This window comes from Akebia trifoliata, chromosome 9 (assembly GCF_017979445.1).
Source record: "Akebia trifoliata isolate Shusen 1 chromosome 9, ASM1797944v1, whole genome shotgun sequence".
Taxonomy (NCBI): Eukaryota; Viridiplantae; Streptophyta; class Magnoliopsida; order Ranunculales; family Lardizabalaceae; genus Akebia; species Akebia trifoliata.
In genome coordinates this window covers 4764158-4825105 of record NC_141383.1, presented here as the reverse complement: position 1 = coordinate 4825105, position 60948 = coordinate 4764158, and the positions used below count along the sequence as shown (strand labels likewise).

At 33.4% G+C, this 60948-nt stretch overlaps 2 protein-coding genes across 4 annotated transcripts; one reads left to right on the top strand and one right to left on the bottom strand.

Annotated features, from left to right (window-relative positions):
• The first annotated feature begins 4914 nt into the window (after window positions 1-4914).
• On the top strand, window positions 4915-12691 carry LOC147394169 (uncharacterized). The gene is made up of 8 exons (XM_086453134.1): window positions 4915-5584; window positions 8314-8400; window positions 8971-9015; window positions 9103-9198; window positions 9343-9444; window positions 11979-12065; window positions 12179-12246; window positions 12338-12691. The coding sequence occupies exons 1-8, from the start codon at window positions 5003-5005 to the stop codon at window positions 12417-12419; spliced, it is 1149 nt and encodes a 382-aa protein (XP_086309260.1). The 5' UTR covers window positions 4915-5002; the 3' UTR covers window positions 12420-12691.
• Window positions 12692-13477: 786 nt separating this feature from the next.
• On the bottom strand, window positions 13478-34086 carry RAD4 (DNA repair protein Rad4 family). 3 transcript variants are annotated; one of them, XM_086453132.1, is made up of 14 exons: window positions 33993-34084; window positions 31360-31431; window positions 31186-31280; window positions 30770-31072; window positions 30458-30550; window positions 27419-27511; window positions 27224-27325; window positions 24152-24201; window positions 21962-22657; window positions 17720-18128; window positions 17068-17262; window positions 16806-16958; window positions 15427-15636; window positions 13478-14079 (listed from the first exon to the last, which is right to left on the bottom strand). In XM_086453132.1, the coding sequence occupies exons 1-14, from the start codon at window positions 34039-34041 to the stop codon at window positions 13690-13692; spliced, it is 2910 nt and encodes a 969-aa protein (XP_086309258.1). In that variant the 5' UTR covers window positions 34042-34084; the 3' UTR covers window positions 13478-13689. The 3 variants fall into 3 exon arrangements, with proteins under 3 accessions (XP_086309258.1, XP_086309257.1, XP_086309259.1); XM_086453131.1 differs by having other exon boundaries at window positions 13479-14079; window positions 31159-31280; XM_086453133.1 differs by having other exon boundaries at window positions 13841-14069; window positions 31159-31280; window positions 33993-34086.
• Window positions 34087-60948: the final 26862 nt, after the last annotated feature.

Below are 60948 nucleotides of genomic sequence, written 5' to 3'. Positions count from 1 at the left end.
TAAAGAAAAATCTTAAGCCCTGTTCGTTTGGGCTTTGGAGCTGGGCTTTTTTAGCTTTTACTGCTTTTAAGTTAAAAAAAAGCCTGTTGGATTCCGCTCGTTTGGGCTTATGGAGCTGACGGGGCTTCAAATTAAAGTCCTAAATTGAAGCCGCCTTAGAGGTACTTCGCATTTGTGCTTTTGCGCGGAGCAAAGATCGAAAACGGCTCTACTTAAAATGACCTAACTACCCTTCTTCTTTAAATAATATTCCACCAAATGCCCTTCTTCTTTAAGAATAAAAAAATAAAAAATTGTGCTAATGGGTCCGTCACATATAATGGAAAGAAAGAGAGAGTGATGAAGATCTAAGGAAAAAAAATTGTGGCAGATGGGCCCGCCACATGTAATGGAAAGAGAGAGAGAGAGAGAGAGAGAGTGATAAAGATGTGAAAATAAATAAAAGATGTGTTATTAACACACCATTAATTATAACTTCACCCCAAGCAATTTGATTTTCTTTGTTAAAATTATGGAGAAATTCTATTGGCATCTCAACTTTTACTTATTACAATCCAATTACTTTAAATTATTTATCACCACTTTCCAACAAAAAAATTAATCCAAGGCATTTAAAATAGGAATTAATATTTTCACATTGCCACCATCGACTATAAAATTTAGATGGGGTGTTGTAAATAAATGTTGGGGTGCCAATAAAAGTTCTCATTATAATAATCCTCTGTGTTTTGAAATTCAAAGTTCAAACTAGTGACACAATCTTTCTTTGGTCTTCCATGAAATATTAACATAAAATGATGGAAATACCCTTGTCTTTAATCTTAGCTAAAAAAGTCTTGATTTTTTCTTAAAAACATATCATGTCAAATTCTAAGATAAAATTAAATAAAATTAGATTTATTGTTTTTAGCCTAAGGATGCAAAGACAAGCATAAAAGGTTTACTGTTCATCAAATGATGGTTGATATAAAAGGAAAATAACTAAAATTTACCATAGATGACTATATATTATCTATTTAGGGACTAGTATAATTTGTTTTCAGTTATTAATGAAAAATCACCAAATAAAATCCTATATTTTTTTTTATAAAAAATTTGAATTTTCTTTCAAAAATTAGTAATCTTCAACCTTTTATATAAAATAATACAGATAATGATAATGAGATAATAATAACGATGACAATGATAATGATGGCAATGCATTAATGTCATTTTTCATATGTCCATTTTTAAGAAGAGATGTTGTCGAAATTTCAATAAAATTATAAAATTTATATATTTATTTAAATTAAAAATAATTATTTTATATATATTATATATATATATATATATATTCTAGTTATTTTTTGTGCATTCTAAGTGCATTATCAACATTAAGGGTATTTCGGTCATTTTATCAGAATCCAGCTATAAAAAGCTGTCAAACGAACATCAATTTCTATCTTAAATGCTTCTGTAATGAACAAGCTTCTGCTAAATGTAGTTTTTCAGGCTCTAGGCTTCTACTTCTTCAAGAAGCTGGCTTCTGGAGCTGGAGCTGGCTTCTGTAAAGAACAGACCTCTCCTTCAATCTTCTGGCCCACTTGTCATCTACCTAGAGGATTCGTTAGATTTTGATATAAGAAAGAAAATCAATCAATTCATTGCAAGATTCAAGGGGATTTGAAGAAACAAAACTTTTGATCACCTCTGAAAGGAAAATTTGACCTAACTCATCTTTCGCATTCTTCAAAGATTTCTTGGGGGGAACTTCTAAATCTTCTTAATAGTCATAGTTTTCAATACATACAGTTTTCGATTTAAAATCTTATATATTTTATTATAAATTAGGAAAAATTATTCTTTTTACAAATTCATCTTTAGCAATGTTTGTTTGGTGTGCTTTCTTGTTGGATCATGATTTGAAATTGATTTTTGAAAAGTTGGACAAATTGGAGGCAAAATCACCGAAGGAGATAACAAAAGTCCTTCTGCTTGGTTGACACAAGAAAGCTCGGTCGACCCACCTCGTTCGATCGACCAATTACTCTATAAGTAAGACAAAGTGTACAATTCTCGAGTTTGGTCGACCTATTTCCACCTCAATCAACTAACCATTCTCCCCACGAAGAACTGGAAAATGAGCAACTCTTGGGTTTGGTTGGCCTAACTTTGAACTCGATTGACCCACCTAGAACCCCATGTACAAAAATCCAACATTTTGCATTTTTCAGATTCAGTCACTCGAACTTGCATCGTTCACCTGTACCTATACGAATTGCCTTAGAAACCCATTTTAAATCATTTTGAACCATTTTTCTCACATATTTTAAGAAAAATAATTTTTAATATTTATAATTAATTGTAAGTTTTATTATTAGAATGTTTGATGATTAGAGACTCAATGCATTAAAATAAGATGGGTACAACTCAATTTTTTATTTAAATTTTGAAAGTTACTATTGCCACGCCAACTTTTACTAATGCTACACTGACTGTGTGTAATTCTTTGATGAATTACATATGAATTGGTCTAACATTAGTAAAAGTTTGTGTGACAATAACAGTTCTCTTGATTTTTTTTTTTAATTAAAAAAATAAATGCAAACACCACAAATGGATGCAATCTAATGTTACATATTTGTTTTATTTTTAATCTCTGTCATATGTGCAATCTTAGCATGAGTTTTACAATGTTGGATGTGAGTCCTTGACGTGAATTTAAGTAGGGGTGGCAATGGATCGAGTTAGGTCGTGTTGAGGTAAGGGTATTATGAAAATTTATCAAACCCAAACCTAACCCATTTAATAATCGTGTCAAATACTTAAACCTAAATCCAACCTATTTATAAATAAGTATACTTGACTCAACCCATATATAACCTATCTAATAAAATTCTAATCTTTATTAAAAAAAAAAAAAATCATTTCCACCATTAAAAATAAAATATCATTACTAAAAGTAAGGCCACACAACCATAAACTAAGTTGAATGATGAAAAATAACTTTTTTAAATTTATTTTGTCTAAATTCATAGAATTTTGTCCTTTACAACCATATGGCTTCAGATCATGTTTTTGGATGTCATAAGGTGATGTGGTCAGAAAACTTTTCTTACTAACTCAGCAAGGAAAATAGTTTTCATTATTATTATTATTATTGGCTAAACAAAGTGTATTTCATTATCACATGAGACATAATAGTCTTACTTGGTAAGATCTATGATCTTATTCACGGTCATTTTGTCAATATTAAGAATCACACTTCATACCTCTAAGTTTTAATGAAAAAAATGGAGTAAACAAATATAAATATAAATAAATAACTTATTAAGAAAAGTGTTTGTTTTTTCCCAAACAAAAACTTAACTATTTATTAATTTAAAATTTTCTTAAAACACATTTTATATTTTATAGAATTTGATAATAAAAAATTGAATCATGAAAAAGTTCTAAGAAATTCTAGAAAAAAAATGAGTAATTTAAAATTTTCTTAAATAATTGTTGATATATTTTAAAATTACACGTTAATGATAGAATAACTAAACGTGTCTAGATAGGTTTGTCAGATTGATGCCTAAGACCTAAATCCAACCAATTTAATAATTGTGTTAGACAGATTAACACTATTATGACCCAAACCGAATTAAGCTTGACTCAAACACATTAACTTCGTGTCGTTTTTGAGTTGTGAATGAAATTTTGTAATCTTTGTATCCAAACGAAAAATTTATGAGCAGAAACTCCAAGATTCTTACAAATTTTTAAAATCTATTCAACCAATGTTGTGGAAAAACAATGAAGGCTTGATTCTAAATCGTGACGAGAATTTCAAAAATCGCTAAGAATATAACATATTTGATTGTAGTAAAGATCGTCCAATCCAATAGAATCAGAGTCGTGGGAATCATCGAAATAATTTCAAATAAGAAGATCACGACAATTCAAGGTTATAATTTTAAAAATAAAGAGAGGTGCCCATAGAAATGAAGTTTCCTAAAATTCTTTCTAATTTTTAAAGATGCCCAAAAAATTAGAGCTCCCTTAGAGTATTTTGGCATGTCAATAAAATTTTCTTTTTATTTATTTTTAATTTAGATTTGATAAGTAAAAATTGTGGTGCCAATAACAGGACTCTCAAATATTAAATACTATCTTTAAATATATTTTTTTGACTCATAAGCTTGTGGCATCCGAGTCGAGTCGCATTTTCGACTATGGCTTTTACCAAACACAAAGAAAATGGAAAGTCATGGCGGCTGAAATGTTTTTTTAACTTTTTCAAAAAGCCAAAAAAAAACCAACTCCATATATTCTCTTCTCAGTCAGATGAGACCATATCATTGGTTGACGGACATAAAAGTGTCCAACAACATTTAACGCTAGAAAATCCCTAATTATGAGAAACTTCTCACAAAGGACCTGTTTGGACAATTAATATAGTAAAATGTGTGTTTAATATTAATAATACCTCCTACTTAGGGGTTTCAATGGATACATATTTAATCGGAACTTATAGAAAGCTTTTGGATTCTTTGTTATTAGAATCGATTAGAGTTGGATTCTTTGGAACCGAATCGAAATTGATAAGAGTCGATAGAAATTAAGAACCAAAGTTATTTAAAGCAAATTTTTTTGATAGTTTCAATTCTTATTCCATTGATTTGAGAATTGGAATCGGAAATGAATGAAATTTGGAACGAATAAGTAAACATCTTCTAATCTACTTTACTTTATTGAAAAGCTCATAATTATTTCTATTTAAATATATGTGAATAAATCATTTTTAATTGAGTTAAATGATTTATCTCATGCGAGACGAGTTGACTCGTCTATGAACGAGACGAGACGTCAAACTGAATTTTGAAACGATGCTCCAAACACGCCCTAACTAAACCCACAGAATCAAAACCCTACCGTTTTCTCTTGTTTAATCTCATTGCCCGCCATTCGCCAGTCGCCACCTCTCTCTCTCTCTCTCTCTCTCTCTCTTCTGCAACAACTTCATAGCTTGAGAGAGAAAATGAGGGCTTCAACTATGTTCCGCCATTATCACTCTCTCACTGGTTCGACCTCCATTACTCCCAATCACGCAACCATCAGAGGAAGAACAACAACAAATGTATCCATTCGAATGGGTCTCAAAGAAGACGCACCATCTCTAGCTGTTGTAGGTGTAACAGGTGCAGTTGGACAAGAATTCCTCCGCGTCCTTACTGATCGAAACTTCCCTTACCGAAGCATCAAAATGTTAGCTAGCAAAAGATCTGCAGGAAAGAAACTTAGATTCGAAGAAAAAGATTATGTGATCGAAGAATTGAGTCGAGATAGCTTTGATGATGTTGATATTGCTTTGTTTAGTGCTGGCGGATCGATAAGTAAGGAATTTGGACCGATTGCAGTTGATAGTGGTTCGATTGTTATCGATAATAGTTCTGCATTTCGAATGGATGAAATGGTTCCTCTTGTTATTCCTGAAGTTAATCCGGATGCAATGTCGCATATTAAGATTGGGTCTGGGAAGGGGGGAGGTCTCATTGCGAATCCAAATTGTTCAACAATTATTTGTTTGATGGCCGCCACACCTCTTCATCGACATGCCAAGGTAATGGATATTGATTCACTTCTTTTTAAATTTTTAATTTTTAATTTTTGTTTGTAACTTTAAGGGTTTGTTTGATTTCTGGGAAAAACCATGAGAAGTCTTTAAGGAATCCAAGGTGCGCTTTTTTCGAAAATATATTAGGTAGATGGGAGTGGGTTTTTAGAATTCAACATTAGAGAGTGGGTTTTGGGACTAGGTTTTTTTATAAAAAAAATAATAATAATAAATTGGAGTCTTTGTTGGGAAAATCCATGAGGAGCCTTTAAAGAATCCAAGGGTGTGATTTTTTCCAAGATAAATTAGGTTGATGGGACTGGTTTGTAAAATTCAACATTAGAGTGGGTTTTGGGATTAGTTTTTTTTTTTTTACCCAAAAAAAAAAAGGAAAAATCCATGATAAAATTGTTTGATGGCGCTTGGTTGTGCATGGAAAATCGGATTCCGGTACTTCTAATGTGAAAGGTTTGGTTCATTTCCTGCTTGGGTTTCATGTTTATTGATGATTTCTATATTCATTTATGTTATTATTTCAATGTTGGAAAATCGAGGATTTTTGTCAAAAAAGAAAGGATTTTGTGGTCCATTACCCTCTTTGTTGTTTTGTTTGGGATCTAGAAAGAAAGTAACAGTAGAACATTCAAATAGAATGAAAACTCGATGCAAGAAGTGCTTATTTCTATTAGGGTTTTATGTTTTTCTGGTGTAGGGATTTCCCAAAATTTAGGGTGATGAAGTTTTTCTCTTTAGATGGGAGCCTGTTTGTAAACCATAGGAGGGGTGTCCTCCATTTTGTTTCTTTAGGTTTTTATTCTTCTTCTTCTTCTTTTTCAAATAAATTTCCTTTATCTATTAAAAATAAAAATGAAATTTTCAGCCAAATATTTTTCCGTCCGGTGGGAAAATCATCTTCCCCGGGGTGGGGAGAAAATGACTTATTCCACAATCATGAGCAAATCACATTTTTGTGGCAAATAAGACAAGGAAAACCCAAGGACTACTTTCAGAAATTTAAGGCTTTCTTTTGAGGAATTATTGTAATAAATAAATAAAAACCTATGTTGGTTAAGTTAAGTAATTCCCTTTGTCAGAAAACTGCCTGTTTGATAAAATGACAATTGGAATACTTGAAAATTGCATTTTTTTTTTTGGTCCAGGAAATTGATTTCCCAGCCATCAAACACACCCTTAATTCAATTTTTTTGCTGTTTATGTTGCTGTGATAGCTTTATTAAATTTTGTTTGTCTTAACTTTGATCACATGATATGGTTTATGGAGTGAAATTAGCTTGGATGTGAAGACCATGTTCTCTCCCTCCCTCCTGATATTTTGTGGACATTTAGTAAAAGTATAGTTCTGTCTACTTGAATGATTGTGTTACTTTAGTTTATGACATTTGATGGATGGTTATTTATCGAGAATGATCCAAGTGCAATTGTATTGGTAATATCTTTTTAATGTGCAGAACGTGAAGTTCTTTCAAACATGCATGTGGTCCATATTGAATACCCTTGGTGTTAGACCCATAGCTCCATTGGTGTGACCGTTGCGAAACAACTTTGAGGTCGTGGGTTCAAGTCCAACTTACAAAAAAAGGAAATGAATACTCTTATAGAGCTTATAGAGGGCGCAGGCTAGAGAATAAAGTTTGGATTCATTGTTATGGAAAAATCTCAGGCATTAGAGCTTGTTAAGACAGATGAGAGGATTTTTTTCCCTCAGAGGTTATGATTTGTGTGAGGGAAGGATAGATGATGAAGAGTAGATGAACCCGACATAGGTATTTTTATCTAGGGCATTCACCACGTTTTGGTTAAAGGTGATGGGAATAGGAGAGGAATATTGAAGACTCAAGGTCTCAATCCCCAGAGTTGCAGTCCTATGGAGATTGTACTGTTATACCCAACTTCATTAAAAGCTTTGATCTCATCTTGGGGAAATCCTATGACGCTAAGTGACTCATGTTCACGTGGTATTTAAACTTTCAGTTTGTATTTTCTTAACTTTGTTTTGCCTTCCCCCTTTAATAGTCTTTCCTGTGGATCATCCTTTTGTGTTGGTCGTATGATCATTATGTTGTAGGTAAAACAAATCTTCTTGTGTTTGTCCGTGAGTGGTATCTCGACTTCCACATCATTTTCTTCTTGTTCCAAAAGGATTGAGTGGGTAAATTTGAAGGAAGTTAAGCAAATTAGCAACGATGATTAGTTTTCTTAGTCTTTCCTTTAAGCCTTAATTCGCAAAGAGCTTCTTAAAGATCAAGCTTTAAACAGTAAAGTCATAAGGTCTTTGGGGACATTTGATGTGGTTTCTGCCCATGAATTAGAAAGCGGAGAAAGGCAGGATTCACTTAGGAGTTAGGAGTTAGCTACTGTTCTAGAGCTTTATGGAACCGGTCCTTGAGAATTTTGGGAACAACCACAAACTTATAACTGTGTAATGGCATGAGTCTTTCAGCTTCCTTCCGGGTTTGTTTTAATTATTAGCTAAATTTACAAGTTGGCATCTTGGGACAGTGCCCTCTGAACACTAGTGTACATGTACATATGTAAGTACCATCGTATCGTTTATTAACTTCTAATTTTCACACTTCATGACCCTTGAAGGTTTGTCAATTATCTTTGTGGATGACATACTCAATATTTTTATTGGGGATTGCTAGCTTCGCATATTTCAAGTATTTAGAGAGGGTTTGTACTTAGGCTTTTTGCCTGATTTTCACATGTGCCAGGTGACACGAATGGTTGTTAGCACGTATCAGGCTGCTAGTGGTGCTGGTGCTGCCGCAATGGAAGAGCTTGAACTGCAAACCCGTGAGGTTTCTTCTATTTAACTATAATCTTACCTTTATTTGGTTGTGCATGTTATGCCCATTTGACGGTATACATAATCATGGTTTTAAATCTCGTCCATGACCAAGATGACTTGCCCGAGTCATCTCAATATCGTCCATGAACGAGACAGATAAACAAAGCATCTCTCATGTGCAAAACCTCGCAAGACAAACAAGATGACTCCGACAATATTTTGAAAATCTCGGACGAGTCAGTAAAACTCATCGTAGTCAATTGGGATTTTCTACATTTTAATTAAAATATTTATTTTAAAAAAAAATTGAATATTTATTATCTAAATAAAATATGACTCAATGATTAAACATCTTATAGTTACCTTATTTTATAAAAAATATATAATTATTTTAATATAAATATATATGAAGAAATAATTGTTAAACGAGTTAAATGGTTTATCTTGTCCGATGCGAGTTGACTCGTCTGAGACAACGCAGTCTCTTCCATGAACGAGATGAGAGGTCAAAACGAGTTTTGAAACCTTGTCCGTAATTGAATACTAATGAATCAATATTTCTCTGATTGTGCAATATAAGGTCCTGGAGGGAAAGCAACCGACTTGTAAAATTTTTAATCAACAGGTTCGTTTGTTTGTTACATGTGTTGACTAGATGTTAGAGATATTGTATATCACCTACTTACCAAGATTCTCTTCATAATGCCTACAGTATGCTTTTAATTTGTTCTCTCACAATGCATCTGTTCTCTCAAACGGGTATAATGAAGAGGAAATGAAGTTAGTGAAGGAAACAAGAAAAATCTGGGTAAGTATTGGGGTTGAACCCTATAATCCTAATTCTAACTTTCATCAAATAAGTGTAATGAAGTAGATAATTCTTGCTTGGAGCTTCCTTGGTTTGTAGACCCCATAAATCTATCTAATATTTTACCCTAACCTTGATTTGCAGAATGACAGCAGTGTCAAGGTGACTGCCACTTGTATAAGAGTTCCTGTGATGCGCGCACATGCTGAGAGTGTGAATCTCCAATTTGAGAAGCCACTCGATGAGGTAATGTTGGAGAAATATGGATTATGGTGTAGCTCCTAGAAGTCGATTTCTGGTAGTTGATTTATATATTTTTTTCCCTACATTTTTATTATTTATCAAAAGTTCTAAATTGATAATTTGTCCCCACTGGAAGAAAGGTCAAGTGGTTACTTATAAAGAAAGGATGAGTGTTAAGGTACGGGTGGTCAATGATCTCAAGAACATTGATTTTTTTAGTTTCAACATGTGTTGCATGGATACAAGTAATGATGTTAAGAGCCCAACACGGGTATGGAGTCTTTGATCTGGCAAACCCCAAATATTGGATTTTTAGTCTCAACGTTACGGTTTTAAAATATATAGCAATGCAATTATGTTTAATGATAGTAAAGATAATAGTAGTTTATATGATGGGATATCTTTAGATGTGTATCAATAGAAAATAGAATGCACCAAGAAAATTTTATAAGATATGAAATGCTAATAATATCTTGCAATAAGAGGAAAAAATCTTAACTGTCACACTAAAGCCCGAGTGTCAAAACTGTATTTCCACCAAGTATTTCACCCTTTCAAGGAGTCCATGCAACAGTTTCAATATACTTGAGTCTTTTTATGTAGCATATCTGTGTGCTTCGCATTATATGTTGGTTGACTTTCGCTTTCCTTTCTGTTGGTTTTCCTATATGCTCTCTGTATAAATTGGGTAATAGGTAGTATGTAGACTCATTAAGAATTCATCCTAACTTACCCAAAAACGAAGAGTTGATCACACTAATTTCTCTCAGTGCTTTTAAGTGTATATATGTGAAACAACAACTTAAACATCAAAATTTCAGTTTTGACAATTACATATGCTTTTTATTGTTCCCTGGAGGAATATCCCAGAGGTGTCATATTTGTTAAAGAACACATACTTGAGTGCTACCACAAATCACTCGAGGCAATTTTAAGTATCGATTTGTGTATATTGATTTGTAAATTAGTAACTCCTTGATTGATTTTTTTTAGGGGTAAATTTTGCAGGTGATCACCCTATGATCAGCTATGATATCATGTTTAATTAATGTTAGATACTCTAATTTCCTATCCATCAATATGGAAATCCTGGTTCAAGTCCTTCACTGTTGTGAACTAGCCACCCCTTTGCATTCATTACGATTCTTTCTCTATGAGTGGTTCAGCACATTTTTTTATAAGTTTATTACCCTAAGAGAAATCCATTTCCATTTTTTCAGAAGAGAGAGACACTGATCACTCTGTGTATAGGATTGCGAATCCATATTCTATTTTACCTGTAAACAAACTTTTTTACAATTTTATTGCTAAAAAAATCATTTTCATTTTTTTTTGGAATATAGATACATAGATCACTCCTGTTTTTATATAATTCTTGTGTATAGCAATGCGAATACATATATTTTTTACCCATAAAAACAATCTTCCCATTTACGATCTATATCTTCAATGGGAAACTCTTCATGATGACTGTGCTTTGGTTATGGCCTCAAAAGTTATCTTGTTAATCTAGATATGTCGACTTACAAAGAAAGTTCTACATTTTTTTTTTTGAGTCCCATATATACTTACTCCCTACTCTTAGCTTTTCACTTTTTGCTTATTGGGTGGGTGAGAATTTGCATTCTCCCCCCCACCCCAAATCATGCTCACCCCTTCAGTGGAATCCTTATGTTCCTGGTGCTCAAAACATGTTTTCTGCCCACGGTGTGTGTGTGTGCTCTTTTGCGTGCATTCATGACGCTTAGCTTAGCTCTTCGAATGACACCTTTGCTATCTATCACAACCTATGGACCTACTCATATCACCTTTCATCCAATGGGGATGGTATGCCCGCCTCATGATCGTCCTATCCAGTCGTTCATCACTAGAGAGATTAATATGCGAGATGGAATGCGTGCCAATGTCAAGCATCGGGCTTACAAGTTTGTTGTGGCAATGCACAGCACCCGAGCATTGTGGTGCTTGAACACCGAATCCAGAAGTATTCCAAGTTGCATTTTCCATTTATATTGATTCTTGTTAGAGTGACTTACCTACCTACATTTGGATAGGAAAGATGTTTACGGCTTTATTACCTGAAAAACCCTTAAAAGGAAGGACCGAAAGGAAAGAAGTGAAACCGTCCAACTTGCTCAACCGAAGACTAACTACAATACACCTGATGGTAATACACTCAAGAGTGGACCCTAACACCTTTTGCGGTTTATTGGGGTTCTAGAAGGAAAGGAATAGAAGAACATTTGAAGGGAATGAACAATCACTCCAAGATACAATCATTAGCACGAGGACAGTTGTTTTTTGGGCGCAAGTCATTTGATAACTTCAAATGTGTAATTTTTGAGGATTTTGTTTTTAAATGGGATCTTATTTGTTGGGTTTCAGCCTAGTTTAAGTCTCTTTTATAAGTAGGTTATACTTATACGTAGGCAGGTCTGCTCGACTAACTTTCTCTTCAATAAAAATATACTTATTTGAAAAAGAGAAAAAAAAAAAAAAGTGGCGGGCTTCTGAACTGAATTGTGTTTATTTTCCAGGACACCGCAAGAGACATTCTCAAGAAAGCTGCTGGTGTAATTGTTATTGATGAGCGGGCATCCAATCATTTCCCTACACCATTGGAGGTCTCTCTCTCTCTCTCTCTCTCTCTCTCTCTCTCTCACACACACACACACACACAGTCTTATGCTGATGTTTATGAACTAAAAAGTAGTTTTGATATTACGATTGGATGCAGGTATCAAACAAAGATGATGTTGCAGTTGGTAGGATACGCCAAGATCTCTCTCAAGATGGAAACTATGGGTAAGATGAAACAAAAGGTTTATTTATGTATATATATATTGTTTTCCAATTCCATGCGTCCCTTTGTGCTAAAAAGGAAAAAATTTCACAGGTTGGACATATTTGTCTGCGGTGATCAAATACGCAAGGGAGCTGCCCTTAATGCAATACAAATTGCAGAGCTATTGCTTTAATTTTAGATTGATTCTGGTAATGAGTTCCCTTTAGAAAGTATGTTTCTCCGATGTGAGGGGTCATTCATTTTGTAGGATGAGGCAACTTTTTGCAATCATAATGTCTTCCTCAGGTATTTAGTGTTCTTAGTTCATTTTGCGAGTTGACGCCATTTCGAGGGATCCATGTTGCAACTGAAGACATGATCTGTTGTATTAGAATGTTTAATTTATGTACTAATTATTATTTTTTTCCAACAAAAAAAAATGGATAATCCATGAGGTCTTTACTATGTTACTTTATAGTTATCATTATGAAAATTTGTTGTAGAGAAGTATATGGTTGTATTGGGATAATGTACATATACCCTTTACCTCAATCTAATCAGAAAGGCTAACATGTAAATGACGTAAATGCCCTCATCTTCACCTCTAACCAGTAAACCTTCATTTTTCTTCCCAAAATATATCTTTACCTAGGTAAATTATTTTAAACCTATACAACTTCTTGAAGAAAACTCTTGTTCATTTTTTATCTAAAATTCATTACTTTCTACTTCCCCAAAATTTCTATCTTGCTCGTAAAGTTTGAAGGTTGAAGGAGGAGAGAGAACTTAAGGTTGAAGTGATATAGGGTGGTAAGTGATTAGAGCTTGTCTCCAAAATATTCAATTTGGGGTAAGAAAACGATTTTTTCTGATTTCAAGTAAATCAGTTTCATTCATGAACTAAAACAATTGCAAGCAGATACGAGTTTTCCCCAGAAATTTATTTTCCCACATTAAAGATTTTACAAATGGGAAAAGTTGGCAAAACGTCATCAAGAACCCAAAAAAGTGTATTTCAAAATAAAAATGGATTTACAGATCTATAATCCATATCCCACTCAAACAGAGGCCAATCCATCCAATAAGATGTGAAGTACGCAACTATATCATATATTTGTTTGTATATCAAATTGGATTTGGTCTCATCCAGAACCAATCTGATTGTTATTGAATCCTCAAATTAAGATCCAATAAAAGCCTAATCCGAAAAATGATCTGATCCAATCAGGACCCAATCCATTGACATCCTAAATATCAAGTAGTGTTTTTTTGGATAAGCAAAAATTGAAATGTCAAACTATATTTTTTTTTTATATTTAAAATGTGTCCACCTGATCGATCGAAGCTATGTACATCGGACCAACTCTACTAATTAGATTCAAACTGATAACATATAAGACAACAAAAAGGCAATCCAGAAAATATACAACACAGTTGCTATTAGGGCAATTCCAATAGAAGAGCTAGAACTCCTCTACTTGGATGGAGAATCCGCAGGGGCATCGCTTCGTTCTCACTGAATTTGTTTCATTAAAACTCTGATCCTCTATTGGAAATATATGCTCATGGTCCTCGGTTAGTGCTATTGCCGAAAGATCAGACTTGGATACATACTCTTGACGGCATTCATGGGATTGCATGACGTTTTGACGATTAGTAACCTCAGACCCACATATGTTGTCCTTTCTCTTAAATTGGTCGGGGGTCTGCGAAGATGAACTATCTCCATAAGTGTCATTCAATCTTTGCCTGGTTATTATGGACGAAAGAAGCTGAAACCACCTAGAAATAGCTTGGGCTTCAATCTTTTTCTTCTCTTCGGCTTCTCTCCTCTCTTCTTCTTCTGCATATGCCTGGCTAATAAATAATTAATTGTTCATCTAAATAGAATATAACAGAGAATTTTAGGGGGTGTTCGGCTGAGAGTAGCTCTGTTTTGAACTTATCAAATCCAGAATGTGAGCCTTATGCGGTGGTTTGCTTTAAGTAAACATGGGGATGAATGTGACTACAAGACAACACAAGTCATTTCTCTTTTATTGGAATGTTTATTTTTGGATAGGATCCAAGTTTTCGACTCATGTATATATATATATATATATATATGGGGTGGAGATCCGAAGTCGTGGAGAATGAACTCATATGTTCACTCACAATCTTAACCATGTAAACAAGGAATATATATATATATATATATATATATATATATATATATATGGGGTGGAGATCCGTAGTCGTGGAGAATGAACTCATACGTTCACTCACAATCTTAACCATGTAAACAAGGAATCCGAGGGTCAAGATAAATCTTAGGGATATGTGATGGATTCTCAAGATACATATCTTGTCACAACCAGGGGCGGAGCTAGTAAGGAGCTGGTGGGGGCAATTGCCCCCACAGAACTTTGAGACACCCCTATTTTTTCAACTAATTACATACCCCATTTGTCCCCCACTCCCTCATCTCCCTCCAATTTTTGCCCCCACACCTTCATCTCCCACCAGTCAAGTTCTTCAACTATACAACTAATCATAGTTTGCCCCCACTACAAGAAAATCCTAGCTCCGCCCCTGGTCACAACCATTGGATTTTATGTTTACACGGTTGGATTGTGAGTGAACATATGAGTTTCCCTTCGATGAGTCTACCAATCCCAACTCATATATACATATATATACTCTTGAGTGCCATCAGGTGCTTTCACTCAACAACCTCCAAAGGACCACAAAAGTGGTTCCTAATAGTGGCAAGCAGGCTTTCTACACAAAGACTAGTGTGTTTCCAAAGTGAGTGTGATCTGTAAGGTTCTGTAAGCTCTTAATGTGCAAAGGAGAGATTAGTAGTAAGCCACCTCCAGCTTCTCCAACTCAAGATCTCCGGGTATGTCATGTTGAAGGTGTGCTTCATAGCTCAACAACTAGTAAGAGCGAAATCCAATGGTCAAGTCGTATCCCTGAGACAAGTATCAATGGGATATGTTATTGGGATACATATAAAATCCCGACCATTGGATTTCACTTGCACAGTCAAGATTGCGTTTCTCTTGAGTCAACAGAACCCAACAAGAGAGAGATTTGTGGCCATCAAATAAATAAAATTGGATTTTGGGTACTTTCCCATTTCTTGGGTGTGCCATCCCTGCAGCCAAAGACACCCTTAAAGAGGTTTCATGCACTCAAAAAAGTAAACCAAAGTTTACCTCCATAATAGCATCTTTGAACTCAGTACACACGACGATTCCTTCAAAGACGGGAACAGAACGGCCATTCCGGAACTCAAACCCAACCATAGCAGGAGCAAAATTAATTTGCAACCTCTTCGCGACGGGAACCAACCTGGGTAACCTCAAGTGCACTGTTCCAGGAGGGAGGCACTTCTCGGACCACACATCCACTTGACCACGCTCGTTCTAGAAGAAATGCCAAATAGAGAATAAAACTTTCAACACAAAATCAGACACAATTTGACAACTAACAATGAATAATTAATATTGTGCACTCTCAAAGGCTTCTCAAATGTGCTAGACCTTAAATGTATCAGAAGATGAAAGGCAGGCAAAAGGAAATACAATTTTTCCAATAAAGTATTGAAGATTGGGCACCAAGCAATTGATAATCTTGAAGAGACTGGGGTGTAGCCCAGGGTTACCCAATTTGTCGTTGAGGTACTGAACTGTGAACCGGTTCAAACCGAACCAGTTCGTGCTACAATTCGCTGTAGGCTTGTGAAATGCAGAGAACCAAATGAATTTCCTTATTTTGCCTTTTTTTTACACCCTCTCCACATATTGATAATATTTAGATATCCCCCTAAATTTTCAAATTGAAAGCGTGCCACTTTGACCTTGGTCTTTATTAATAAATTGATGAAAATTGACTAATTACCCTCGTCTTCAACCTGTAAATAAAGAAAACTTGATTTTTTCTTCCAAAAAATCTGCCGTCTTAAATCTCTTTTTCAAACACCCATTCTTTGAATCATGGTTTCTATGATGAGAAATGTTAAACGCTCACATGCAGAACCATACTAGAGGCATACAATGCATGGTTTGTTAGCAGCTACAAGATGAATGCATGGATAGTTGATCTTTTGTGTGCTCATATACAAATTTTGGTGTATGAACTCTGCTAAGACACCCATCGTCAAACGACCACTCCTTGTGCTTTAGACTAGGGTACGTAGAGGCAGCTTTTGTGTTTCACTATCACCTGAAGGGGTATTTAGGACCAAAAACTAACTAGGATTGAAGCAATAGATGTTTCTACTTGGACAAAGTGAAACAAAAATTATAGTTTTCATTATTAGCTAGATAATAGCCACCTTTCCTCCAAAAAGGTAAAAATTAATCAGTATAGCAAGATGGATTTAGACTGTCAAAGTTCAAAATAATATTTACTACACAATTAAACAAAAATAATAACTTTAAATTTACAATTTAGCTCGAACACGTAAGGAGATTTAATTCCATGCGGAGACCAGAAAAGACATTATAGTTCAAATGCTAAATAATGGAAGCATTACCAAATGGTTGAAACAACAATTTGCCAACCAAAACTACGAAATATAGCAATATCTCACCTTTGGTACGATACCATTTACAGCACGAGGAAGATTCAATGGTTCCATTTGCCATTTCCCATAAAGTGCAATAGTTCCTTTGTCATCATCTTCGTCAGAAACACCGGGTTCAGAAGCTTGTAGCTTGCCTAACTTTACAACACGTTTCACCACCTGAGCAAAGAACCAAAAACATTACACAAAACATAAATTGTCTCACTCAAATAGCTGATGTTATTGAAGTATCAAATTACCAAAAAAAGTGTAATTCCATGGACCAAACCTTTGCCGGGCATTCGTTCGCTTTAACTTGCAAGCCCTCTCGTAGCCATCTTTCTTTTGTTTGTAGAGTTTGGACACAAGTCCGAGGGTAGACAGGATGACCCGAACAATAACCAAGAATAGGACCGTTTGGATGAAGTATTTGATATTTGGTAAGCCATCTTTCAATAGCATATAGATGATGGTTTTTGTATGCCTGGATTTTAAAAAACAAGTAATGCTATCAATAAAACAGCAAGTAATGTTAACCAACCAACTACTCCAAATGACCAATCTGTTAGACAGGGAGAAAACTATGAATATAAGAGGGTCACAGGGCTTAACTGGGGTATGACACACCCAAGAGTGGAGGAAAATATATACTCAACACTCCCCCTCACCCATAAGGGTGGAAAGAATAAAACCTAAGATCTATATGGACCTAGCCTTCTGATACCATGTTAACCAACCAACTACTCCAAAAGACCAATCTGTTAGAAAGGGAGAGAACTATGAATACAAGAGGGTCACGGGGCTTAACTGGGGTATGACACACCCAAACGTGGAGGAAAATATACACTCTACAAGTAATGTGGTAAGAAAATTTGATACAAAACTCACAAAATAACTAGTTCTATTGGCACACATAAAAATTGCAATATATTAATTTATACCTGTTGATTAGTGGGGAGTGGCTCAGTTAATGCCCTAGTACGCAGCTCCATATCCTCGAGAGAATTCCGGGTAGCAACCCTAGAATTCAACGTTGAAGATTGTGAATTGATGTTCATATGCGATTTAGACACCTCTAAGCAAAGCTTCCCAGTGAAGCTAGCATTGTCTGGAAGAGATTCTTGAGTTGAACGACTTATGAAGGCTCCGTTCGCAAAAGGCTCAGTAGAATCACTAGTTTTAAATGCTTTTAACTTTTCCAGATCATTTGAATCCTTCTCCGGATCGACATCCAAGTGAACCATTCCTTCAGTAGCATTTGACTCCAATTTTTTCAGTGGTGCTAATACCGCATCCCACCAACGTGAATCTATTCGTTTTGACGCTATCGTGTACCACTTCATACAATACCTGATAATTAGGAAGTAATGTTTTGTTGATACCTTTGGATTATGAGAAGCACACAAAATGAAAGATGCGTAAAATGAACTATTTGTTATTTACTTGCAATCTTTTGCAATAATTGCTGTATGGAAAATGAGAATTAGAGACATTCACAATCCTCTCAAAGAATCACAATGGGGGACATAGCATAAAGTGAAAGACTCCCCACAAAGGGAGAGGCACCCACTTTGTACATTCAACCAAAATATTGGACTTATTCCAGACTCAGTATAGCTCTGTAACAAGTTTGTTCCTGATTTGGAAACTCAACCACCTCATGCAAATGCGGAAATGTAATGAAAGTACATACTACAAAAACATTTAAAGTAAAGGAGAAAATGATATTATATCCAATAAAAATGGAAAGAACTATAGAAGAAAATGTAACAGACCATTCTTAAAGCTTTTTCTTTCTCACAGATTAAACTTCTCTTATGGTAATTTGTAACATCTGTTTGAAAATACATGTTAAAAATTATAGAGGATGAAGCAAAATTTGTAACTTCCTCTCGCAAATGAGCTTATCAATTACATGATGCTTATCTTAAACTTTACATATGTGATGAACTTGTTTTATGTTAAAAATGAAAACAACGAAATCAAAGAACCAATTTGGCTTATGATATGGAGATCAACTATCAAGAATCTGTGCTTGAACTGGCTCTAATTTAGAGGAAAGACCAAACAAAAACTTGGCTACCTTCTAATATGCCCGTTGTTGGCACTCCTTCTCCATGTCAAAGGTAAACTAAACATTCAGCTTCTCCTACATCCCAACACACTAGGAGTAGTACTCACCTAGAGACTTCTCTCCTTTTGTAAAAAAGAAAGAAATAAAGTCTCTTCAAACAACTGATGGACATAGAGATATTCCTTTAAGAAGAATGCATATCACGGAAAATCTCACATATGACCTTAGTAATCTAGAAATATCACATATGAGGTAACAAAGGGATCGATATTGTTCCATAGCCATGACATAATAAAGTGTTATCTCTAACCCAACCATGATAATTAGGCACATCGCTAGGTGGCTTTTCAGAGATAAGAAAGTGGTCCTTTTCTTTGACCATAAGGAAAAAATGAGAGATGAAGAAGCAACATTACAAGTGGATGACAATGTACTACAATAGAACATTTACTTCATCTTTTTTGCATGAACACTTCTTTAGGCACTAACACTCAACACAATGAACTTTAAGGAAGCCATACAAGCTTCACATCAGACATTTACACACCCTTTGTCCAATTACGTGAAAGAATGGAAATAAGTACAAAAACGGGCACTGGGTATGCAACAACCATGAGGTTGTTGCACAAACAAGAAGAAAACTAGATCTCCAAAAATATGAAAAAACCATATTTTGAAGAACGAGAACAGAGGTGAACCATTGTGGAGTGTTTGTGCCGAAGTTATGTTGCATGTGCAGATGCAATGAGGAATCAGTTCATCATCCTTCCAAACATTGCAAGGATGCTTCTAAGATTTGGTATCACTTCCTTTCCCTCAATGAGGATTGTCTTCCTAAGACAATTGCTTCTCTGTTGGAGAGTTGGTCATTTCTTGGGTATTCTGCTTCCAAAAGAATTTTGTGGAGTTCAATGCCTTCTTCCATCTGTTGGGGAGTTTGGAAGGAAAGAAACTCCAGAGTGTTTGAAAACAGAGAGGATCCATTCCAAAACATTATTATCTCAATTATGGGTTTTCTCTTCTTTCGGTGCAAGATATTCAAAGAGTTTAAGGGTGTTTTTTTTTCTTATTTATTTATTTATTTATTTTTAGGATCCATTCCAAAACATTATTATCTCAATTATAACTTTTCTCTTCTTTTAGAGCAAGATATTCAATGTGATTAATGTTCTGGTTGTTGTATCCTTGGGTTAGTCATCTGTACCTCCTTTTTAATGAATTTTATTGATATTTACCCATCCAATATATATAGGGTCAGGTTAGTTTGACAAATCCTAGACAACATTCTAGACGAAGCTTTGTCTTATATGGCTAAAAAGTTTTGGAATGGGCTGATTTTTTGTGAGGATGATCTCTGTAGTGAGTAGATCATCCTCACAAAAAATCAGCCAATTCTGAAACTACTAACCCCATATGAAAAGTGGTTACAAACTAACGGTAAAAAATTGACGGCTCATGATTCAACTTAGAAACTAGGGTTAGAAATTTCAGAATTGGCTGATTTTCTCACCATAGAGATTATCCTCTCAAAAAATCAGCCCATTCTGAAACTTTTAGCCCATATAAGACAAAATGCTTTGTCTAGAATGTTGTCTAGGATTTTGTCAAAAGAACGCTACCCATACATATATATATATATATATATATTAAACCAAACATAAAAAATCAGTCAGGTGGAGAAGGTGGGGGAGGGGAAGAAGAATTTATTCACTCTTCTATCTCAATATCTAGTAGAATGTAGTCCATCAAGATTGCATCTAACGCCCTGCTCGGTATGGTACAACTCATTTGCAAATGCAAATAATTTTCTAAAATCAATTTTATTGGTGCTTGGTTACACAATGCAAGATTTGCATTGTGAAAATTTTGCATGCATCACCTAAATTCTTAAGAAATTTCAGCAAATGATTTGCGGCAGAAAAAGTACCACAAATCATTTGCAAAATTATTTGAGTCCAACCTATGCATATGAAAATTACTAAAATACCCCTTGTCAAGGAAATTAATCTAACTATAAAAGAATAATGCTGAAGTGACCTCAAGATTGTACCTCATATCTCACTTTCCATAGATGCTTTTTCACTCGTATCTCGATGAAAAGCATCTATGGTTACTACACACTTCCAAGTCAGGAAAGCAAGATATGAGGTACAATCTTGAGGTCACTCCAGTACAACTCATCATAAAAAATCCCTGGTACAACAATATGCACATAAATTTATGAAAAATACCCCCCCCTCCAAGATACACTTAATTGCATATTGAAATTACAAAAATACTCCTCATCAAAAAACTTTTAAATTATAAAAATACCCCTCAATACTTAGTACAATAACATGCACATGAAATTAACAAAAATACAGTCATAACATTTACTTGCATATGAAAATTATATAAATACCCATTTTTGTAAATTCATATGCATGTTATTGTAAAAAGTACTAAAGTTATTTTTATAATTTAAATTGTTTCTTTGATAATGAGTATTTTGTAATTCCAATATGTAGGTTACTATACATTTTGATAGGGATATTTTGTAAATCATTTGCACTATTTGCATTGCAAAACATTTGCAATGCCAATCAGGGGCAGAGCTAGTAAGGAGCTGGTGGGGGCGATTACCCCCAAAGAACTTTGAGACACCCCTATATTTTCAACTAATTACATGCCCCATTTGTCCCACTCTCTCACCTCTCTCCCCATTTGCCCCCACACCCTCATCTCCCTCCAATTTTTGCTCCCACACTCTCACCTCTCTCCCCATTTGCCCCCACACCCTCATCTCCCTCCAATTTTTGCTCCCACACTCTCACCTCCCTCCAATCGTACTTTCCAGCACAAATAATTTCCCCTCCATTCAAGTTCTTCAACTATACAACTAACCATAGTTTGCCCCCACTACAAGAAAATCCTGGCTCCGCCCCTGGTGCCAATGATCTGCAGATGCAAATGATTTGTAAAGTACCAAGCAGGGCCTAAGTTACAACGAAAATTAACAGGCATTTCAGTTTTAGAAGCAGTTTCAAATGACAAACATCAAGTAGCGATATACAAATAATTCAAAGACAAATCTGACTTATCATAAAGAACAAGGGAAAAAAAGGTAAACCTTCGAGTCACATCTTTAGCACCATGACCAGCAAAAGCAACTACGTATCTCAGAGACCTTCTGCAAGCTGTAGCAGAAGCTTCTACTCTCTCCTCACCATCAACGATAGCATTGACAGCATCAACATGAACCCATTTTCCAGTCAGGTTTTCTCCGCTACAAAAAACTTCTGCCCAACACAAAGGAGGTCCGACTTTTCTTGCTCCAATTGCAGTTGATATTCCTTGTGAGGAAACCGGAGAATTTTCGGTTTTAATTCTTTTCATTCTTTTCAATGGAGAAGCAAAATTTGATGAACTACTAGGCAAATCCTTCAACTCTGAACTTAAATTGTTGTCACGAACCTCAGCTGCGGTGGCAGAAAGAGCCATGTCCAACTGTAGTTCAAATTCTAAATCCCCTTTTCTTTTTGATCCTTCATCTTTCTTGATGGGAACTACTTCGGACTTACCGTTTTTTTCCTTACAAACTAACGAATCTAACAATGTAGAGGAACTTCTATGTTCAATGTTTTTGTTGGAGCCTATTTTATGTGAGGAAGACTGAACAGAAGATACAGAAGCCTGACTTGGCCTGGTCACCATCAATGTAGAAGAATCGAATATATTGGTCTCCACCCTACTGGTACCTTGGATTGAACATCCAGACACGTCGGCATCTGGTTTGAGCGAGGCCACATCCAGAATGGACACAAACCTGAGAATAGATTTATAAGTATGATCGATGATGTAAATATAATGTCCTCCATCCCATATTCATTAGTAAACAAGATGACCACAATCCAGATTGCAAAGGGATGACCTGCAGAAACTATGACATAGAAATACTTTCTAACAACAAAGTTCATCATGGGGAAGTAGCTAGAAAAATAAATAAATATCTATGTAATAAAACACAATGGTGGGACCCACTCCAGCTACAGTTTTAAGGGGTATAAACATTCCATTCCAATGTGGAGTGGGGTCCATACTACCCCACCCCACTTTATTGTCTCTCCTCATCCCCACCCCTTTCCCTCCAATTTCACTATCTTTCCTCTTTTACCCCCTTTCTCAATAATACCACTTTAACTTTACTATCTTTCCTCTTTTACCCCCCAAAGAGGATGCCCATGTTGTAGTCTAAGTAATAACAAGAACAAGGTAGCAACTAGCGATGCCGAGAACACCATCTGCCGTGGGTTCTATTTGTATTTTATGACTACTTTAACAAATTCTCTATACTTACAGAAAATAGAAATATAAGAAGTATTTTTATTGATATGGTGTAAGCTACTACTCCATTTATAGTTCAAATTCCCAAAATAAAAACCTGACTTCAATCAAAATTTCTTAAAATTCAACTAAACCAAGAAGAAATCCAGAAAATAGAAACGAAACAAAAATCTCACCAAAATGGTTAAGCCGGCATGGACCCATGTCCTGTGTGTATTTTAGCCATATCTCACTCTGTTCATGTCCAAATTAAGTAATCTTGGTTTTTGGTCTCGTCCAAAGGCTAATTGAACAAGCTTTCAGTGGTTACCAAAATTAAGCAATTTACACAGAGTCTTGCTGGAGTGACATTAAAATTCACATCATTTCACACATAGCTGATGTGGAGGTACGCACATAACCAAAGATGCTTTTCACTCGTATCTCGATGAAAAGCATTTATGGTTCCGTACACATCCACATCAGCAATGTGTGAACGATGTGAATTTTAACGTCACTGCAACATTTTCCATTTTAACCTTCTGACGCCAAACACTGGCTGCAGGTAACGTGACGAAATTAGGCTGCATAATCATCATCTTACTCTTTCTGAAATCTTTTTTTTTTTTTTGATAGACGGGTGACACTACTTTTTCGTGGTGTATTGCGATTCCCTACTCATCAGATATTGCATAAACCTTTCTATTATGAAGCATGCATCAGATTCTCCTTGGGGCACTATAATTCGGTGCTTCATCAAATTGGCTGCATCAGAAAGTCTCAAGGCCTAAGAGAAATAATAACAAACTCTATCTTGCTCTGTCAAGTCTCAAGAATATCACCTTCACTAGTTAAGTCAATAGAGCATTGCCTATGTTTGTTAACAACAAGAAAACTCTAAAACCTTTAAAACGCAAAGTAATTTTCAAATGAAAAAAAAAAAGATAATGGTTAATTATTAGCCAGATTTCAGAAAATAATCTTTGCTATAACATACCGAGTTGTCATATTGAGAGCTCTGAATAGTGCCACAGACAATGCAACAACCTGCCAAAAATCAAAAACAAAAGTATGATGTCACTTACCCCAAAAGTGGGTAATTTTGAATCTGTTCTTCCAACAATATACAAACTCAAAATCATTCAAACTGTTACTTGTACCGAACAAAGTCTAAGGAGGATCATATATGGAATAAAGGAAAATCTGTTTCGGAGACAAAGGGGTGTGAACATAAATAATTACCATCAAAGAAATGCCTTCACAGTGGGAAGAGGGAACATGATCCACTTTTGGGATGATGTCTGGAGTAAGGAGTCTTCTTTGAAATCTCAATTCCCATCTCTGTACAGGATTATTTTAAAGAAAAAATTCTTTTTTGAAAGTTTCAGGGGACAGCAAGGAAGAGACTCATGTTCATGTTGGGACCTCGGTTTCAGGAGGAACCTGAACAACTGGAATCGGATTCCACAATTAGTCTAATAAGCTGCTTATCATCTCATGTCGCTTCATCAATGTCGGGAGAACGATGGATTTATTTGCAAAATAAGGATGATATATTCCCAGTGAGGTATTTTTACAGTCTTTCTCAGAAAATATTGATAAGAATGAATTTCCAGCTTCTTTTTTTGATAGGTAAAGAGATTTATTGATTTAAATTAGGAAAAAAAGATAAATGAAGAGGATGAGAGGACTGCCTTTGTACAAAGAATGAGTTTCCGGCTTTCTCCATTAGGGGTCACCATGTTCCGTCTTGTCTCATTTTTTATATGGTCCGCTGCCTTAGATAGGATTCTCACAGCGGATCATCTTATTTGCAAGGGAACTGTTTTGGTTGACAACTGTTACCAGGGGAGGATTTATAGTGGGGGTGATGGGAGCACTTGACCACCTAAAGACATTTGAAAAATTATAAGGATTTATATGCTACTGTGATTGATAACAGCGGCAGAAAAAGAAATCCTCCGCTATTGCCCCCACAAGAATTTTTAAAATTTGTAAGGGTCTTAGTTGCCCCCACGTAGACAAAATCCTGGCTCAACCTCTGACTGTTACATGTGCAAAATTGGAAGCAAATCACCTAACCATCTCTCAATCCATTGACTTTGCACATGCTACTTGGATTTGTTTTTTGCCTCTTCAAAATGAGCTGAGTCCATCCAAATTCGGTGTGCTCCTTATTTCAATGTTGGTAGCAATTTAATATTCTTGGTAGAAAAAATGATTTTATTTTTACTCGATTTGCCATGTGTTGGTGTTTATGGAAGGAGAACAATAGCCCGGCCTTTGCTGATATAGAGTATCAGAAAAGAGTTGGATGATTGTTTATTTCTTTTGATTAAAATGTAAAAATATCTGATTCAAACTAAAGGATGGTCAATGTCAAAGATTGATGTCAGAATAAATTTCCTGCACCATAAATTCAAGAATAGAAGTTTGAGGGCTATGGAGGCCAACTACATCAAAGTTTTATATTTTGATTTTGGTTTATAATTCGGTCTGCTTGGAAATGTAAATATTTCAATCATTGTGGAAATACTGTAGAAAATATTGAAATATTACGGTATTCATATAAAACAAAGGGAATGTGCTTTAAGAGTTTACAGCATGATAACATAAGCACAAAAGCACACTCATGACCCATAATACTCGTAAAAGTGCAAACACACCCACCCCCACACCTGCCTGCACGCATGCAGACACCAATCAACAACCATTTGATTAAGAAAAACCAACATCAGCATCTGGTACATAGTAAGACAATTACTTATAGTCGAACTTACATATTTGAATATTCATAACCATGTCATTTAAGTAGAAAAATGATAAAATAAAACCAGTTGCTTTATGACCTAAGAAGGTCATAACCACATGCCTACCAATTACGACTACAATTATTTAAAAATTAAACTTAAAAGTACGCGTAATTTGTTCGGAACCACATGACCTACTTACTACTAATTTATTTTGTCCACAAATTATACGTAATATTAAAAAAATTAAAATAATCTTTCATAGAAATAAATAGATTCCATTAAACGTGTGAAATGAAAATGGAAATATTTTGGATGAAAATTAAACACATTTCTGGGAGTACCATGGTTGTACATCTTTTGCAAGTACAATAGATTATAACAGAAAAATCAAAGTTCCAGATACGACGTGGAATGATTTTGTATTTCTTCTTTCACTCCCATCCAATCAAAAAAGACTTTAGTTTTGACCGAATGATTTGATTTGTTTATGAATCGCGAGATAAACAAGATCTTTCTTATCAATTACTTGATAATAATTACTCCTAGTATTAGTGCTTTTATTAATGTTGTCTTCAGTATCCAATGTTGGCCCAGTCCTCAATCAAAATATTTTCTGTCCAGATTTCTATTTGTATCCATAATAGAATCTTCTCTTAGATAATCACTAATAGCTACATTGCCAAACATATAAAATAGTTCAAGGTTATATGTTTGTAATTATAGGAAATGTCTAGGACCTCATTGACTTATATTGGTGATCCAAAAATATGAGTCCTTCTTATCTTCATAATTAATATACTTATGTGATAAAACATTACATATGTTCTTTTCTTTTTTTTTTTTTACTTTTTGACTTGGTAATGAATCTACTGCATAATTATTCTTTTCCTCATAATGAATTAATTGGTCTTTTTCATATGAATCCAAATTTTTTAGTATTTATTTCGAACCATATAATTTTGATTGACTATATTACGCCATTTTTGTAGTCCTAATCTAGACCATGTAATATGAGGTAAATCGTATTGAGAATGACCCCTTAACCAGTTTTTCCATTCATTCATTCCAAAATTGCGAAGTTTCTTATGCCTTGATTCGGAATGAAATATTTCTTGTGTTCCAACATAATCCTTTATTTTATCCTTAAGAAAAAGAGATGTTCCGTTATATTGAAGTACAGGCCTCAAGTGATACTTGTACTTGGTTTTTGCGATAATTTATAAAATGTGCACACCTGTGACAATGAGCATAGGGCATAAAAAAATTGCATGATGGTTTTCATTAGCAACATGAATATAAGAGCTAAGGTAAAATACCTCTTCTGCAGTCCCCTCACGATTTTCAAGAGCAAAGTCTAGACTCGACTTAAATGATCTCTCTTCAAAGCTTGGGCCTCTAACACAAAAGTTATCATGAAACTGCAGCCACAATAAATTGTTATATAGGAGCATCCAATAAGACCCAACAAAGCTCATTTTGATGTTAGATGTGTGAAGAAAAATATCGCATACCCAATTGACAAGAGGGGTCAAAGCATTTGCTGTCAGTTTCGAAACTTCTGATACCTTCACTAAGTGTGTTGGTAGAAGTGAAAGTAAGGAAGCCTGCCAAAACAAATAAATCTCCTCAAAAGTAAAAAAAGAAAGGAAATAAAATAGGTGGATACAATTTAAGAAAATTAACCAAGAAGATTTACCAGCCAGTTAGTAAAGTAAATTTACAAGATTCTCCACATAATGAAGATGATACAAGGAATAATGAATTGTCACTATTGAGAAGCAAAGTTCTTAAAAGAGCTTCCATGAAAAAGTTAAGGATTAAGTACTTATGGTCAAGGGCTTTTAATCCTATCCGTGAGAGTCCTATAAACCTTGCTCAAACAAGGTTGATATCATCATTGGAATCAATAGATTTTAGGTTTTGGTTTTCTGGAGAAGAGAGGAAAGAAAAAGACTGAGAAAGTGTATTTGAGTTATTTGACTCATCCACACAAATATATATATACTAAAACAGGGGTCACATGACTGCTTATTAAGAAAAATAAAGAATACAAGAAAATTAAATCTAAATATAAGACCAAGGCTAACAGAATCAATTACAGTGCCTTATCCGAATTATTTGGGGTCAGTAGCACAGGCCCTGCTCAACCATTCAACTCTGTCTAGAGCAGGGCTTTTCCATCCATTTTACTTGTATTGAGATATCAAATTACATTAATTTTTTGAAAGATGCCATCGAGTTACATTAATGAGACCACTGCAAGCAAAAGAATATAGGAACTAGAGGTTTCCAACTATCATTAGAGAACATTTACATGAACCAAACATGGAGATCGTCATGTTTGGCAAGTATTCTTTCGAGGTAATCATCCTTGACTGTATACAATATATAAGTCAATGATTCCCAAATTACAAGCAGTTGTTTAGAAAAACATGGTTACTTGTATAAAGCAAACCCCTACGTAAATGTTATAGCTCATGTTGTCTAGTCTATTTACCTCTTCATATACTTTCTTATGAAAATGAGGAAGTCATGAATGTTGCAACAAAGCAAACAAAAAAGGCTTTTTTTAAATAAATAAAGCTTCTGAGGAGAGAACTATGGGTAATCTGACCATCTAATGGCCTTCATTCCACTAAAGGATATTATAGCCCGAACAAGAAATATACTAAAACCCATGTTTTAAATAGCACCAAACAAAGAAAAATGACTAACCAAAATGCTTTATCAAAATGTCTCTTCAAGTAGAGTGCTAGGACAAGATATAACCTGGACAAGCTATACAGTATTTCAAGACTCACCCTCAACCTAGTGCATGTACAGTGATCAAACCTAGCATGGCGAGTATATCATGATGTCAAATCTTTCAATTAGTACCAAAGCTTTTGTAAAAAATAATCACCAACTAATCTAATATAATATCATAATTATATATAACATAGAAAAACTTCTTCACTCTATTTTTCTCCCCCAATAAAGTGAGAGTTCGCCTTGAATTTTGTCCAACCATGATACTAAATTATAAGGTATGTATAGCTGTTGCCACTCCAAAGCTCAATGGGAGTTACTTTAAATCACATTGCAGTCAATATAGTCCTAGCTGGGCTTAGACCCATAGCTCAGTTGGTTTGACGCATTGCAAAGCAACTTTGAGGTCGTGGGTTCAAATCCAGCTTACCCATCAATATATATGGCATGCATTGCAATTGCTGATACTAGGATTCTGCAATTGACACTAGTTCTTGTTTCATATTTTTCCAAATAGTCAAGTGCATCCAACACAAGTACTATTATTAAATGCGGAACTCCCAAGAGTAAAGGATCTTGTTCAATATACTGCTAAATAGAGTTTTTTATTCTTTCTATATAATATCACTCTCCAAGGAGAGAACCGAATAGATATTAATATGTTCAGGGATAATCATCACCATAAGTATCTCAAGTAGGATGCCGGCACTGATAACTACATTGGCAGCATAAGAAAAATCTGGACTTATTAAACCTTAGGCCCTTTTAAGTGTTCCCTTTCATCTTGCAATAAAGCTCTTAAGGGAATCCATCCAATGCCTCCTAAATCAACAAGTGGATCTATAATGAGTACGGTATCTCAAGCCTTTTCGAAGAACATGTATTTATACCTCATAATCCAGAAAAGTACACTTGGATATCTCGACTTATATAGGTGTTTTTTAGACCAAATCTTCAACGTGGCTTTCCACTTAATTTATTTACTCCTTAGTAAATAAAGATTCATCTGAATAGGGATGTCAGTAAGGGTCGAATGCAATTATAAGACACAATCAAACTTCCAAAAAATAAGTTGTCCTCGTTACATAGATTCTAAGTAAAGCTTCACTGCGAAAACAAAGCGACAATTCCATCACTCTCACAATCTGGTCTTCCATGTTGGGGTATATTTTTACCTCATTGGCAAAAAGGTCAGTTCCCAAAAGCAGGTATGAATTGCAGATGATATGCTTGTAGTACAGAAGGAAGATAGCAAACTCACATATACTTCATGTTAACCAACCAACTACTCCAAAAGACCAATCTGTTAGAGAGGGGGAGAACTATTCTAAACTTGGAAGGGACAAAAATATGGAATAAACTTTTCTGTATTGGCACTCTTCTCTCAAGTTTACACTGGTTCTCCTTATAGGAGAGAATACAAGCACAAAATTAGGAAACTGATTACAATAGCTAGCTGGCCTAACTAATTTCCTAATTTACAGCATTGACTAATATTCAATTTACAGCAAATATTCACAGCTAACAAAACTCCTAATATTCGGTAATATTACTACCGAATCTTTCCTTTTCAACAACTATGAATATAAGAGGGTCACGGGGCTTAACAGGGGTATGACATATACCCGAGAGTGGAAGAAAATATACACTCAAAAACTTCACAAACAATAAAAGTTAAATTTATGAACATACATAGTAGCCACATGTACGTAATGAAAGATTAAATATGAGTACATGAAATGGCAATGTCAAAAACTGAAACATGCACCCCATGGTTTAAATAATCTGATGCAAGGACGCACCTGAATAAGAGGATCACCGCAAGCACTATCAACTAACCTTCCTCTTGCCAGTAAACACAGTAAGTGAGTCTTATGCACAAGCTCAGCCAATTCCTATAGGAAAACATAATTTTTTGAGCTTGCTCAAATAAGCAACAAGGTCTATTTTATTTTTTATTTTTTAATTTTTGGGTAAGTTCGACTTGAACCCACGACCTCTCAGTTGTGTGTCAAACTGAGCTACAGGTCTAAGCCCAATTAGCAACAAGTTATTATCAAAAGAATATTATATCAAACAACATGACAACATATCTATAGAATTTTATGGCATACCCTGTCTTCAGCAGAAGCTCTTCGAATAGGTTTTCGTTTAGATGAAGACGGTAAATCATTAAATTCAACAACCACCTCCCTAGCCAGATTGTCTGGAAGATGATCTCTAGAATCAGATATGGGCACATATCCATCTTCCCAATCTGATTCATCTGTATCTTCTTTCTTGTCATCTAAAGAAAAATGAGAACTCTCTTCTTCAACTTGACCTTCTGTCAGAGTACTTCCGTGTATCAGAGTATTACATGGAACACTTGTGTTTATATTTTGTTGTCTCTCAATTACTTTTGACTCGATTTCTTGCTGAACAAAAGAAATGAAAACCAAAGTCTTTAGTAGAGGTCGCATTTTCAGTAGTGAAAGAATGAAATGAAATCTTTTGGACAAACCACGCCTTCAGGTTCAAAACAACGAACTTGACTAGCTTGTTTCTTCCTCCCTGACAATCTGCGAGAATTAGCACATTTTGGAAGTTTCCCCACAGGTGCCTTTGATATATCACTAACAGTGCCTGACAACAAGTATACATTTAACTCAAAGTGAAATAAGAGTAACAGATGCACCAGAAACTTGGAAGAAACAACACGAACCACAATCATGATGTGGAGGAGTACAACTTCTTCTATCTGAATCATGCGCACCTTTTATCACGTTCTCATTCCCTGACAAATATACACAAGTTCCAAGTGATTAGGTTGATTTTAAGGTGACAATGAGTAGATAAATGATTCATGGTTGAAAGTTTTGTGTCATCTTAGACTGTACCGGCCAAGAATGAAACGAAAAATTGAATGTTTTGGGATTGTCTGGTTAAGGAAGACTATCCAGTTTTCTTCTAACTGAGATAATTGAGATGATATTTTAAACCTCAAAATGAATAATATGTTTGTTGAAGGATCAATAATTTTTTGCAAGGGAGTAAATCTCAGTTTCAGTGCAAGAAGCAGTGAACTCGGAAACCCACATATTACTCATTATTGACACAACCAAGATGCTCCATCATCTATATGAAGTTTGCCAGGACCCAATCTTGAATCTCAAACATAAGAAAACTCATAGCAACTATTGCCACCACCTTGAAACCACAACTTGGTAAAATTTTGTGATATGATTCAATATCTAGTTTCCTCTTATTTTTTTAGTTTTGGGAAATGGTTTGAGACTCGGAGCTAGAAGTGTATGTTGTTAGTACCAACCATGACATCCAAGATCAAAGTTACCCATGTGTTGACAGTTGCGAGCTATGCGCAATCAGGGCACCAATCACGAAGAAGATAAGGGAAATGTTACCAGGAAGCGAATGTAATGAAAGAGGAGGAAAAGTTGTGAAAATAATGTGATTTTCAACTCTTAAGAATTATATAAGAATTTGAGATTAGCTTGAAATCGGAGAATCCTTCGAAAATACATCCCCAACCGCATGTTGCACTTGGATCGCAATAGCAATCAAGGACTTCACAAATCTCTGAGAGAATTGCAGATTTTATGCATGCATAGTTTTCTTTAGGAATTGGGTTGAATTAGAAGAGTGTCATAATTCTTAGTTATATTTCTTACAAATAGTAGGATTGTAACCAAAGATTGGCAGATTCGTAATTGAAATTAGCTTAGTAAGCATGGAGACCCGACCATCTTGAATCAGTCATTTTGTTCCTTTCATCCCTTTTTTCATTTTATTTTTATTAATATGATTCATTGGGATCATATAACTTGGCATCAGAACAAGATCATAGTCATGCATCACATTCCAACACAATACATCATGATGATTTGAAGGATAGTCATTGAGTTATTAAAGAAATGCTCAAATCTTGTGACCGTTTTTTAGAAATATTACCATGTGCTTCTAAAGATAGTCTTACCTGAAGGTGAGATCAATATCGTAAATTTTTGTCTCAGAAAAAAAATCTCACATTGCTATAATCACGAAAGTTAAAAATACCCAAGTCAAGATTCTTGATGTAATTAGTACTCTTAAGGGAATTCCAACAATTGACTATGTGTTTCCTCTCTATATCAATGAGTACTTTCAAGTCAGACATTTTTTTGAAAGCACTAAAACAAAGGGATCCAAGAACATGGAATTGCTAACAATATTGTCTGCGATAACATCATCGTCAATCACAGCAACAAAAAAAAAAACTAACCCATACAGCATGTGCTAAAATGCAGTCTATGGCATTTGTGTATTTCGACCCTCGTGGACAAGGGTGTTTTTGGGGGTGTGAGAACATAGTCACCAAAGTCACCGACTTTTTCAAAAAATTGTGTTTAAATCAAGATTTTAAAGATTGGCGATTAAATAACGACTTTATCCCAACTTTTTGAAGAAGTAGCCATTTAAACCCAAAAAAAAATTGTGATTTTTTTTTTTTTTGTTGAAAAAACTATTTTAAAATGGTAATTTCAAAGACCATTTATTCTTAAGTTTAAAATAGGATTTAATGATAACATCACGTAGTACAAAATACATATTGTCTTAACACTGTTTCGATTTTTTTCCTGATTTTTTCATTTTTTTCGACTTTTTCCCTTGGTGACTAATTCCCGGTCCTGACTTGGTGACTATGGGTGAGAATAATATAGTCTCGTTACTTTCCTCCTATTTTTTAGTCTTTCTAGTTATTAACTTCTTTCCTTTTATTTATTTTTGTAACTTCTACATTAGTAATAGGAATTGACATAGTTATTTGACCTTGTTGGGCAAATGGCTTTGGCATTTTGGGCTCAAGGCAGATAATTTGTGGAGGAGAGTTATAGTAGAAAAGTTTGGGTCTGTATATTTTGTGATCATCATCCCCTCATAGAGGAGTTCCCGGATTTGAACTCTAGCCAACGCATTCATCATTAGTCATTATTATCAGAGTCAACTTCACACCATGCAATTGAATTGTTCAATAAAGGGATCATTGTAAAACCTAATCAGAATTTCTGAAAGTTGAAACTATGTATTTGTTTATTCTACACTAATCTACTTATTCGGTTTCAATTTGTCTATTAAAACATTTTAATAATAATTAGTGTTAATATGACATCAAATTAACTGAAATTTGTCATCTGTGATTAACATGTGCTTAGAGGCTAGGGTTTAGGGATTAATGAAGAAGAAATCGTAGTTTTGAATCAGATATATTTCCCGGGAAAGAACGATAATTTATGAAAATAAAACTCCTGAAAACCAAACGAGAGAGATATGAAATCTAAAAAATGGAGAAGTACGTACGGCCACGAGGAGGGTCGTCCTGTCGCTTTGACTTGCTTCTGGTTCGCATTTTGATGGTTTAACAACTCTGGAGCGCAGTAGCAGACCGAGAGAGAAATTGCCAAATTTGGTTTTTTTTTTTTTTTTTTTTTTGGGGGGGGGGGGGGGGGTTGGTTTGGTAATTCTCAATAAACAATTTCAGTTTTTTTAAATATTAATATTATTAATATTAATATTAAATATTAAAATAATATTAATTTCAGTTTTTATTATTATTTTTAAATATTAATATTAAATTCAATAAAAATAATTCCATAATTTTTTTCTTCATTAAAATACAAAAACTTGTTTTGAAGGGTAACGTATAAAAACTTGGTAATCAAGTAGCTTACAACTTGGTAATCAAGTAGAATCGATGTGAAAAAAAAAAAAAAAATTCTTGATAGACATTGAAACTTTGGACAAAGGAAGAAGGGAATTTGAGTTTGGAAGAAAGAAGCGAAAGAATGGACTTGAAATTGGAATTTCAACGAACGGCGCTTATGGAAGAGATAAGTTGGAAACAAAAATCGAGGGTCAAATGGTTGAAAGAAGGGGATAACAATACAAAATTTTTCCACAAAGTGACCAATTCGAATAGAAGAAGTAATCATCTCGATAAATTGCACATTGAGCAGGTTTTGGTGGTAGGAGAAGAGGAGATACGGGAAGGTGTGGTAGGATTTTACAAAGATCTGTACAAAGAAAAAGAACCCTCAAGACCACGGCCAGATATTCTAGAGTTTAAAGTGTTAAATCAGGAAGATAGGTTGTGGTTGGAGAGGCAAATCGAGGAGGAGGAAGTCAAAGCTGTTCTTGCTTTGATGAGTGGGGATAAGGCGTCGGGACCGGATGGTTTTTCAATGGAATTCTTCAAACATTGTTGGGAGGTTGTCTCGAAGGATTTCATGGAAGTCATCAAGGAGTTGCAAGATAAGAAGTGTTTGGATTATAGTTTTAATAGTACTTTTGTGGCCCTAATCCCAAAGAGAGTAGGGACAAATAAGCTAGGAGATTTCAAACCCATTAGTTTAGTGAGTTCGGTGTATAAGATAATATCTAAAGTGCTTGCTTCACGGTTGAAAGTAGTTCTCCCGAACCTTATCGATAATGAGCAAGGGGCCTTCATTAAGGGGGGACAAATTCTGGATGGAGTATTGATGGCCAATGAATGCCTTGACTCGAGGATTAAGGACAAAAAAATGGGATAATTGGGAAAATTGACTTGCAGAAGGCTTATGATCACGTGAGTTGGAATTTCTTAGAATACATGATGGGCAGGATGGGTTTTGGAGTGAAGTGGATCAGTTGGATTATGAAATGTGTTACAACAGTGTCTTATTCGATCCTAGTCAACGGGAGTCCAGCTGATTTTTTAGGGGTTCGAGAGGGTTGAGGCAGGGGGATCCGTTATCCCCATTTCTGTTCCTTATTGTTGTAGAAGCCCTGAGTAGACTGTTTAGAAGAGCGGTTGAGTTAGGTAAGCTTTCGGGGTTTAGGGTGAATGATGGTCCTTTAATTTCTCACTTACAATTTGCGGACGATACTCTGATTTTCTTAGAACACTCGAGGGATCAAGTGAGAGTTTTGCAGGTTTTACTTTGCTGCTTTGAGGCTATTTCAGGTTTACATATCAATCTGCAGAAAAGTAAGCTATTTGGAGTAGATGAAATGAATGACATGCATTTGATGGCCGCAACTTTGGGATGTGGGTATGACACCTTACCCACGACCTACTTGGGATTACCATTAGGAGCACCCTACAATAGTGTCAAAATTTGGGAAGGGGTGATTGAGAGACTGGAGAAGAGATTGAGCACGTGGAAAGCCAAATACCTTTCTAAAAGAGGGAAAGTTACCTTGATTAAAAGCACTTTGACGAGTATCCCAGTGTACTTTCTTTCCCTTTTTACGTTTCCTAGGTCCGTTGAAAATGAGTTGGAAAAGCTCATGAGAAATTTTCTGTGGAATGATAAGAATGGTAAGAAGAAATATCATTTGGTTAGATGAAAGGTTATTTGCATGCCCAAAAAGAATGGAGGTCTAGGGATTAGGGGTCTTAGACTAGCCAATAGAGCGCTTTTAGGAAAATGGCTTTGGAGGTTCGGTGAAGAAAGGGATAGTTTGTGGAGGAGGGTCATAATGGCTAAGTACGGGGAGAAGAGGCTAGGTTGGTATAGTGGTGAGGCGAAAGGTTCATACGGGTGTAGCATTTGGAAGGGGATTCTTAAAGTGAGTGAGGATTTCGAGAGAGGGATTAGATTCAAAGTGGGCATGGGAGACAAAATCAAATTCTGGGAGGATAGGTGGTGCGGCACATCACCTCTGGCAGCTCAATTTCCATCCTTGTACGCCTGTTCTTTGAAAAAGAACTGCTCAATCCAGCAGTGTGTGATTCGCAACGATTCTAGCTCTTCCTGGGACCTGGGTTTTAGGAGGAACTTCAATGATTGGGAGCTAACTGAGGTAACATCTTTCCTTGATCTCTTGCATTCGTTTCAACTCAACGAGAGCGAACAGGACAGGTGGGAATGGACAAGGGCTAAGGATTTGAGATTCTCTGTCAGATCATTTCATAGGTCACTCATCCCTTTAGATGAGCGAACATCCTCGAGGTCCCTCATTTGGTCCAAATCAATTCCTTCTAAAATCTGTTTTTTTTTTGTTTGGTTAGTATCCCTCGGGAGGATTCTTACTTTGGATAACTTGATTGCTCGGGGTTGGATCACTCCAAACTGTTGTCCACTTTATCTAGGGGATGGGGAATATGTTGATCATATATTAATTCATTGCTCTTATTCTTATAATATTTGGTCTTTTTTCCTTGATCTTTTTCGAATCAATTGGGTCTTTCCTCGTAAGTTCTCCTCGCTGTTAGAAGAGTGGGATAGTAATGTCTTTTCATCCAAAAAAAGATTCCTTTGGGTGATGCTTCCATCGGCTATTGCTTGGGGGGTTTGGACCGAAAGAAATAACAGGGTGTTCAATAGTAAGAGAAGAAGCTCTCACGGTGGTTTATTGGAGATCTTTGACCTATTGTAACATTGGTCAAAACAAAACATTGACTTTGCGGGGATTACTTTTGAAGACTTCATTTTTAGATGGAACACTTTTTTGTGATTTTTTATTTTTTTCCTTGTATGGTTTCTTTTAGAGGCCATCTCGGCCTCCTTGATTGTTGTTTCTCTCCTTTTTATTAATATATTACAATTATCAAAAAAAAAAAAAAGTAGTTTACAACTTGCGTGGTGAGATTTCATAAGAGACCGAAACGACTCAGCGAGTCATCTTGATCGAGATTTTGAAAATTCATGTGGGATTTCAGAAAAAATTGAAACGACTCAATAAGTCATCTTGAATTCTTGATCTCGAAGGTGTCCACCCAAAAATTCTAATGTGACCCGTGTCTTACTTGAGATCTGAGTCATCTTTATCTCATCTTAAACTTGGAACAATCATTTAATTTTTTAATCAAATTAGTTATCTTCAATATCAATATTCCAATTGAAATGGTAGAGAAAACAGAAGAAAAAAAGAGTCTAAGTCGTGTGCATCTTAGGTGGAGGATTGAAACTAGGGCTTAAAATGGGTCTACTTAGGGTTAGATATGAGTATATCCATAAAATCTAGATTTTTTATTTGAATCCGAATATGAATCTAACTCAAATCCTATTTGCTAAAACCATATTCAATTTTCTTTCACTAAACCCATATCCAGATCCACCCTACCGAATTACTTGATTCAAGTCGGTCGAGTAAGATAATTTTAGACCATTCAAATTTTTTCTTCTAATTATTGTACTAGTTTACTTTACCATTATAATTCTTTTATGTATACCTTGGTAAGAAAAAGGAAACACATAAGACAAAAAAAAAAAAATTGTCCTAAAATTATTTATTTATTTATTTATTTTTTAGCAGATTATAAAAAGAAAGTGAAATCCTTTGCTTACTAACATAATAAGATTTCGAGCCTTCCTAAGGGTCATTTTGCTCAAATTGATTACCACATCAAAAATCCAACACCTCAACACACTTTAAGTTTCATAAAAAAAAGTCAGATAAAAAAATGAAAAACAATTTCTTTTGATCTAGATCCAAGGTTTTCAAAATGGATGGCTACTGAACTTCCACACAACTCCAAAAATAGAAAATGAAATTCAATGGCGAAAAATAAGAAGATATTTTTAAAAAAAATTCAAAATTCAAAGAAATTTCGTCCTTTACAACCACGCAGCATCGGATCATGTTTTTGGATGCCAATAGGTAAGGTTAGGGGGCTCAAAAGGAAACACATGCGACAAAATCCTTTCGAGTTAGACCATTCCAAGACTTCTAATCCCATCAAAACAAGTTGAAGAATCGTAAATTGTTCATTTTTTATTGTATAGGCACACCAATTTGAACAGACTCCACTCGAAAATGACTAAAAAATATGTATTTTTATCAAAATGAGCCCAAACCCTCAAAATAATGATTTTATTTCAAATAAAAGTCTAAGGTCTCTTGTTTGGTCCATGAGCTAATAAAAATGATGGGCCACCCCAACTTATCAACCCAACCCAATCATATCCTAATCAAATTCAATCCAACTCCTAAGCCTAAGCCCTTACTCAAACCCATACTCATGTCCATGATTATAACCAATCAAGATTCATACAATCAATGATCATCAATAAGGGACACTTGTCACCACCACAATCCAACTCCCAAATTATTCTACCCAACCTCATTATCACATCTAAAACCTACACAATCCCACCCCATGTCATAACTTACCCCCATTACTTTCTATAAACCCTCATCACAAGCCATCCCCATACACCATCTCTTTAATCAACTCACATAACACACACTCACATACTTTTTTGACACATGTCTCAATTTCTTCCACCCTCACAAAATATTAACAACCACTCCTTACACTACAATTCTTCTAACCAAAGTTCATTTCCTTAACCCCACCTAACACTCAACCCATATGGGTTGAAAAAGCCAACCCATTTAGATCTAACACAACTCACTTACACCACCTTCCACATATTCCGTCTTCCTAATTTTAAAATTCATACACCTCACCCATAAACTTCATGTCATTTTTCACCTTTTTATATTTTCACCCCATCTTACCCCTAAAAGTAACTTTCACAACCTATAAAAACTTTCATCTCCCACTACAAAAGAAACGATCTTCATTGGCATTTGCCAACCGCTGCCATATGTGAAAGAAGTGTCGGCATTACATATCAACAATGGTTTAGGTTTGGCTGGCAATTATGGTGTCGAGAAAAATTATAATGGCGGTTGCAACGACGATTATGGAACAACTAACAATAATAAACTTTTCAAGGTAGTTGGAAGATCAATTATCGACGGTTATGAAATACCGATAAAACTCTTTGTCCACGTGTATTTGTCTATTACTGGTGGTTATAAACCGTCGGCAATGTCTAATATAAACAGCGTTTATTGTAAACCGCTACTAAAAATGTATTAAAGGCACTTATTTAAACTACCAATAATTGATCATATTAACGACATTTATTATAAATCGCCGTTAAATAATGTATTAGAGGCACTTATTTTAATTGTTGGTAATGTATCATATTAACGACATTTTTTGTACACCATCATTAAATAATGTATTAGAAGCGCTTATGGTAACCATCGATAATAGTATTAATAATATATTTAAATATAACAATATATTTGAGGTGCTTATTTTAATCGTCGTTAATAATATATACATTTTTTAAATAATTTTATTAAAAAATAATTTACAACAATTTAGGCCTATTAATTTTTCAGTAAAAAAAATGTTGGTATATACAACTAAACAAAAATTAAAACTCACAATTATATTGTACGTGTAATGTTTCATAAAAATGTACCTATTTACATCAATACTTACACATAAAATTTGGTTATACATATGTATGCTTTAACAAAGTCAATCAAACTCCGGAGGCAAGGCATCACAACCGCTTAATCGTTGCATGTCCATTCTTCCCATGTTTTCATTTGGAGTAAGCTTAGTTCCTCCAACCCCGTAAAGTCAATGTTCCGACCATCAACTATGCTGTGAAAATCATTACTTCAGCCATTGTTAGTACTCTTCCTGGGAAAAAATCAGAACAGAAATATAAACTAAACTGCAACAATGAAATTACATACACTATATGCCTGCCCCACCCACACACAAAAAAGATTAGAATAAACATAGAGGTAATAGATTTACAACATATTGTGGAAATCCATTTTCAAGACTGGAATAAAACAAAATAGTATTAAAAAAATTGGGTTAGTAACTTGTTAATATTCTTATATTGTCATCCCCAAAGTGAGATTTATTTATTGTCTTAAACGGATTCTCCACCGTAGTTGCCATCATGAGTGTTACCATTTTCTTTGGCTAGTCTAGATTTCATGTAAGATAAGGATGACTGTCTAGGAGATCTCTTGTTTTGTCGGTGTTGTGCATTATGCAAGTTAAGGTATGTGTACATAGACATACCTGCAAGGGCAGTGATGGCTCCATAGATACTCGTTGTACCAGGATTATAATCAAATAGAAGGATGCCTCCGAGAAGTAAGACACATGTTTTAAACTATCAAAAAATAATATGGGTGGTAGCAAAGGTTTTCCTGTGGAACATTTGCAAGAGACACTACATTTCAAAATGGACATAAAGAAACCTAATGTTGGGAAATCAACTCAATTATTAATTTTCAAAGATATGGCTATAAACAAATATAGTTCATTTGCACCCCCATGTTTGAAACATGGAAACTTGATATGTATTTATGCCTCAAGGCACACCACAAAGTGAGGCGCATGAAAAGAAACCAAAATAGCCGAGATCTATTTCAAAGTTGACTTCCCAGTTTTTCAACCTTGAAATAGAGAAGACTTTAGACTCTATAGCAGTATAAACCTGATGTAACTTACCCAAGTGCTAAAACACCTAACCACTAAAGCAAAAAAGCCAAGAGCCCCCGACATGACAATCGCCAATGTGTTAGTGAAGTTCCAATTAAAGGATAGGAAGTTGGTGGATCAAGCCAAGGCATCAAAGTCACCAAAAAGAACAACATGATCGATGTGGTTTTCCACATTAACCTGCCCAGCAATTACATGTTAAGAAATGTGAACAAGTTATCGTACGAAAACTAACATTGAGGAAAAGTAAATAAAAATATACATGAAGAAATTTGGCAAAAAGTGAGCATACGCCAAGGCAGTCTAATTCTCCTACTGTCGTAGGTTGGAGAAAAACACCTGAAAGAGTATAAAATCAGTCGATACTAGAAATGGAAGGAGAACTAAGCAAGTTGCAAGGACAAATGTTATACCAGCTATAGTACTTTCAACGATTTTCTCTAGTAAATGTAACAAAGTGGGTAAAAAATATGAGGTCGAAAGGCAACAATGGTTGTCAATTACAGTAAATAAACTAACACGACAAAAAATTATTTACTGTCAATTTTGCTCCACCTAAGGACACCATACTTGTGGCCAACCATTGATGCCTAATCACAAAACAAATCCATCAGCCATTTTTTTATAGTTTCAAAACCATCAACATTGCAGGTTAATCAGATGATGTTGATCAAAGAGGGAGAAGGAAAAGTAACTCCTCAGCCCTAATTCAAATCAATGATGGTAGTGAAACTGCATATTGGGCTTCATGTTCATTCTAACGTTTACATTTATTTTGTGGTGTTAGCTCTATATGAAGATCAAAAGTTCATGTTTCTCTTTTTTCGTTTAATGGAAAGAAAGATCAATTAGTGATAGTGAGAAGCCACATTTATAGGACCAGTAAGCATAAATAACTTCAAGTAAATGCAAACCAATATTCTCAAGTATTGATGTAAGAAGAAGAAGACAATCAATTCTGAAAAGGCAAATTGAGTTAAGATAGAAACAAAAAACATATTGACATGAGATTTGTATAGTTAGCAACTAAAGTGGAATTAAGTTTGTGGATTTATGACTAGAAACATAGATATATGCTATATATTGTTATATATAATAAAGGATATACGGACTAAAGATACAACCACCATAAATCTCATGGGGTTGAAGATACTTTGAATTGCATAATATGTTTCATATTACCAACCCAAAATTCTAGAATCAGGCTTTCGGGATGATAATGATTGTGGAAGTAAACTCTCCAAAGTTATTACCAACCTTTCCTTCAGTGATCTTACAATAAACATGAGTTTTTCTATTGCAAATTCCTACAGGGCAATCAACGAATTCTGGCAAAATAGAAGTTCTACGTGATCAAATTTTACTGTTATTAATTAAATCTCTCTTCTTTTTAATTTTCAACAAGAATTCATCAATAAATTGTCCTGTATTCCCAAAAGTAAGCGATTTACACTAAATGACCGGTAAAATAGGAAAAATTAAATATGGTTGACGATTAATTAGAGATCACCAGGATAGAAAATTTTATCGATGGTTCAAAAATTTCAAATAAACGGGTTCCTAAATGTACTAAAGAAATGTGAAATTGGGAAGCATAGTCGACTACCAAAAACGCCACTAAATGATTCTTTAACCTACTATAAAATCAAATTATTCATTTAAATGATATACTTAGATGCTAATATTCTCGACATCACATATCATAAAAAATTATGGTACAAATCGAACTAATTGTAGATGGAAAAAAGAAAAAATCACTATTGTATCTTCAATTCCCAGGCTCAATATTCTGGTAAAAAGAGCAAATGGATGATCAATGAATCCAGAAGACATCCATTTAGGAATAGCACAGCCTAGTAAAAGTGAAAAATAGCTGCAAGGATCAAATGACATTAGAAAGGACCATAACGAGGTTGAACCAAACATATGTTCGGTACAATTTGTGCAATCTGGGCAACAAAATAGCATATATGACAATAAAAAGTTTCGAGTCACGGTGGTTTGTAAATGCATTCATGAACTGATGTACATGTTTCCCCAAAGGGTCAAATTTTCCATACCTGCCTATAGAAGTTTTGGTTATACATGTTTTACCTAGAGAAATCCAATAAATTTTATAGAGTACTATAATGTTATTAGCACAAGATGGATATTTAAGAAAAAAGCTAGTAGAGATAAATAAGCTTGAAATAATACAAATTTAGTATCCATTAACCATGCTTGGGAAATACGAATTTGATTCCATTGGTTGTCTCCTTCACTCATGTAAATTATATTTCTCAAACTCAACTATTACTGTCATATAAAACAAAAAATCACGATAATTTGCAATTAATAATAAAAGGTGTATTTGCACTTGCATTGAAATTTGTGATTGTCCTTAACAATTTATGACTTGTACTTAAATATAAGAATGAAACACCTTAAATATGAAGACTTGACTAACAAGACGTACCTATTTATAGTCTATACTATTATATAGAGTTGCTATTGGCACCCCAACTTTTACTTATTACACCCAATTTCTTACATTATTTATCACATCCTAATTAAAGATTAAAACAAACCATTCAAACATTACAAAAGTTTGGTTCAAGTTATTGTCTCAATATTTCAGAGCATTGTAATACATTCAAACAACTTCAACGGTTATTTGCAATCAAGATTAGTCTCATATAAAATCCTAAATCTAAAAAAAATGAGAGAGTTTCTTTTGCTACCCCAACTTTAAGTTATTCTCAACCATTGACTTATATTTTTAATTTTAATTGTGGTGTAATAAGTAGAAGTTGGTGTGTCAATAGCAGTTCATTTATTTATAAGGTAACATCTCTCTTAATTCAAGAGTGTTCACATTCACTATCACTACCTCAATTAATGTTATTTTTTATATTCCTTTTACTCATTAACATACTCGAATAGCATGTTCTTTGTAAATGAGACTGTTATTGGCCTTTGTTGCACATGACAAAACCATCTCAATTGACTTTCACTTAGTTTAACACCTATGGGGGCTACTACTACATTTTCATGCATTTCTTTTGTCGTTCTACTCATTCATCCCAACATACCAATCTTTGTCATTCTTAGTCTATGAATAGGTTGTTTCTTGATTGCCCAATATTCATCTTCATAAAGCGTAGTAGATCTTACTATCATCTTCTAAATATTTTTCATTTAATTTGTTTGGGATGTGTCAATTACATGACACACTAAAGGAAAACTTCCACTATAAGTCTATAACCACCCAACCATAATTATATGGACACCATAATCCTTGATCTCATCATCCTTGTGAATAAGAGAGTCAAGGTAATGAAATGTATGTTTCTGGGTATTTCCTAGCAATCAATTTCTGCCACCTTTCATTTCTCTATGAATTATAATAAAAAAAAATACTCCATATACTTTGTCTTAGTCATATTCATTTCAAAGCTCTTATATTTCATAATAGTTCTTCAATGTTCTGATTTTGGATTGACTCCCTCTCAAGTCTCATCAACTGATGTAGAACATCTTGCATTGAAATTCCTTTAAAAGCCTTTAAAAGAAAGGTAAAAAGAAAAACATTCATTAGTCCTCAATTTAACCATAACATAAACCAACTTCAAGGCCACCTACCCCTCTTTTTAGTCTTCAAAATATTTTTGAATAACTTAGTTAGCTAAAATAATCTAATATTTCCCATCAATTTAACTGCATCTTTAGAATACCATCTAGTCATAAATTTATACTTGTCTTCATCTTTGCTAAGACTATTTTTACTTTTGGTATCGTAATTGTACGAAGTATTTGTGATATTTAATTCCAATATGTTTACCTAGTCTTAATTTCCATGTTCAATCTTCATATAATAATTGCTAGAAATAATCATACAACATTTCCTTGATTTCTTCATCTTTACCAAGACTTCATATTTACCCTTGGCTAAGTGGTAAGACCTTGTGAAGGTTGTTCCCAAGGTCTAGGTTCAAGCCCCTTGAACCCTCTTCTTATTTGTACTAAATGTAATTGTTAACCACTAACCTCACCGAGTGAAAAAAAAATATATATTTACCTTTAAAGCATCTAACATAATCTAAGTTTCTAACTAGTATAAAGAAGATTATAAAAACAACTAAAGTAGACTCTAGAGTTGTAAGTAGTAAGCTTACCTTTCTCCACAGGCCTGATTTTGATGATGATTGAATCTGGTTGTCAGTCTTCAGCATGGACCCAAAAAAGAAACAAAAGGATATTAAGTAAGAAAATGCCTCAAAACAAATGGATCTACAAATCTAACAAGCTGAAACAATTTCAACTTAGCAACTAAAATGGAAAAGTAAATTGTGTTGAGGTTCAAATGACAAGATGTAGACTAGGCCACAATTAAAAATAAAATAGAGAAATCAGAACATGATTGGTATCACATCAATAAGTTGGTAAAACCAGTAAATAAAATTTGAAAGTTCATGAAATTGCATATGCAACTCAACAACTTGTTAATACAAATTAAACCAGTAATATAGTTGAATGTACCAATAGTAGAATAAGCCTGCAAATTTTTAATATCAACAACTTGTTAATACAGATTAAACATAATCCATTTCATGCAAACAACTTGCTCACACAAAGCCACAAACAAATGAATTAGTCCATCACATTAGCAGATAAAAGACAACATCCTTTAGAAAACTTTAAAAATAAAAATGTATTAATTCCATTATTGTTGTCAACATATGCCAATAGATTCCTCTTAGCTTTAACATGCTCAACCTGACAAACAAAAAGATACTAAGTATAATGGAACAACAACTTCAAAATTTCTCACACGATAAATAAAATGTATACCTGCCCTCTGCAAAACATTTCTAATTTTTTGAACTTCTTCATTGCATAAATGACAAGAATGTAAAATGTCATATTTTTCTCCTTTAATATTTAGTCTTTTATACATATTTGGTGCCTAAATGTACTCATTATTCTTTTATTTTCATTTAAGATGCAAATGGAGGCATTAAGTATAAAAACAAAGCTAATTAGACAATTTTGGATAGTTTCAACATCGTTTTATAATCTGAGCATAAGTCTCTCATACAAACTTCGATTGAAGTTGTTGCACCTGCATTGTTGACGTTCTGAAACGTTCTTTAACGTGCAATTCTAATACATAAATTTGACGCAATTTATTTTTGAAAGTCTTCAAATCTAATGCACGAAAATTCCAACTGAAAACATCACTTTCCTATTTATATTATGCCTTTATTTTATTTTTAATATTTTTTTTCTTAATTAGTCAGATTTGGATATTGTTATTTTATGATAAGATTTTGTTAGAAAAAATATAGGGAGCGTACCTTCTTGTTCGCAGCGGAGATCCAAACCTTGCTTCACGTCACGTTGAGTCGATCACCGGAGATCGAAAATACAAAAAAAACGTCTCTTTGACGCTACTAGAACTGCCGTTGTTTTCCACGCCTTAAACCTTAGGGTTCTCTTCTAATAGAAACCTAGAAATAATGTTACTTAGAGAGAAGAAAATTTATGTGGAGAATCTTATTTTCTATTGTGTTTTTTTTTGTTTTGTTTTCACGTCCCCCCTCTTCTATTATAGAAAAATAAAATAAAATAAAAGAGTTACAGTCTCTTATTATAATAAGGATTCAACCTTATTAGGACTCTAACTCCGAAAAGGAGTCCTAATACGTGAATAACATGGGTTGGATCCACATGGACGCCCAAAACAACTAACATCTCCCACTTGTCCATGGTGGGACTCAACAATCATCTCTTCATCTCAAGTTATGCATGTATTTTCTTCATACAATGGAATAAGGTGTGCGACCAACGGGAGTTTGACTTTTGGAGAGAGCATTATGTCAAGTTTCTATCTAACTGACAAAACACATCTTATCTCCTATAACTCACATATGCCCCAGACTTATTTGGCCACATCCTATTGAATATTTTCCAAACCCTCATGAGCCTAAGCTTAGAACAATGATCAACCATGTACACAATGCATGACCTTTCTTTCAAAAAATAAAATCATTTGTAAAATTATATATTTTGTTGAATATACAATAGTATACTTTAAAAAATTTGAAAGTAAAAATATCAGTGTCGGCACAAGCTCCAGTCAATGTGTACAATCTATCATTAGAATGTTATGCCAAATAATCTTCCCCAAGCCCTCATGTTGCTTAGTTTTGATTAAGTTACTTTCCCAGTCATGTTCCATTAGACTTTATCAATCCTAGTCATAGCTAACATGCTAGAGTTAGTAAACATTAACCTCTACTTTACAACATAGTCATAAGTCACTAAGGACACAATAATTACCTAATTTTTCAAAATACTCACACTATAAGGAAACATAGAATCATTCACTTACTTGTATAGGTAATAATAAAGGTAAAAAATAAATAACGCATGTGGTATGACTTACATGCTATGGTGGGGCTCCTCAAGAGTTCGTCAACCTCAACACCATGCAGATCTAAGTCTAGTCACAACCTGAACTTCCCAATCCAATTACTTACCAAAATAATTGATTAAAGTTCACATATGATTTTTCCCGACTTTATGATTTTACAAGTCTATGAATCATAATCGATTCCTATGAATATCATCTCTGTCCATAACTCATAAAAGGGTGGATGTAACAAATTTGGAGGGTACCCTATTGAGGATGTAGGCTGCAGTCAAAAGAGCATCTCCCCAGAAAGAAATAGGAAGGTTTGTTTGCGCTATCATCGATCTTATCATGTCTAAAAGGGTTCTATTCTTTCTTTCTACTACGCCATTTTGTTGCGGAGTATAAGTAATTGTTAATTGCCTACGGATACCTTTTTCTTCACAGAGCCTCTTCATAGTCTCTAATAAATATTCGCTTCCTCGATTAGTTCTGAGTATTTTAATTTTCCTCTCTAACTGATTTTCAACTTCCAACATAAATTTCTTAAAGTAATCTGATGCTTCAAATTTATGTGAAATCAAATAAACATATCCAAATCGCGAATAATCATCAATAAATGTAATGAAATAGGTCGTTTCATTGCCTGCCCTCACATTAAGTAGTCCGTAGATGTCAAAATAGACTAACTTGAAAAGAATTGATGTATGTGCCACATTTCCAAATGGTTTCCTACTTGACTTTCCAGCTAGACAGTGTTCATAGACCGGAAGATCGACTTTAGAAAGTGAACCTAATAATCCATCATTCACTAGTCTTTTCATCCTATCTTGTCCAATATGGTCTAATCTAGCATTCCATTTCATAGAATCAAAAACAACATCATTGGAAATCGAATAAGAAACAGGGTTTAAATTACTAAAAATAATATCTAATTTAAACAAACCATTTGAATTAAAAGCGTATCTATAAACAACTAAATCCAAATAAATGCTAACTGTTTTTAACGAAAAATGAAAAGCAAAACCTAAATCTAATAACGATGAAACTGAAAGCAAACTACGTCGAACTCCTGACGCATAAAAAACATCGTGGAGTAACAATGTGCGTCATGTGTGCATCCGTAGTTAGTATGTTCTCACTCCCACTACGTCTTCACTAGAATTGTTTCCCATGAAAATCTTCATGCTACAATGCAGGACTCGACGAAACTCTACGAACCCTACTCTATCCCTTGTTATATGTTTGATTGTTCCAGAATCTAATATCCAATCAGGATCACAAGAATTAGCAACAAACACCTCTGTGCAAACAAAACAATAAAAGGGGCTTTTAGAGTTGATTATTACCTTCTTCGGGTCAGTGCATTCACGAGTGAAGTATCCCAGTTTCTTACAGTTGTGGCATGCCATTTTAGATTTGTCTTTCTTTCCACCACGTTTTTCTCTACGACGTTTGAATTTCGAGTTCTTCTTCAGCGCAATTTCATTAGTCTGGGTTCTTTTTATTGGTTTGCGCTTGGATCTGAAGTTCCCGCGCTTACTGGATTCAATAGTGAAAGTGACACTATTAGTCCTTGTAGACTGACGTTCAGCTTCTAATTCAAGATGTCGCAACAATTGAGAGAAGTTAGTGATACTCTCATTGTGCGTCATATTAAGTTTCATGTGCTTCCAAGAATCTGGTAAAGATCTCAAGACAGCAAGAATTTGCTGCTCATCTGTCAGAACATTTCTAGTAGCTTTCATATCGCGTATCATTTGAGATATTTTCCTAAGATGCTCAACCATAGTGTCATTATGAGCCTTCTTATACGAGTTAAATTTCAGCGTCAAGGCGCGCAATCTGGATGCTGAAGTACCCGCAAATGACAGTTTCAAAGCATCCCACACATCTTTGGCAGTCTGATAACCCTCGAATTCATCAATAAGATCATTGTACATGTTACTTAGCATGGTAAAGCGAGCGCACCGATCTTGTTTATAACAATTCAGGTATGAGTCCATGCTACGACGATGTTGTGCAGAAGTCCTTTCTTCTGGTCTGTCCATAACTACGGTCAAATTATCCAAGACCCTTTGTTAATCTAAGAGATACTGGATCTTACGGTGCCAAATGTCATAATTATTACCATCCAGTTTCTCTCCCTTATTTAAATTCGCTACTACGTTTTTAGATGCCATTGCAAAAAATTATATATAAAAAAATGTACACAAATTAAATTAAAAAATAATAATTTTTTTTGTTGTTGTTGTTATTATCTATCAATTATGCCACACACAAAAAATTTGTTCAATCTCTCAGATTGGCCAATCAAAATCAATGTTATGACATCAAATCGAAAAATTAAACATTGACGATTGTCAAAGTGAACAATCATCTCTTTTGATCTCAATTGTTAAATCCATAACGTGCAAATTTTTTAAGAAGAACCCCCAAAGGTTACCACTCTAAGTTGTAATAATTTAAAAAATATCTAAATTTGATCACAAAAATAATTGTTAATATCAAGTTCTGCGAACAACTATAATCAAGCAATTAAACATGAATATATCACAGATATACATTTGCATAGTATGTGCTACTTTATAAGCAAGCAATTCTATTTATTTTAAAGTGTATCCATACCAAGAGTGGTGTTTAAAAAAAAAATCTTAGAATTAAAAAAAAATTGCTTCAAGGTTACACCAAATAAATAGTCCAATTTTAGTTGGTGAGCAATTTTATTTTTTATTTTTTATTTTTATAATCGATGTTGTTAAACTATACAACCTAGTGTTGTATATTAAAAAATATTTCTGGAGTAATATAATTATATAACTACCATTGTATAAAAACAAAACTTAAATCAATGCATTATATCAAGAACTATTGAGTTCTGTTGAACTCAAAGCAATATAATTATACAACTACTATTGTATAAAAACAAAACTTAATTCAATGCATTATATCAAGAAAAATTGAGTTCTGTTAAACTCAAAGTGGTTTAGTTATATAACTACCGATGTATGCAAAAAAAAAAATTTTAACCAATGTCTTTTACCTGTACAACCAGTGTTGAATATTAAATAAATTTTAAATGAATATTATTTACTAATATAACTACCGATGTATATTAAAAAAAACAAATTCTAAAAAAAAATGTAAATTCTAAAAGAATTCTGTTGAACTCTTTCTTCTCCACTTCTCCTTATAGAACTATTAACCATAGGAAAAAATCCGCCTCTCTCGTTAAGGCTAAGGAAGGAGTAAATCAAGCCATCTTTGATGACTCAAAATCGACTCTTAAGAGGAAAGAAGAAGATAATTGAATGGAACTTGGGGAGCTTGATGACCAAGCAGCTACCTTTGTCGCGTTGGAGCTTCGATCCAATAGACGAACTGAGTGAATCGACGGCCATAATATGGATCTGAGGCAACTTAGGTATGACTGAATCTAGATCAAAAGGTCGCAAGCGTGATCCATGCTTGCTGCACAAAACAAAAAAAATGACAGATAAGGTGAGTCTGATCTGTTTTCTTTTCTCATGTTCTTCATCTAAAATCCTTTAATTCTTTCTCTTTCTTCCCTTTTATCGATTTTTATTTTATTTTATTATGAACTTCAACAAATAAGGTATTCAGAATGTCCGACGAGTGTTCGACGAAAAATCCCCAAATTTTGAATTCAAAATCGATTAAAAAAATTTTGATTTAGGTTTTATTTGAACAGCATAACGGAGCACGAAATATATTATTGCTCTGATACCAATGTTAGAAAAAATATAGGGAGCGTACCTTCTTGTTCACAATGGAGATCTGAACCTTGCTTCGCGTCACATTGAATCGATCACCGAAGATCGAAAGTACAAAAAAATCGTCTCTTTGACGCTACTAGAGCTGTCGTTGTTTTCCACGCCTTAAACCCTAGGGTTCTCTTTTGATAGAAACACAAAAATAATGCTACTTAGAGAGAAAAAAATTTATGTGGAGAATCTTATTTTCTATTGTGTTTTTCTTGTTTTGTTTTCACGTCCCCCTTCTTTTATTTATAGAAAAATAAAAGAAAAGAAAAGGATTGTTGTCTCTTATTATAATAAGAACTCAACCTTATTAGGACTCTAACTCCAAAAAGGATAACATGGGTTGAGTCCACATAGATGCCCAAAACAACTAACTGATTTAAAATATTTTTAGGAGATTATGTAGACTTCTAAAAAGAAAAAATAACGTGAAGAAGAAAGAAAAAATCAAGAGACTTGAAAAAAAAAGCCTCTATTTCCCCTCTTCTCCAACTTTTCTTTTGAGTTTGATCATGGTCTTGTGTGGCTAAACTTTTATAATTGATCGAAGAAAATGGAAGCCTAAGAATAAATAAAGCTGTGAGATTTAATTGATTTTTATTGTTCAATTTATGTTTGGAGTATTGGATGTTCTTCTATGCCTATTTTCATAATTGTCTTGTTCAATTACTGAGAGACCTATTAGCTTATTATTCGTTGCAATCTACTGCTAGGTTAGATATCAAATATGTAATTGTTTGATCCCTATAATTTGTGAAGTAATTAAGATTTAATGATTTACTACGTCAGAAATTATTAGATCTTACGATGCAACCGCTTGTGCTGATATTGTTTAACTTCATCGATCTCTCTAATTCTTAAGGCTACTACTAGATTAAACTTTTAGCGCTTGTCTTAGGTTGTTTAATAGCTAGGGTTAATTAGATCGCATGTTTTCTATTTAACTACGACTAAGGAGAGATAGAAAAATAATTTCAAAGGTGAATATTCAAATTGTGAATTGATATATACTTGCATCGATGATCAGTTGTAAAATTCCTATGGTGGATGTTAACTTAGACTAAGGTTTATTCTTTTGATTGATTTCAATACGTCAAATTGAATTGTTTCTTAGTTGTTTTTCTTAAAATTGTTTCTGTTATACTCGAACCCCCTCTCATTGTTTACGTAGTATAAAATTAGGCTAGATACTCTCTGTGGGAATGATCTTTACTTACACCACTACATATATTTTAAAGAGACCTGTTGTCTTTTTTGTACAAACTCTGACCTGCAACACAAATTAAAAATAGAAATATAACTTTATAAAGACAGTTTTCCAAGGTAAAAATTAACAAAAAATTTGGAACACCTGAGTAAACTATTTGTAAAATCCTACAGCATTGTCAATGGGCTTACCATCGTCATATCTAGAAATCAAGTTTGAATTATCTTACTGATAACCAAAATTAATAAATGATGAGAATGTCATACTTATTGATTTGTTGAATCTTCCAGTCCATTCACATATTTAGTGAGTTGCTACAAATGTAGTATAAATAATAGAAAACACTATTTTATTAATAGGTTAATAATTCTAATTCACTTATGGTAGTTTTCTGTTAGAAATACATATTGTATTCTATTTTGATTTTTTGATTATAGTGAAAGTTTTCTTGTGTTGTAATAACAACACTTCTCTTGTGCAGCTATCTATTTAAGCTAGTAATGGACATAATCTCAATTTTTAATATTTACAAATAATTTAAAAACTAGCAAGATTGCTAGTAAGTAAAGCAATTGATATATAATTAAGATCCAAAAAGCAAATCATTATCCAAACCAAGTATCCATAATGGTCTATGATAGCATAGACCATTATCATAAGTTTTCCATAAGTAAACAAACTAACACAATCATAAGTTTGTTATAAAAAGCAGGTATCACAGACCCTTATTCAAAGCACAAGATTCACTTAATAAATTAATAAAACTAATTAATTCAGAAGTTTTTCTAACAAAAGAATGCATAAAATCAATTATCTGACGATTGTGTCAATGAGTCCAATGGAGTTGGGAACGTACAATCCAGTGGAGTCGAGAACGTGTCGTCAAACTATAATAAACATATCAAATTATCATATATATTATATTTATAAATCTACAAACTAAATAAATATAAATTTTGTACTCACATATCGTAAAAGATTAATAACTAATTGTGCGAGATTATCAAACTCAACTTTATCAACTTCTTTTCATTACTTGACATCATCCTTATTAACATGTTTAAGTCGTTTAGTCTCAATCTTATTGACTTCTCTAAGTCGTTCAAACTCAATCATATCGATTTTTTTAAGCCACTCAGCCTCAATCCTATCAATCTCTCTCTGTTTCTTTATTTCATTCATAGTCATCTTAAGTTGATGCTCCAAGGATGACTTCTCATTCTCACACTACGCCCTCTCACCAGTCAATTTCTCCTCTAATGTTCTTACATTTTTTCTCAACATGGTCATCTTTTCACAATTCATAGAAATGACGAGTCTTGACTAGATGATGACCCCCACAACTTTGTAAGAGTCGGATCCAACCCAAATCCACTAACATGACGAGGTTTCTCTGCACCCATGACTTAACTAAATACATCATTAGATCCATTTGTATCCTTTGAGTCCTCTAGTAATTTTTCAAGTATTTCTTGCATCTCTTTTTACAAAAAAGTGAATGGCGTAAATTTTATTATTACTATTTTTTTTTTGAGTTCTAAAAAATAATATAATTGCACTTATTATTTTGGCATCATCATCATCAATAGGCACCCAATCTTTATAAGAATGAATTTTTATCCACATTTCAACTCTATTGAGGGGTATGTCGAGCTATTTTATTTTCTTATTAACATATTGATAAGAAAATAATAATCAATCACATGATTATATTAAAAAAACAATGATAATGAATAAAATATTATTATGATTTATAATACCTAATCGTGACAAAACCAAGTAAAACTCTTTAAACCAAACGTATGTAATATTGTCTATTGTAAGCAATTCTTCTAGTTTGTCTCACTTCGACGTTGTATTAAGGACAAACAATTAATAAAATTTACATATGCAATGGTAATAAATCTAAAATATTAAACATATACCTGTCCAAACTCCTTTTTTGCTAACCGAATGTCCGGGCCATCTTGCGCGCACCGTGACTAATCTTGGGGAGGACTACCACAACAACCCACCATTGTGGTAGTCCTCCCCGAGATTAGTTGTGGTGCGTGCAAGCTGGCCTGAACACTCGGTTAGCAAAAAAAGAGTTAGGACAAGTATATGTTTAATATTCTGGTATAACTCTGCATTCCAATAATTTACGAGTATTGATCATTGCTCAATAAAAATACTATCAGGATGATTCTCATATCGGGTTGCATATTATTTGTACATATCGTGAATGATATGTTGTAAGATCGAACTTGTAGTTTTTCTATTTCCTATCCATTGATTTCATGACAAACGAATAATTATCTAGCACAATTTCAAAATTTTCATATATATCAACATTCAATCAAATATTATATCATTTTAAAATTTTTTAGTAAAAATAAAAATAAAATATATTATTATTATGTTAAAAGATATTTTAACTATTAATAGCATTTGCCATGCGTGATTTTTGTCATCCTTATTAATCTTTCTCCACAATTAAATATCCAAATGAAACACAAGTAGATTTCTAACTATAACCCCACAAAAATTAGATATTTTTGGTACATACTTTCTAAATTGTTGTTTAACACGATCAAATTCTACTATTAGTTTCTTATCTAGTAGGAGAAAAAATAGGCTTAAACACATTGTTGGTCTTATTTTTTTTTCTTGGTGGTGGATCTAGATAAACCCTCACTAGTATCGTATTATGATGGACTTGACTCATCATTTAAACGATCCATCTAAGACATTAATAAACAAAGAATTAATACACAATAAATCATATAAAAAATAAATTAAATAATTAGTTGTCATGTCTAACCAGATAAGCATACCAATTAATATTTTAAGTTTCAATTGATTGTAGAACCCTTACAAATAATAAATCATGAGTATAGTTATTAATATTCAATGTCAGTATTATTTGAACCATCAACATAATTGACTGTACGGGAGATGTTCAAATAATAATTGAGAATGTGCATCGAGAGTAATTCCTGGTATATCATTTCTAACTCAATTGAAATCACCATCATTACCTTGTTCCATGCCATTTCTTTCTTGACAAATACCAAATGTTTGATGTTCCTACATATCCTTTTTTTTATCAATATTTACCATTTATGTTATATAAGTCTCTAGGTTTAAATTTCACTACAACATGCTAATTTGATTGTATAGGATCTTCTACATATAATATTTGTTATACTTGTACAACTAAGATATATGATTCATTTATTGATTGTAGTCGATTGGACTTCAAAAGTGTAAACCCATGCTCATCAATCCTTATTCCTCTACATATAATAGAAACATCAACCAAATTGCATTTAAATAGTACAAACTTAAGACTTGGAGAATACGTCAACTCAATAATGTTTGTTAAACTTTCGTAATATGTTACATTTCTTATTATGAGTCTTTAATATCTATTAACTTGTAATAGATGTAGTAACTACAATCCTACCATTTTGACATTTACAACATTTCTCATTGTCTGAAATATGAAATATAAATTCATTCTAAACATATCCTTTATACCTCTTCGTCATATTTTGTGGACTTAATCTTAGGCTTATAATATCATCTGATACCATATTTTTCGATATTTTCAGCAATTCACATATTAGTAATAATAGAAGATTAATGTTATTACATTATTACAAATAATATAATAGAGTTGTAATTGTACTTTGAATCATCTCATTTACATGATTCTTGAATCAATTAGTAAATTATTTATTCTAAAACTTCTACAGGTTACGAACATGTATATGTGGTAATTGCATCATAATCGATCGTATGTGTTGTTTAATCATTAAGTATTATACATGTTGCATTGTAGATTAGGTTACATTTTTACATTTGTATATAATGTTAATTGTGTTGTAAAATTATCAACTTACTCTTATGTAATTAACAACTTTCTCATTGTTGAATAATATGTAACAATGTGTTTGTTCCTTTTCTAACTCACTTAAATGAAATGATGTTATATTTTCGATCGTAGAATCATCGTAATTCATAAGTGTTTGATTTAATCTTGTCTCAACATTATATAAATATCTCGAATAGAATGTCAGATATTTCTCAGTCAAATACCCTTCAACTATTGATCTTTTAAATTGAACTCTGTTATGTACATATGATTTAAATCTATACAAATACCTATATAAAAAAAATGTGAGTTTATTCATTGATAAGATGATAAGAAAATGTATTGAATTAGTAAAAAATATATACTTTTCAATGGGATACATCCATTTATATTAAACAAGTCCACCTATTCTTACTTCTTCGATCAAATAAATTAGTAGATATATCATAATATAAAAAAATATAGACGGGAAGATTAATTCTAAATTACATAATGTCAATCTAGTCGATATAGTTTTTGAATATGACATATCTTGAACTATAATTCACGAAAGAAACTATTCAATTCAATGATTACTGCAATGACATTCTTAAACAATGATCGTCTGATCACCAATGACAATAATTATTGCATTAAGATGTTCGAGTCATGACTTTTCAAACCAATTGTATTACGATCTTTTACATTAACACGTCTAGCGATATTGAAAGAATAATCATTTAGGACCTTAATATTCTTCAATACCTTACAAAATAATTTATTTTAATTTTTGTCTTTTGAAAAATAAACTGTTAAAATTATATCTTATTTGTTGAAGGCACTATTTGTGGGTGAAGTGTGTTCCTTACGCCTATTTCTAATAAATCTAGACGAGCCTTTAAATTATCTTTCAACTTGTCTTCTATATTTAACAATGTACCAATTACATTATCACATATTTTTCTTAATAAACATTACGTTCAGATTGTGTCTTAATAAATTAGTATTCCAATTTAGTAATTTGAATAATATGCTCAACTTTTTCTAATTAAATGGAATGATGTCCTCTTTTACTTGTTTCTGTTAAATACAATTTTATCCAACATGTTTACAATGTCATGTCTAACCACATAGTTTGATCGAAACCTATCCTTTATTGTGTAATTGAATAATTTTTTATTTGTTCAAAACTTGTGTTGCAAGACATATCCAACTACATGGTCTGGTCGAAACCTATCTTCTATCGTGGTATCAAATGATTTTTTATCTCGTCAAAACTTGTGTTGTAATGGTAAAAATTAATGATGTCTCATATAATAATATTTTTTATTTTTTTGTAAATAACGATTGCATGTATCCTTATTGCAAGTCGAACATGTAAGTTTTCATTTTATACTCCAACCTGATAACATTACGTACCTAAGAAAGTCACTAATCATCCATAACAAAGTTGCATACATCTAAAATGTCTTATTTCTTGATACGTCATATGTCACTAATCAAATTTTTCATAACTCTTTAAATTCTTTCATTAGAGACGTCATATATACATCTATGTTACTTTTAAGACCAGAAATTAACATGGACAAAATCGTGTTTGACTAGTTCATACACATCCACGGGCCAAATTATATGGAATCAATATCACAGGTCATATGCTGTGACTAATGCTCATAATTTTAAATGAATTGAATCCATCGTTAGTCAATTCAAGTATAATATTACGAATGTCTAAAGTGAATGCTAAATTGCAATTATCAAAATGGATTCATGTTATTGAGTATGTTGAATGCCTTAACAAACTATCTTTAGTTTGACACTCGTCATGCCATCTTATGTTAGAAATTGTCTTTGACGACACGAATCGTCTTTGTAGCCTTGGTTTTAATGAAAAATAATGTAGTATTTTAGTTAGATTTTTTTTTTTTTCTCTCTCGATTTATCTCTGTCGATTTTTTATTTAGAAGCACTACATGTATCACAAACTTATTTCTTGCTAGTCTCTTTCCAATATATCATGTAATCATTGGGGCACACATGTTTCTTATTATAGTCAAGACCTGAATCTGAGATAATTTTTTTGTTTAACTGAAATTTTTTGACAATGTCAACACATCCGGAAGTACCTTCCTAACAAGTCAAGCAACATTTTAAACGACTTGTTGCTCCATCTACTAAATCACTATGTGAAATAATTTAACTATGAACAATAATATGTTAAATTTTGTACAACTAGGATACAACTTTTTTTTTCATGTCGTTTACCAACTTATAAAATTTTTCATTTTATACGTTTATTTTACTATTTGATATTTTTGTACAATTACTCGTTACATTACATTTTACATTTGACATTATGAAAATATCATTTAATAGATCTCCAATTGCATCTTCACTTTTATTTCTCATTGCATTATTTGATCAATCATATGAATATAAATTCTAACCTCTAGATGATGACAACTTAATATCTTCACCATGTAATAACCATCTAGTGTAATTCTTATCGAACCCGTAACAGATGATATAGTCATATGCATTTTCTTTGTTCTGATGGTACACATTATTGCATTTAGGACATGGATACTTCAACTTTTCATCAAAATGACTTCACGTTCAAAAGTAAATTGAATAAATCTTTTTATCCCTTCGATATATTCTTGACTAATCATAATACATTTAATAAGGTCATGCAAAAAATATATAAATATCATGATATGATGACATCAAACATATCTAGACTTTCGAATCCAACTCTTATCAATTAGATAATAGTGAGGCTATTGGATAATATCATTGAATGAGTTGTTTAATAAAATGTAAGCATTCACACTTACACACATGTATATATATATATATATATATATATATATATATACACGTGTGTGAATGCGCGTGTGTATGTGTACGTATGTTCATGACCCTATTGTTCGTAAACAAAATTGACACTAGAACACAAAAATAATAAATAATCAGATATAGTCTTACTTATTTTGCGTGACACTCCTAAAAATTCATAAAAAATGAGGAGGGGTAAGATCAAATGTATAAAGCTTCATGTGTGGTGTGGTTTCATCCATGTATGTATAGTGTGTTCTTTTTATTTATTCACAAGAAGTCTAAGTGGTCAGGGAGCTAGGGTTGACAACTTCAGATGAAAAGTTTAACAGGCTGGACAGCGAGGACAATTAGCAAATATGTGTTATATCACGAGTTAAAAGCTGTCCTCGATGGCATGGAGCTTGCCCTTAACAATCAATGTAAAACATCACTCATTTTTCTTACCGATGCGAATGTCGAATTCGTCTCGTTATGGTTGTGATTGATGTGTATATGAGAGATCATATATTTCTACTGTATACATTTGTCACTAATTTTATACATCAACATGAAATAATTTTCATAGAAAAATGATATGCATTAATCATGTAACATAAGAGATTATAGGAAGGTAAAACAACACATTGAACGAATCAAGTTCACCTATACAAGAGTAACAATATCGATGAAAGAAATAACTGATATGTAAAGAGCCAGACACATGCTTTCACCAATCCCTGAATTGAGTAATGAAGAAAAAATGAATTGACGAATGAGAGAGCAACTTGGGATAATAATTTCATTGCCTTAGTTTCGATTTAATATTCTTAACCTTAAATAATAAATCCATCTTTTTCTCCATACCCAATTAATCCGAAGATATGATATTATAGGAAAGACTTGGAATAGATGGCAAAAACTCGAATCAATTGAGTGCGGGCGTTTAATGATTCTTTGGAAGTTAGTATGAAAAATGATTTCTACACTTGACGGTATGAAACTAAAGGCAACAAAGGAAGTAGGCATAAAACGAAGCTAACAATATGACTTCTTTATCTCTTCATGTTCAAAATAAACAAGATTGTTTAGATCTAATGAAACTAAATCTCATCACTTAATCTGTTATAGTTTTGATTTGAAATCAATCACCAATAAGTGGCCTTTATACTTCTTATTTTGTGGATTGGATTTATTAGAAGATGAATAACTTGACTCTATTTATGCCTTTAGGTAGGTTAAATAATAATTTTCGCTTTGCATTTGGTATAAAGATACTATTTTAGTTCACATTTGACTGATCGTTTGACGAAAATGATACAAATTTTCACAAAACCAAGTTATTAACAATTTTTCCTTGAGACTTATACTTCAATAGAACAAAACGTCTCTATAAACAAACATGCATTTTGCATAAAAATAATAATCGTCAAGTTGTAAAGATATACACACTGATTTTTATAAAAATATATATGTCATTTTATATTAATGAAGGCAGTCATAAAAAAGAAACATTGATTAATAGACACCTAAAAAAAAGAACCTAACACTATAATATCAATGCAATAAATTTACAATTTAAATAAAATGTACAACCTTATTGGCTCTTGAACATATTCTATATTATATATACACCTTATAAGAAAGAATAATAGCAATCATCTATCCCTTTCTCTATTTATTTATCCATTTTTTTTTGTCAAAGTTTCTAAAACTTTAATTTTATAAATTAAGAGTTAAAAATGGTTGGAACCACTTTTAATTTACAATAATAATTCCTACTATCACCTTCACTAAACCTACTTTGGGTATTTAATAATATTCAAAATTTTAAAAATTTTGGTCATTAATTCCATATTCAAAATAAAGATAAAATTTTAGGGAATTTATACTCAAACCATTACATATGCAATTATATAATTTAAGTAGGGTATTTATAATAACATCATTCAAGTAACAT

What these genes read in the sequence shown, in the direction of transcription:
- LOC147394169 (XM_086453134.1), top strand. Translation starts at nt 5,003, where the DNA reads ATGAGGGCTTCAACTATGTTCCGCCATTATCACTCTCTCACTGGTTCG. An exon ending in CTCTTCATCGACATGCCAAG is followed by an intron (nt 5,585 to 8,313) that starts GTAATGGATATT and finishes CACATGTGCCAG; the next exon opens with GTGACACGAATGGTTGTTAG. An exon ending in ATTTCCCTACACCATTGGAG is followed by an intron (nt 12,066 to 12,178) that starts GTCTCTCTCTCT and finishes GATTGGATGCAG; the next exon opens with GTATCAAACAAAGATGATGT.
- RAD4 (XM_086453131.1), bottom strand. Translation starts at nt 34,041, where the DNA reads ATGCGAACCAGAAGCAAGTCAAAGCGACAGGACGACCCTCCTCGTGGC. An exon ending in GTTTTGAACCTGAAGGCGTG is followed by an intron (nt 31,073 to 31,158) that starts GTTTGTCCAAAA and finishes TCTTTTGTTCAG; the next exon opens with CAAGAAATCGAGTCAAAAGT. An exon ending in TGACCCCTCTTGTCAATTGG is followed by an intron (nt 27,326 to 27,418) that starts GTATGCGATATT and finishes TTGTGGCTGCAG; the next exon opens with TTTCATGATAACTTTTGTGT.